This window comes from Lutra lutra, chromosome Y (genome assembly GCF_902655055.1).
Source record: "Lutra lutra chromosome Y, mLutLut1.2, whole genome shotgun sequence".
Taxonomy (NCBI): domain Eukaryota; kingdom Metazoa; phylum Chordata; class Mammalia; order Carnivora; family Mustelidae; genus Lutra; species Lutra lutra.
In genome coordinates, this window is record NC_062297.1 from 1,787,550 (window position 1) to 1,859,638 (window position 72,089).

General features: G+C 40.2%; 1 protein-coding gene, 1 long non-coding RNA gene and 2 pseudogenes across 3 annotated transcripts; 1 reads left to right on the forward strand and 3 right to left on the reverse strand.

The window, feature by feature from the left end:
• Positions 1–8,503: 8,503 nt before the first annotated feature.
• On the reverse strand, positions 8,504–10,431 carry LOC125092624 (UDP-GlcNAc:betaGal beta-1,3-N-acetylglucosaminyltransferase 7-like; annotated as a pseudogene).
• A 1,940-nt stretch (positions 10,432–12,371) lies between these two features.
• LOC125092625 (UDP-GlcNAc:betaGal beta-1,3-N-acetylglucosaminyltransferase 7-like) lies at positions 12,372–14,867 on the forward strand (annotated as a pseudogene).
• Positions 14,868–23,779: 8,912 nt separating this feature from the next.
• Positions 23,780–37,558, reverse strand: LOC125092614 (eukaryotic translation initiation factor 1A, X-chromosomal-like). The gene is made up of 7 exons (XM_047717021.1): positions 37,379–37,558; positions 35,852–35,935; positions 33,589–33,692; positions 32,495–32,545; positions 27,481–27,562; positions 26,428–26,519; positions 23,780–24,788 (listed from the first exon to the last, which is right to left on the reverse strand). The coding sequence occupies exons 1-7, from the start codon at positions 37,392–37,394 to the stop codon at positions 24,783–24,785; spliced, it is 435 nt and encodes a 144-aa protein (XP_047572977.1). The 5' UTR covers positions 37,395–37,558; the 3' UTR covers positions 23,780–24,782.
• A 15,271-nt stretch (positions 37,559–52,829) lies between these two features.
• On the reverse strand, positions 52,830–53,963 carry LOC125092600 (uncharacterized). Of its 2 annotated transcripts, XR_007125022.1 has the most exons (4): positions 53,943–53,963; positions 53,401–53,488; positions 53,130–53,221; positions 52,830–53,007 (listed from the first exon to the last, which is right to left on the reverse strand). It is a non-coding gene; the product is annotated as an uncharacterized LOC125092600 (long non-coding RNA). The 2 variants fall into 2 exon arrangements; XR_007125021.1 differs by lacking the exon at positions 53,943–53,963 and having other exon boundaries at positions 53,401–53,818.
• Between the last annotated feature and the right edge of the window lie 18,126 nt (positions 53,964–72,089).

A 72,089-nucleotide genomic window follows, 5' to 3' on the forward strand; every position in this document is an offset into this window, starting at 1 on the left:
ATCTAAAAATAAGAAATAAAAATGCATAAATGTAGTTCATGGTTTTTATTCTTTGAAGTTCCTGTGAACATTTATGTAGGAGAAATGTATCTGAGACTGAGGACTAATTTAGAATACTTCTAAGAAACTAGCTCCGAAGAATTTATGTAGGGATTGTCCTCAAGGGTGATCAAAACTTGCCAAAACATGTAACTTTTTGTAAACAAAAGTATATTGAATTTACATATCCTCCAACATTTTGGCAAGGATGTCAGAACCTCTGTATATGACACAGTTCATGTTAGGTAGAGAGCCATTCAAAACATCTTTTTTCCTACATACTTCCTCTAACAAATACAGTTTATCTAAAGAATTTCTTTACGTCCAATTACCCTGCCAGTTTGTGTTTGCTAATTGTTAATGGTCCAATTGTTTGGTCCCTCCCCCAAAATTCCCTAACCTCTAATAATGATATTCGTATTAGAGGAGTGGCCTTTAGGAAGTTTTAGGGTCAGTGCTAAAAAAAAGACTTAAGGGGTACCTTCAACAGAATCCAAACCATACTGGCATGCTTATCATGGACTTCCAGTTTACAGCTGTGAGAAATAAATTTCCGTTGTTTATAAACCCCCAGTCCATAGTATTTTGTTACATAGCCTGAAAGGACCAAGATTCTGATACGTATTTTTTCCTTGCTTTTCAGGAACACCCCAGCATAGTGTTTCATCTTGGAAGTTACAAAATCAGAATTATTAGTTGGATTAAAGTTGTGGCTCAGGTATAGCATTGCATGGAAGTTATTTCAGTAAATTTCATGTAGGAATTTTCTAGGTATATGACTATATTTCAAATAAGGAATGGAAGCAGAAAGAAATGAAAAGCTGTTACATTCTCTGATTTCCACAACACCGTGCTATAGTCTGGAAAAGGAAATCAAAATATTGAAAGCCAAGAAAAACAACATTTATAGTGATGTGGCACTGAACAACCTTTGTTAAGAGGTTGTACAATGATTTGTAGGGTTGCATTTTCATGCACTGTTTACTCCACTTGTATTTAGAGTAAAAATACATTGTATGTTTAGAGTGGCTAGTAATCCATTTGCGTAGGAAGACTGGAGACAGTTGACTGTTGATTTTCTTTTTTGAAACATCCAAACAAAAGAAACTCTCTTAAAGATCCTATAAACTGTGCATTATGATGGGCAATTTTGTACTTTATTAACAAATGACCATTGGGGATCGAGCTAAACATAATTGCTTACAAAATGTAATTGGTGACTTAATTCAACCTGTTTTGAGTAAGTAGTCTTTATGCTGTCAGTATTCACAAATAGGTAAATATGTTTTGAATGAAACACTTAGATTTATTCATAAATTTACCTGTATTTTATACAGATTTTAATGACTAGTCTTGATTAACCTAACAGAATGAAAAACGTTTTTTTCTCTTTTCTAATTGTAGTAAATATAACATAAAACTTACCATCACAGCCATTTTTACATGTACAATTCAGTGGTATTAAATAGAGTCACATTGCCAAACCACCATTACCACCATCCATGCCCATATAACTCTTTTCGTCTTCTAAAACTGATATTTTACCCACTAAATGATAATTCACCATACTCATCCAAAGCCCTACTGGCAACCATTGTTATACCTAATATCCTTATGATTTTGACTATTCTAAATACCTCATAAAACTAGAATACCGGAGCGCCTGGGTGGCTCAGTGGGTTAGAGCCTCTGCCTTCCGCTCAGGTCATGATCCCGGGGTCCTGGGATCGAGCCCCATCGGGCTTTCTGCTCAGCAGGGAGCCTGCTTCCTCCCCTCTCTCTCTGCCTGCCTCTCTGTCTGCTTGTGATCTCTGTCAGATAAATAACATCTTAAAAAAAAAAAAAAAAAAAACTAGACTGCGGCATTTGGCTTTGTGCCTAGTTTATTTCACTTAGCATAATGTCCTCAAGGTTAATCCTTGTTGCAGTTTATGTCACAGTTTCCTCCCGTTTACAGGCTGCATAAATGCTTCATTGAATGTGCATACTACATTTTTCTTACCCATTTATCTGTTAGAGAAAGCTTGGATTGTGTCCACGATTTAACTATTGTCAATAATGCTGCTATGAACATTGGTATATAGGGAGGGTCTTTTGAGACTCTGTTCAGCTTCTTTGGATACATAATGAAACAAATTGCTGGATCATACCACAGGATTTTTTGTTTGTTTGTTTGTTTGTTTGTTTGTTTTTTGCTTGCTTGTTTGCTTCCATAACTTGCAGAGCAGCAGATGCCCAATTTTACGTTCACATCAACCGTGCATGAAGGTTCCAGTTTCTCCACATACTCTCCAATTTTTTCTATGTTGTTCTGTTTTAAAATATATATCCTGGATGTGAAGTGGTATCTAATTTGGATCTACATTTATGTAATTATTAGTTACAGTAAGCATCTTTGCAAATGTTTATCTGCCATTTCTATATCTTGGAGAAATGTCTATTCAGGTCCTTTACCCATTTTTAAAATTTATTTTTATTAACATATAATGTATTATTTGTCCCCGGGGTACAGGTCTGTGAATCATCAGGCTTACACATTTCACAGCAGGGGTACATACATACATACACATACATATCCTCCCCAGTGTCCATCACTCAGCCACCCTATCCCTCCCCACAACCACCGCCACCTCCCCCCTCAGCAACCCTCAGTTTGTTTTGTGAGATTAAGAGTCTTTTATGGTTTTTCTCCCCCCTGATTCTATCTTGTTTCATTTTTTCTTCTTTACCCCCTAGCCCCCCTACCCAGCCTCTCAAATTCCTCATACATGGAGATCATATGATAATTGTCTTTCTCTGATTGACTTATTTTTTTCAGCAAAATACCCTCTAGTTCCAAGAGCCCTCACCAGCTGACTGACGAAAATCCCATCTCTAGAGCAGACCCCCCAAAAAATAATAATAAAAAAAAATACCCTCTAGTTCCATCCACAACCTTGGCAAATGGCAAGATGTCATTTCTTTGGTGGCTGTGTACTATCCCATTGTATATATGTACCACATCTTTATCCATTCATCTGTCGATGGACATCTAGGTTCTTTCCATAGTTTCTCTATTGTGAACATTACAGCTATAAACACTCGGGTGCATGTGCCCCTTCAGATCACTACATTTGTACCTTTAGGGGAAATACCCACTAGTTTGATCGCTGGGTTGTAAGGTAGCGCTATTTTCAACTTTATTTATTTATTTATTTTAATTTCTTTTAGGTGTACCAGAATTCATTATGTACCACACTCAGTGTTCCATGCAATATGTGCCCTCCATAATGTCCACCACCAGGCTCACAGCTCCTCCAACCCCCTCACCCCTTCAAAACCCTCAGAGTTTTTCAGAGGCTTGTCTCCCACTCCCATTTCCCCAAACTTCCTTCTCCTCTCCATCTCCCCATGTCTTCTGTGTTATTTCTTATGCTCCACATATAAGTGAAACCATATGATAATTGGCTCTCTCTGCTTGACTTACTTCACTCAGCATAATCTCTTCCACTCCCGTCCATGTTGCTACAAAAGTTGGGTATTCATCCTTTCTGATGGAGGCATCATACTCCATAGTGTATATGGGCCACATCTTCCTTAGCCATTCGTCTGTTGAAGGGGATCTTGATTCTTTCCACAGTTTGGCGACCGTGGCCATTGCTGTGATGAACATTGGAGTGCAGATGGCCCTTCTTTTCACTGCATCTGTATCTTTTGGAGTAAATACCCAGTAGTGCAATTTCAGGGAACATAGGGAAGCTCTATTTTTAATTTCTTAAGGAATCTTCACATTTTCCCAAAGTGGCTGCACCGACCAGCATTCCCACCAACAGTGTAAGAGGGTTCCCCTTTCTCCACATCCTTTCCAACACACGTCGTTTACTGTCTTGCTAATTTTGGCCATTCTAACTGGTGTAAGTTGGTATCTCAATGTGGTTTTGATTTGAATCTCCCTGATGGCTAGTGATGATGAACATTTTTTCATGTGTCTGTTAGCCATTTGTATGTCTTCAATGGAGAAGTGTCTGTTCACATCTTCTGCCCATTTTTTGACATTATCATCTGTTTTGTGTGTGTTGAGTTTGAGAAGTTCTTTATAGATCCTGGATATCAGCCTTTTGCCTGTAATGTCATTTGCTAATATCTTCTCCCATTCCGTGGGCTGCCTCTTTGTTTTGTTGACTGTTTGCCTTGCTGTGCAAAAGATTTTGATCTAGACGAAGTCCCAAAAGCTCATTTTCACTTTTGTTTCCTTTGCCTTTGGAGACATATCTTGAAAGAAGTTGCTGTGGCTGATATCGAAGAGGTTACTGCCTATGTTCTCCTCTACAATTATGATGGGTTCCTGCCTCATGTTGAGGTCTTTTATCCATTCCAGTTTATCTTTGTGTACAGTGTAAGAGAATGGTCAAGTTTCAATCCTCTACATATACTGTCCACTTTTACCAGCACCATTTATTGAAGAGACTGTCTTTTTTTCACTGGCTATATTTTCCTGCTTTGTCGAAGATTATTTGTCCACTAAGTTGAGGGTCCATATCTGGGCTCTCTACTCTGTTCCACTGGTCTATTTGCCTGTTTTTATGCCAGTACCGTGCTGTCTTGGTGATCACAGCTTTGTAGTGAAGCTTGAAATCAGGCAACGTGATGGCCCCAGTTTTGTTTTTCTTTTCAACATTTCCTTAGCAATTCTGGGTCTCTTCTGATTGTACACAAATTTTGTGATTGTTTGCTCCAGCTCTTTGAAAAATACCAGTGGAATTTTGGTTGGAATGGCATTGAAAGTATAGATTGCTCTATGCAGTATAGATATTTTAACAATGTTTATTCTTCCAATCCATGAGCATGGAATGGTCTTTCATGCTTTTGTGTCTTCTTCAATTTCTTTCATGAGTGTTCTGTAGTTCCTCGAGTACAGATCCTTTACCTTTTGGTTAGGTTTATTCCCAGGTATCTTATGGTTCTTGGTGCTATAGTAAATGGGATTGATTCCCTAATTTCCCTTTTCGTATTTTCATTGTTAGTGTATAGGAAAGCAACTGATTTCTGTACATTGGCTTTGCATCCTGCCACATTACTGAATTGTTGTATGAGTTCTTGTAGTTTGGGAGTGGAGTCCTTGGGGTTTTTCTATGGGTCCATATAAAGTACCATGTCATCTGCAAAGAGAGAGAGTTTGACTTCTTCATTGCCAATTTGGATACCTTTTATTTCTCTTTGTTGTCTGATTGTTGTTGCTAGGACTTCTAATGCTATGTTGAGCAAGAATGGTGAGAGTGGGCATCCTTGTCGTGTTCCTGATCTCAAAGGGAAGACTGTCAGCTTTTTCCCATTGAGGATGATATTTGCTGTGCGTTTTTCATAGATAGATTTGATGAAGGTGAGGAATGTTCCCTCTATCCCTATACTTTGAAACATTTTAATCAGGAACGGATGCTGGATTTTGTCCAATGCTTTTTCTGCATCAATTGAGAGGACCATGTGGTTCTTCTCTCTTCTCTTATTGATTTGTTCTATCACATTGATTGATTTGCAAATGTTGAACCATCCTTGCAACCCAAGGATGAATCGCACCTGGTCATGGTGGATGATCTTTTTAATGTGCTGTTGGATCCTATTAGCTAGGATCCTGTTGAGAATCTCAGCATCCATATTCATCAGGGATATTGGTCTAACCCTTTCCGGTGGGTTCTTTGCCTGGTCTGGGGATCAGGGTAATGTGGCTTCATAGAAAGAGTCTGGAAGTTTCTCTTCTCTTCAATTTTTTGAAATAGCTTAGAAGAATTGGTGTTATTTTTTCTTTGAAAGTTTGGTAGAATTCCTCAGGGAATCCGTGACGTCCTGGGCTCTTGTTTTTTGGATCTTTTAGATCATTTTTAGATCACTGCCTTCCCTCTAAAAGATCTCTTAGATCTTTTAGATCACTGCTTCAATCTCTTGTGGTATGTTACCTCTAAATCTACTTTGTTGGAGGTTTTTAATCATGAATAGATGTTCTTTGTCAAATGATCTTTCTGTGTCTACTAAAATGATCACACAGTTCTATCCTTTCTGATTGATGTGAAGTATCAACATTGATTGGTTTGGGAATATTGAACCACTCTTGCAACCCAATCAATCAATCAATCAATCCCAAATGGTCATGAATTTTTTTAATGTATTGTTTAATTTAATGTATTGTATAATTTAATGGATTTCATTTGATAGTATTTTGTTGAGAACTTTTGCATCCATCTTCATCAGGGATGTTGGCCGGTACTTTGCTTTTTTGGTGGTGTCTATCTGGTTTGCACATCAGCCTACTAATGGCCTCATAGAATGAATTTGGAAGCTTTGCTTTCTATTTTATTTTTTGGAATATTTTGAGAAGAGTAAGTACTAACTCTTCTTTAAACGTTTAGTAAAATTCACCTGTGAAGCCATCTGGCCTGGACTTTTATTTATTGTGAGTTTTGATGTGACTATCTTTTTGGTGTGTGTGTTGAGCTTGAGGCGTTCTTTATAGATCTTGGATATCAGCACTTTGTAGTGTCATTTGTGACTATCTTCTCCCATTCTGTCGGTTGCCTCTTTGTTTTGTTGACTGTTTCCTTTTCTGCAGAAGCTTTTGATCTTGATGAAGTCCCCAAAGTTTATTTTCACTTTTGTTTCCTTTGCCTTTGAGACATGTCTTGAAAGAGGTTGCTGTAGCTTACTTTGAAGAGGTTACTGCCCATGTTCTCCTCTAGGATTTTGATAGATTGATTTGTGACTCAATTTCTTTGCTGTTTACAAGTCTGTTAAAATTTTCTTCTCCTTCCTTCCTTCCTTCCTCTTCTTTCTTTCTTTTTCTTTCTTTCTTCCCTTCCTCCCTCTCTCCCCCTTCCCTTCCTCCCTCTCTTTTTTTTCTTTCTTTTCCTTCCTTCCTTCCTCTCTCTCCCTTTCTTTCTTTTCTCTTTATTTCTTTCTTTTATTCTTTCTTTCTTTCTTTCTCTCTTTCTTTTCTTTCTTTCTCTGTCTCTCTCCTTTCACCTTTTCTTTCTTTCTTTCCTCTCTTTTTGTTTCTTTCTTTCTCCCCTTCTCTCTTTCTGTCTCTGTCTCTCTCTCTCTCCCTTTCTCCTTTTCTTTCTTCTCTCTCTCTCTCTCTCTCTCTCTCCCTTTCTTTCCCTCCCTCCTTCCCCCTTCCTTCCTTCCCTCCTTCTTTCTTTCTTTCCTTTCTTTTCTCTGTTTAAAACCAGCCCCCTTTTATTGGGAAAATAGAGTTGATCCCTCAATCTTTTCCCAGGTGCCTCGCCACTGATGTGAGGGGGCGTCCTTCTGCGCCCAGGCCCAAGGACGCCTGAGGGCTCACTCCATCCCTTCACAGGGGCCCATGTTTGCTCAGGCCCTGGAGATACTTCTCAGGCAGGCAGGAAGGACAGGGTTCCAGAGGGGGACTGTAACAGGCATGGGTGGGGAGTGAGGGGCCGCGGGAGGTGGTATCTTGCTGGAATGAGGGAAGGCAGAGGAGGAACACCATCATCTCCCGAGGTCTGGCACTCTCTCTCTCCAAATTCGTCATAAATAAGACTTCACAATAATGGAGGTATGTCCATCTCCAGGGGCAAACCAGCTGGCTTCCGGCTGGGGAGCCAGGCCTTGGCACCGCGTCCTCGGCTGGCTGGGCAGCACCGCGACTGCAGAGGTTGGAGTACTCTGGCCCTGGGGTGGGTGTGCTGCAGCCCATCTGGAGGTCCTGAGCATTGCCGAGGTAGTCAGGGCGGTCAGCCGCGCTTCCAGACGGGGTGGATGGAGCATCACAGGACACTGCCGGGAGCGAAGCCACCTGCAAGCAGAGAGGAGCAGCAATTCCAGGCAGGTCTGGGGGCGGGGGAGAGCGGTGCCGAGGGCCTTGCGAGCTTCCATATCCTGGAGGCCCAGGGGCATGGGCGGCAGAGGAGGGGCCCGCGAGCCTGCATAGTGTTGAGCTTCTCCTGAAAGGGCTGCCTGGGCCCGTGGGGGAGACTGCCGTGCGGGAGACTGAGGCATTTCATGGGAGGTGGAGAATCTCCTCTGTGAAGACCAGAGGGCCGCCCCTCTCCCATCCAGGGCCAGGCCTAACCCGGGTACCTGAGCACGGGGGTTGCTTCAGAGGCCACTAGGGTCTCCCTCCAGGTCACAGGGAGCCCAGCAGGGAACCCAGGTTAGGAGTGCTACCGGAGGCCACCGGCCTTGCTCCCAAGATGACCTTGCGCAGGCGGGGAAGAACTACTTTCTGGGTCCACGCACCGAGGCCCCCTTCTGGCTCACTGCGCCCCATCACGCCCAGGGGGCCACAAAGCCCCACGCTCACCCACCCCGACCTTCCTGCGGGGTTGAGGGGCAGGGAACCACGATCTCTGTCCCCGGCATTGCAGCTCCAGCCCCAGGCCACCGGGGGGTGGGGGTGGGGGCCACGGGAGGACCCGGGGGGGGGGGGGCGCTCAAGAACGCGTGGCCCCGCCCCCTGCGGGGGGTCTGGCCTCTGTCAGAGCACCTGCGGCTTACCCGCGCAGGTTAGGTTGCCGTGCACCAGCCCCCACATGGCCAGCAGCTCGGCTGGCAGCAGCTTGTGCACCTCAAGCATGGAGCGGAAGAAGCAGGGCTCCTTGTTCTTGCGGCCGTTGCGGTTCCGCGAGATGCCGAACGTCTTGAAGCCCTCATGCGCCGTGGGCTGCACGCTCAGCACCTCGAGACACATGCCGAGGAAGACCGTCGTCGTTGGGGTACAGCTCCAGCGTGTCGCAGGCGCGGTGCAGGCGCCGGGCCAGGCCGCGGGCCATGAGGAAGCCGCCGCCGCCCGCGTATGGCGGGTATCTGGCCTTGCTGTACAGGAGCCCTCGGATGTAGTACTTGTCCTTGTTGCGGATGGGCCGGGCGTGCTGCAGGACGTCGCCCACGAACAGGTCCTCCTGCGGCTCCGGGTCGGCCAGGAACTCCAGCATGTTGGTGGGGTTGACGAAGACGTCGTCGTCGCCCTTGAAGATGAACTGGACATGGGGACAGTAGATGTCAAACCACTTGAAATGGAACTCCTTGAGGGTCAGGTTGAAGAAGCCGTCCAGGAAGTCCCACTGCAGGATTTCGCCTTACAGCCGGTCCTCGTAGGCCAGCCGCTGCTGGTAGTGGGCGCGCTCCTCCTCCTTGGAGGCGGTGCCCAGCAGGAAGAGGGTGCGCACAGAGCCGCCGCTCCCCGGCTCCTGCTCCCGGCCCCAGGTGTGGCGATGTCCTCGCGGCGGTCGTGCTGCGTGATGACCGACTTGACCACCACCAGCAGGTAGACGGCGCTGCGGCACTTCTCCGGGTGGTTCAGCAGCATGGGGATGTAGCGGCAGTGCAGGTAGGTCAGAAACTGCCGGAAATGGGGCTCCAGGTCCTGGAACCAGCGCTGGTGGGTCAGGTTGACATTGGCTGAGCAGTTAGTGGTGCTCACATCCCAAGTCTGGGGCCCTCGCGGGGCCATGGGGTGGGGGCAGACACAGCCTTGGGATTCTTCCAGAAGCCGCTGGGGTTCACCAGGTGTCTGCTGAGGTTCTGGGCCTTCTGTGGCTCCCGGGTGGGCCGCGGGCGCTCTTGCGGTGGAGGGTCAGACTGCGCTGGAATACTGTTAAGGCCACGAGGAGGGCCAGGGACAGGCACACGCGCTTGTAGACAGTTTTCTTCCTGGACGGGTGGGGGGAGGGCGCGGTGGGGATGGAAGGTGGCACGGAGGAGAGAGGAAAGGATGAGTCCCCTGTGACTTGTTCGGAGCTGCAGGGAGGTACATACTCAAGTCACCAGGCACGCCCTGTGGTTAGAGGAGGGGCCTGCTTTCTCTCCCTGCCTGCACTGCCTCTCTGCCAGGACCAGGGGACCCAGGCAAGCCCTGCAGAGTCAGGCTGTCTGAGTTGAAATCTTGACTCTGCCACATACAAGCGAAATGACTCTGAATGGGTCCCCCTTACTGTCTCCAAACCGTGGTTTCTTTTTCCCCTCAATAAGGATGACAAGGAGTCCCAGCACTATCTCGGGAGTCCCGCTCCCAATGGGTGTGCAGTCCGGGGAATGCTGTGAGTCTCTAAGGACGACCTCTGGTGGAGATTTCTGCTTGTTCCCCAACCCAGCTAGCCACCCTGTTTGCTTTCATTTCCCTCTCCAAACCTGGTGAACCATTGGGGTGAAGCTTTGGGGTGAACCTTGAGCGGGGAGAACCATCGGGAGGAGCAGACACAGGACTTGCTCTACAGCCGCGGGGCTCAATAACCTGCGGGGACACTGGGGAGAGTCTCTAATGTGGGACCTGAAGAAGACTGTCCTTTCCCCTTCCACCTCATTCATCCCACCCAATGCAATAAGGCCCACATGGCTGGTGGAGGCCTGAGAAGGGGGCAGGCGGCTTCTGGCACCACCGATGCCCTCTTGCCATCGCAACTCCATCTGGGTCCCACTGTCTTAATATTCCACTTAGAGAGAGAAGGTCCCCCATCTCTTTGGGAAGGGGAAGGGGACACATTCGGATTTTATTTTGCAGGGACGATCCTTGCCCAGATAGCCCCTACCACACCTATTTCAAAGAAGAAATTAAAGCCTTTTGCAGGAGTGCTGGCAGATCCTGGGCACAGGCAGAGGGGAGTGGGGGCTCCAGAGGACCCTCTGTCCTCAGATGTGGTATATATACACAATGGAATACTATGCAGCCATCAAAAGAAATGAAATCTTGCCATTTGCAATGACGTGGATGGAACTAGAGGGTATCATGCTTAGCAAAATAAGTCAATTGGAGAAAGACAACTATCATATGATCTCCCTGATATGAGGGATAGGAGATGCAACATGGGGGGTTGAGGGGGTAGGAGAAGAGTAAATGAAACAAGATGGGATTGGGAGGGAGACAAACCATAAGTGACTCTTAATCTCACAAAACAAACTGAGGGTTGATGGGGGGAGGGGGTTGGGAGAGGGGGTGGGGTTATGGATATTGGGGAGGGTATGTGCTATGGTGAGTGCTGTGAAGTGTGTAAACCTGGCGATTCGCAGACCTGTACCCCTGGGATAAAAATATATGTTTATAAAGCTGTAAAAAAAAAAAAAAGAAAAAAGAAAAGAAAACTGTACATGCTTAGGGAGTAAAATTTGATGTTTTGATATACATACTTATAAAATAATCTACAATAAAGCTAATTAATATATGCAATGCCTCAGAAAGTTACCATTTACCTTCTTATGTCTCTCTTTGAGAACACTTTAAATTTGTCCTCATATTGCATACAATATAATTAACTAAGGTAATTGTTATATATTAGATCTTAGAAATTTTTGATCTCGTATTACAAAAACTTTGTGCCCCTTGACAAACATCTCCCCATGTGTCTGGCAACCACCAGTACCATGCTGTCTTGATGATGACAGCTTTGTAATAGAGCTTGAAGTCCGGAATTGTGATGCCACCGACTTTGGCTTTCTTTTTCAATATTCCTTTGGCTATTCGAGGTCTTTTCTGGTTCCATATAAATTTTAGGATTATTTGTTCCATTTCTTTGAAAAAAATGGATGGTACTTTGATAGGAATTGCATTAAATGTGTAGATTGCTTTTGGTAGCATAGACATTTTCACAATATTTATTCTTCCAATCCAGGAGCATGGAACATTTTTCCATTTCTTTGTGTCTTCCTCAATTTCTTTCATGAGTACTTTATAGTTTTCTGAGTATAGATTCTTAGTCTCTTTGGTTAGGTTTATTCCTAGGTATCTTATAGTTTTGGGTGCAATTGTAAATGGGATGGACTCCTTAATTCGGATAAAATCCGAATGTGTACCCTTCCCCTTCCCAAAGAGATGGGGGACCTTCTCTCTCTAAGTGGAATATTAAGACAGTGGGACCCAGATGGAGTTGCGATGGCAAGAGGGCATCGGTGGTGCCAGAAGCCGCCCAACAATGGGCAGAGGACATGAACAGACATTTCTGCAAAGAAGACATCCAGATGGGCAACAGACACATGAAAAAGTGCTCCACATATCTCAGCATCAGGGAAATACAAATCAAAACCACCATGAGATATCACCTCACACCAGTCAGAATGGCTAAAATTAACAAGTCAGGAAATGACAGATGCTGGCGAGGATGTGGAGAAAGGGGAACCCTCCTACACTGTTGGTGGGAATGCAAGCTGGTGCAACCACTCTGGAAAACAGCATGGAGGTTCCTCAAAATGTTGAAAATAGAACTACCCTATGACCCTGCAATTGCACTGCTGGGTATTTACCCTAAAGATACAAACGTAGGGATCCGAAGGGGCACGTGCACCCGAATGTTTATAGCAGCAATGTCTACAATAGCCAAACTATGGAAAGAACCTAGATGTCCATCAACAGATGAATGGATAAAGAAGATAAAGAAGCCGCCTGCCCCCTTCTCAGGCCTCCACCAGCCATGTGGGCCTTATTGCATTGGGTGGATGAATGAGGTGGAAGGGGAAAGGACAGTCTTCTTCAGGTCCCACATTAGAGACTCTCCCATTTCTTGATTGGATTATTTGTTCTTTGGGTGTTGAGTTTGCTAAGTTCTTTATAGATTTTGGACACTAGCCCTTTATCTGATATGTCATTTGCAAATATCTTCTCCCATTCTGTCAGTTGTCTTTTGATTTTGTTCACTGTTTCCTTTGCTGTGCTAAAGCTTTTGATCTTGATAAAATCCCAAAAGTTCATTTTTGCCCTTGCTTCCCTTGCCTTTGGTGATGTTCCTAGGAAGATGTTGCTGCGGCTGAGGTCGAAGAGGTTGCTGCCCAACAGTCATCATCAAGACAGCATGGTACTGGCACAAAAACAGACACATAGATCAATGGAACAGAATAGAGAGCCCAGAAATAGACCCTCAACTCTATGGTCAACTCATCTTCGACAAAGCAGGAAAGAATGTCCAATGGAAAAAAGACAGCCTCTTCAATAAATGGTGTTGGGAAAATTGGACAGCCACTTGCAGAAAAATGAAATTGGATCATTTCCTAACACCACACACGAAAATAGACTCAAAATGGATGAAGGATCTCAATGTGAGGAAGGAATCCATCAAAATCCTCAAGGAGAACACAGGCAGCAACCTGCAGTGTCCCCGCAGGTTATTGAGCCCCGCGGCTGTAGAGCAAGTCCTGTGTCTGCTCCTCCCGATGGTTCTCCCCGCTCAAGGTTCACCCCAAAGCTTCACCCCAATGGTTCACCAGGTTTGGAGAGGGAAATGAAAGCAAACAGGGTGGCTAGCTGGGTTGGGGAACAAGCAGAAATCTCCACCAGAGGTCGTCCTTAGAGACTCACAGCATTCCCCGGACTGCACACCCATTGGGAGCGGGACTCCCGAGATAGTGCTGGGACTCCTTGTCATCCTTATTGAGGGGAAAAAGAAACCACGGTTTGGAGACAGTAAGGGGGACCCATTCAGAGTCATTTCGCTTGTATGTGGCAGAGTCAAGATTTCAACTCAGACAGCCTGACTCTGCAGGGCTTGCCTGGGTCCCCTGGTCCTGGCAGAGAGGCAGTGCAGGCAGGGAGAGAAAGCAGGCCCCTCCTCTAACCACAGGGCGTGCCTGGTGACTTGAGTATGTACCTCCCTGCAGCTCCGAACAAGTCACAGGGGACTCATCCTTTCCTCTCTCCTCCGTGCCACCTTCCATCCCCACCGCGCCCTCCCCCCACCCGTCCAGGAAGAAAACTGTCTACAAGCGCGTGTGCCTGTCCCTGGCCCTCCTCGTGGCCTTAACAGTATTCCAGCGCAGTCTGACCCTCCACCGCAAGAGCGCCCGCGGCCCACCCGGGAGCCACAGAAGGCCCAGAACCTCAGCAGACACCTGGTGAACCCCAGCGGCTTCTGGAAGAATCCCAAGGCTGTGTCTGCCCCCACCCCATGGCCCCGCGAGGGCCCCAGACTTGGGATGTGAGCACCACTAACTGCTCAGCCAATGTCAACCTGACCCACCAGCGCTGGTTCCAGGACCTGGAGCCCCATTTCCGGCAGTTTCTGACCTACCTGCACTGCCGCTACATCCCCATGCTGCTGAACCACCCGGAGAAGTGCCGCAGCGCCGTCTACCTGCTGGTGGTGGTCAAGTCGGTCATCACGCAGCACGACCGCCGCGAGGACATCGCCACACCTGGGGCCGGGAGCAGGAGCCGGGGAGCGGCGGCTCTGTGCGCACCCTCTTCCTGCTGGGCACCGCCTCCAAGGAGGAGGAGCGCGCCCACTACCAGCAGCGGCTGGCCTACGAGGACCGGCTGTAAGGCGAAATCCTGCAGTGGGACTTCCTGGACGGCTTCTTCAACCTGACCCTCAAGGAGTTCCATTTCAAGTGGTTTGACATCTACTGTCCCCATGTCCAGTTCATCTTCAAGGGCGACGACGACGTCTTCGTCAACCCCACCAACATGCTGGAGTTCCTGGCCGACCCGGAGCCGCAGGAGGACCTGTTCGTGGGCGACGTCCTGCAGCACGCCCGGCCCATCCGCAACAAGGACAAGTACTACATCCGAGGGCTCCTGTACAGCAAGGCCAGATACCCGCCATACGCGGGCGGCGGCGGCTTCCTCATGGCCCGCGGCCTGGCCCGGCGCCTGCACCGCGCCTGCGACACGCTGGAGCTGTACCCCAACGACGACGGTCTTCCTCGGCATGTGTCTCGAGGTGCTGAGCGTGCAGCCCACGGCGCATGAGGGCTTCAAGACGTTCGGCATCTCGCGGAACCGCAACGGCCGCAAGAACAAGGAGCCCTGCTTCTTCCGCTCCATGCTTGAGGTGCACAAGCTGCTGCCAGCCGAGCTGCTGGCCATGTGGGGGCTGGTGCACGGCAACCTAACCTGCGCGGGTAAGCCGCAGGTGCTCTGACAGAGGCCAGACCCCCCGCAGGGGGCGGGGCCACGCGTTCTTGAGCGCCCCCCCCCCCCCCCCGGGTCCTCCCGTGGCCCCCACCCCCACCCCCCGGTGGCCTGGGGCTGGAGCTGCAATGCCGGGGACAGAGATCGTGGTTCCCTGCCCCTCAACCCCGCAGGAAGGTCGGGGTGGGTGAGCGTGGGGCTTTGTGGCCCCCTGGGCGTGATGGGGCGCAGTGAGCCAGAAGGGGGCCTCGGTGCGTGGACCCAGAAAGTAGTTCTTCCCCGCCTGCGCAAGGTCATCTTGGGAGCAAGGCCGGTGGCCTCCGGTAGCACTCCTAACCTGGGTTCCCTGCTGGGCTCCCTGTGACCTGGAGGGAGACCCTAGTGGCCTCTGAAGCAACCCCCGTGCTCAGGTACCCGGGTTAGGCCTGGCCCTGGATGGGAGAGGGGCGGCCCTCTGGTCTTCACAGAGGAGATTCTCCACCTCCCATGAAATGCCTCAGTCTCCCGCACGGCAGTCTCCCCCACGGGCCCAGGCAGCCCTTTCAGGAGAAGCTCAACACTATGCAGGCTCGCGGGCCCCTCCTCTGCCGCCCATGCCCCTGGGCCTCCAGGATATGGAAGCTCGCAAGGCCCTCGGCACCGCTCTCCCCCGCCCCCAGACCTGCCTGGAATTGCTGCTCCTCTCTGCTTGCAGGTGGCTTCGCTCCCGGCAGTGTCCTGTGATGCTCCATCCACCCCGTCTGGAAGCGCGGCTGACCGCCCTGACTACCTCGGCAATGCTCAGGACCTCCAGATGGGCTGCAGCACACCCACCCCAGGGCCAGAGTACTCCAACCTCTGCAGTCGCGGTGCTGCCCAGCCAGCCGAGGACGCGGTGCCAAGGCCTGGCTCCCCAGCCGGAAGCCAGCTGGTTTGCCCCTGGAGATGGACATACCTCCATTATTGTGAAGTCTTATTTATGACGAATTTGGAGAGAGAGAGTGCCAGACCTCGGGAGATGATGGTGTTCCTCCTCTGCCTTCCCTCATTCCAGCAAGATACCACCTCCCGCGGCCCCTCACTCCCCACCCATGCCTGTTACAGTCCCCCTCTGGAACCCTGTCCTTCCTGCCTGCCTGAGAAGTATCTCCAGGGCCTGAGCAAACATGGGCCCCTGTGAAGGGATGGAGTGAGCCCTCAGGCGTCCTTGGGCCTGGGCGCAGAAGGACGCCCCCTCACATCAGTGGCGAGGCACCTGGGAAAAGATTGAGGGATCAACTCTATTTTCCCAATAAAAGGGGGCTGGTTTTAAACAGAGAAAAGAAAGGAAGAAAGAAAGAAGGAGGGAAGGAAGGAAGGGGGAAGGAGGGAGGGAAAGAAAGGGAGAGAGAGAGAGAGAGAGAGAGAGAGAAGAAAGAAAAGGAGAAAGGGAGAGAGAGAGAGACAGAGACAGAAAGAGAGAAGGGGAGAAAGAAAGAAACAAAAAGAGAGGAAAGAAAGAAAGAAAAGGTGAAAGGAGAGAGACAGAGAAAGAAAGAAAAGAAAGAGAGAAAGAAAGAAAGAAAGAATAAAAAGAAAGAAATAAAGAGAAAAGAAAGAAAGGGAGAGAGAGGAAGGAAGGAAGGAAAAGAAAGAAAAAAAAGAGAGGGAGGAAGGGAAGGGGGAGAGAGGGAGGAAGGGAAGAAAGAAAGAAAAAGAAAGAAAGAAGAGGAAGGAAGGAAGGAAGGAGAAGAAAATTTTAACAGACTTGTAAACAGCAAAGAAATTGAGTCACAAATCAATCTATCAAAATCCTAGAGGAGAACATGGGCAGTAACCTCTTCAAAGTAAGCTACAGCAACCTCTTTCAAGACATGTCTCAAAGGCAAAGGAAACAAAAGTGAAAATAAACTTTGGGGACTTCATCAAGATCAAAAGCTTCTGCAGAAAAGGAAACAGTCAACAAAACAAAGAGGCAACCGACAGAATGGGAGAAGATAGTCACAAATGACACTACAAAGTGCTGATATCCAAGATCTATAAAGAACGCCTCAAGCTCAACACACACACCAAAAAGATAGTCACATCAAAACTCACAATAAATAAAAGTCCAGGCCAGATGGCTTCACAGGTGAATTTTACTAAACGTTTAAAGAAGAGTTAGTACTTACTCTTCTCAAAATATTCCAAAAAATAAAATAGAAAGCAAAGCTTCCAAATTCATTCTATGAGGCCATTAGTAGGCTGATGTGCAAACCAGATAGACACCACCAAAAAAGCAAAGTACCGGCCAACATCCCTGATGAAGATGGATGCAAAAGTTCTCAACAAAATACTATCAAATGAAATCCATTAAATTATACAATACATTAAATTAAACAATACATTAAAAAAATTCATGACCATTTGGGATTGATTGATTGATTGATTGGGTTGCAAGAGTGGTTCAATATTCCCAAACCAATCAATGTTGATACTTCACATCAATCAGAAAGGATAGAACTGTGTGATCATTTTAGTAGACACAGAAAGATCATTTGACAAAGAACATCTATTCATGATTAAAAACCTCCAACAAAGTAGATTTAGAGGTAACATACCACAAGAGATTGAAGCAGTGATCTAAAAGATCTAAGAGATCTTTTAGAGGGAAGGCAGTGATCTAAAAATGATCTAAAAGATCCAAAAAACAAGAGCCCAGGACGTCACGGATTCCCTGAGGAATTCTACCAAACTTTCAAAGAAAAAATAACACCAATTCTTCTAAGCTATTTCAAAAAATTGAAGAGAAGAGAAACTTCCAGACTCTTTCTATGAAGCCACATTACCCTGATCCCCAGACCAGGCAAAGAACCCACCGGAAAGGGTTAGACCAATATCCCTGATGAATATGGATGCTGAGATTCTCAACAGGATCCTAGCTAATAGGATCCAACAGCACATTAAAAAGATCATCCACCATGACCAGGTGCGATTCATCCTTGGGTTGCAAGGATGGTTCAACATTTGCAAATCAATCAATGTGATAGAACAAATCAATAAGAGAAGAGAGAAGAACCACATGGTCCTCTCAATTGATGCAGAAAAAGCATTGGACAAAATCCAGCATCCGTTCCTGATTAAAATGTTTCAAAGTATAGGGATAGAGGGAACATTCCTCACCTTCATCAAATCTATCTATGAAAAACGCACAGCAAATATCATCCTCAATGGGAAAAAGCTGACAGTCTTCCCTTTGAGATCAGGAACACGACAAGGATGCCCACTCTCACCATTCTTGCTCAACATAGCATTAGAAGTCCTAGCAACAACAATCAGACAACAAAGAGAAATAAAAGGTATCCAAATTGGCAATGAAGAAGTCAAACTCTCTCTCTTTGCAGATGACATGGTACTTTATATGGACCCATAGAAAAACCCCAAGGACTCCACTCCCAAACTACAAGAACTCATACAACAATTCAGTAATGTGGCAGGATGCAAAGCCAATGTACAGAAATCAGTTGCTTTCCTATACACTAACAATGAAAATACGAAAAGGGAAATTAGGGAATCAATCCCATTTACTATAGCACCAAGAACCATAAGATACCTGGGAATAAACCTAACCAAAAGGTAAAGGATCTGTACTCGAGGAACTACAGAACACTCATGAAAGAAATTGAAGAAGACACAAAAGCATGAAAGACCATTCCATGCTCATGGATTGGAAGAATAAACATTGTTAAAATATCTATACTGCATAGAGCAATCTATACTTTCAATGCCATTCCAACCAAAATTCCACTGGTATTTTTCAAAGAGCTGGAGCAAACAATCACAAAATTTGTGTACAATCAGAAGAGACCCAGAATTGCTAAGGAAATGTTGAAAAGAAAAACAAAACTGGGGCCATCACGTTGCCTGATTTCAAGCTTCACTACAAAGCTGTGATCACCAAGACAGCACGGTACTGGCATAAAAACAGGCAAATAGACCAGTGGAACAGAGTAGAGAGCCCAGATATGGACCCTCAACTTAGTGGACAAATAATCTTCGACAAAGCAGGAAAATATAGCCAGTGAAAAAAAGACAGTCTCTTCAATAAATGGTGCTGGTAAAAGTGGACAGTATATGTAGAGGATTGAAACTTGACCATTCTCTTACACTGTACACAAAGATAAACTGGAATGGATAAAAGACCTCAACATGAGGCAGGAACCCATCATAATTGTAGAGGAGAACATAGGCAGTAACCTCTTCGATATCAGCCACAGCAACTTCTTTCAAGATATGTCTCCAAAGGCAAAGGAAACAAAAGTGAAAATGAGCTTTTGGGACTTCGTCTAGATCAAAATCTTTTGCACAGCAAGGCAAACAGTCAACAAAACAAAGAGGCAGCCCACGGAATGGGAGAAGATATTAGCAAATGACATTACAGGCAAAAGGCTGATATCCAGGATCTATAAAGAACTTCTCAAACTCAACACACACAAAACAGATGATAATGTCAAAAAATGGGCAGAAGATGTGAACAGACACTTCTCCATTGAAGACATACAAATGGCTAACAGACACATGAAAAAATGTTCATCATCACTAGCCATCAGGGAGATTCAAATCAAAACCACATTGAGATACCAACTTACACCAGTTAGAATGGCCAAAATTAGCAAGACAGTAAACGACGTGTGTTGGAAAGGATGTGGAGAAAGGGGAACCCTCTTACACTGTTGGTGGGAATGCTGGTCGGTGCAGCCACTTTGGGAAAATGTGAAGATTCCTTAAGAAATTAAAAATAGAGCTTCCCTATGTTCCCTGAAATTGCACTACTGGGTATTTACTCCAAAAGATACAGATGCAGTGAAAAGAAGGGCCATCTGCACTCCAATGTTCATCACAGCAATGGCCACGGTCGCCAAACTGTGGAAAGAATCAAGATCCCCTTCAACAGACGAATGGCTAAGGAAGATGTGGCCCATATACACTATGGAGTATGATGCCTCCATCAGAAAGGATGAATACCCAACTTTTGTAGCAACATGGACGGGAGTGGAAGAGATTATGCTGAGTGAAGTAAGTCAAGCAGAGAGAGCCAATTATCATATGGTTTCACTTATATGTGGAGCATAAGAAATAACACAGAGGACATGGGGAGATGGAGAGGAGAAGGAAGTTTGGGGAAATGGGAGTGGGAGACAAGCCTCTGAAAAACTCTGAGGGTTTTGAAGGGGTGAGGGGGTTGGAGGAGCTGTGAGCCTGGTGGTGGACATTATGGAGGGCACATATTGCATGGAACACTGAGTGTGGTACATAATGAATTCTGGTACACCTAAAAGAAATTAAAATAAATAAATAAATAAAGTTGAAAATAGCGCTACCTTACAACCCAGCGATCAACTAGTGGGTATTTCCCCTAAAGGTACAAATGTAGTGATCTGAAGGGGCACATGCACCCGAGTGTTTATAGCTGTAATGTTCACAATAGAGAAACTATGGAAAGAACCTAGATGTCCATCGACAGATGAATGGATAAAGATGTGGTACATATATACAATGGGATAGTACACAGCCACCAAAGAAATGACATCTTGCCATTTGCCAAGGTTGTGGATGGAACTAGAGGGTATTTTTTTTTTTTTATTATTTTTTGGGGGGTCTGCTCTAGAGATGGGATTTTCGTCAGTCAGCTGGTGAGGGCTCTTGGAACTAGAGGGTATTTTGCTGAAAAAAATAAGTCAATCAGAGAAAGACAATTATCATATGATCTCCATGTATGAGGAATTTGAGAGGCTGGGTAGGGGGGCTAGGGGGTAAAGAAGAAAAAATGAAACAAGATAGAATCAGGGGGGAGAAAAACCATAAAAGACTCTTATCTCACAAAACAACTGAGGGTTGCTGAGGGGGGGGGTGGCGGTGGTTGTGGGGAGGGATAGGGTGGCTGAGTGATGGACACTGGGGAGGATATGTATGTGTATGTATGTATGTACCCCTGCTGTGAAATGTGTAAGCCTGATGATTCACAGACCTGTACCCCGGGGACAAATAATACATTATATGTTAATAAAAATAAATTTTAAAAATGGGTAAAGGACCTGAATAGACATTTCTCCAAGATATAGAAATGGCAGATAAACATTTGCAAAGATGCTTACTGTAACTAATAATTACATAAATGTAGATCCAAATTAGATACCACTTCACATCCAGGATATATATTTTAAAACAGAACAACATAGAAAAAATTGGAGAGTATGTGGAGAAACTGGAACCTTCATGCACGGTTGATGTGAACGTAAAATTGGGCATCTGCTGCTCTGCAAGTTATGGAAGCAAACAAGCAAGCAAAAAACAAACAAACAAACAAACAAACAAACAAAAAATCCTGTGGTATGATCCAGCAATTTGTTTCATTATGTATCCAAAGAAGCTGAACAGAGTCTCAAAAGACCCTCCCTATATACCAATGTTCATAGCAGCATTATTGACAATAGTTAAATCGTGGACACAATCCAAGCTTTCTCTAACAGATAAATGGGTAAGAAAAATGTAGTATGCACATTCAATGAAGCATTTATGCAGCCTGTAAACGGGAGGAAACTGTGACATAAACTGCAACAAGGATTAACCTTGAGGACATTATGCTAAGTGAAATAAACTAGGCACAAAGCCAAATGCCGCAGTCTAGTTTTTTTTTTTTTTTTTTTAAGATGTTATTTATCTGACAGAGATCACAAGCAGACAGAGAGGCAGGCAGAGAGAGAGGGGAGGAAGCAGGCTCCCTGCTGAGCAGAAAGCCCGATGGGGCTCGATCCCAGGACCCCGGGATCATGACCTGAGCGGAAGGCAGAGGCTCTAACCCACTGAGCCACCCAGGCGCTCCGGTATTCTAGTTTTATGAGGTATTTAGAATAGTCAAAATCATAAGGATATTAGGTATAACAATGGTTGCCAGTAGGGCTTTGGATGAGTATGGTGAATTATCATTTAGTGGGTAAATATCAGTTTTAGAAGACGAAAAGAGTTATATGGGCATGGATGGTGGTAATGGTGGTTTGGCAATGTGACTCTATTTAATACCACTGAATTGTACATGTAAAAATGGCTGTGATGGTAAGTTTTATGTTATATTTACTACAATTAGAAAAGAGAAAAAAACGTTTTTCATTCTGTTAGGTTAATCAAGACTAGTCATTAAAATCTGTATAAAATACAGGTAAATTTATGAATAAATCTAAGTGTTTCATTCAAAACATATTTACCTATTTGTGAATACTGACAGCATAAAGACTACTTACTCAAAACAGGTTGAATTAAGTCACCAATTACATTTTGTAAGCAATTATGTTTAGCTCGATCCCCAATGGTCATTTGTTAATAAAGTACAAAATTGCCCATCATAATGCACAGTTTATAGGATCTTTAAGAGAGTTTCTTTTGTTTGGATGTTTCAAAAAAGAAAATCAACAGTCAACTGTCTCCAGTCTTCCTACGCAAATGGATTACTAGCCACTCTAAACATACAATGTATTTTTACTCTAAATACAAGTGGAGTAAACAGTGCATGAAAATGCAACCCTACAAATCATTGTACAACCTCTTAACAAAGGTTGTTCAGTGCCACATCACTATAAATGTTGTTTTTCTTGGCTTTCAATATTTTGATTTCCTTTTCCAGACTATAGCACGGTGTTGTGGAAATCAGAGAATGTAACAGCTTTTCATTTCTTTCTGCTTCCATTCCTTATTTGAAATATAGTCATATACCTAGAAAATTCCTACATGAAATTTACTGAAATAACTTCCATGCAATGCTATACCTGAGCCACAATTTTAATCCAACTAATAATTCTGATTTTGTAACTTCCAAGATGAAACACTATGCTGGGGTGTTCCTGACAAGCAAGGAAAAAATACGTATCAGAATCTTGGTCCTTTCAGGCTATGTAACAAAATACTATGGACTGGGGGCTTATAAACAACGGAAATTTATTTCTCACAGCTGTAAACTGGAAGTCCATGATAAGCATGCCAGTATGGTTTGGATTCTGTTGAAGGTACCCCTTAAGTCTTTTTTTTAGCACTGACCCTAAAACTTCCTAAAGGCCACTCCTCTAATACGAATATCATTATTAGAGGTTAGGGAATTTTGGGGGAGGGACCAAACAATTGGACCATTAACAATTAGCAAACACAAACTGGCAGGGTAATTGGACGTAAAGAAATTCTTTAGATAAACTGTATTTGTTAGAGGAAGTATGTAGGAAAAAAGATGTTTTGAATGGCTCTCTACCTAACATGAACTGTGTCATATACAGAGGTTCTGACATCCTTGCCAAAATGTTGGAGGATATGTAAATTCAATATACTTTTGTTTACAAAAAGTTACATGTTTTGGCAAGTTTTGATCACCCTTGAGGACAATCCCTACATAAATTCTTCGGAGCTAGTTTCTTAGAAGTATTCTAAATTAGTCCTCAGTCTCAGATACATTTCTCCTACATAAATGTTCACAGGAACTTCAAAGAATAAAAACCATGAACTACATTTATGCATTTTATTTCTTATTTTTAGATTTAATTATGTATGTATTCTGGCATTGGAGTTGGCTCAGGATGTCACACTTAGGAAGTAAAATTATGGTAAAGTGAGATGAAACCATGTGAAACCTCCTTTATATTTCTTATATTTATTATTTTGTAACCAGGTGAAAGTGTATTTTTTTTTTTACATTAAGTCTCACTGCTGAAAAATTGTCAGGGAAGAGAGCTATGCTTTACAAACTACTTGAATCTTTTCCATTGAGGTTGTGTTAAAGTTTAACTGTAGGAATGTTTAACTAGCCTCATCCTTAATTTTACCTTATTAATTGATAACTTTGAAATAAAAATGTCAAACAGTAAGGTTAATCTAAATTCCTAGTAAAATGTACATGAAAGTTGGTACATACATTAAATACTTCAATAACACAAAGTAAGGACAAAGTATACTCAACAACACATTTTATTATATTTCTTAGTAGTGGTTCCTTTCTTTCCCTTTGGTAAAACCCAGATAAGGCTTTAAGAAGGGCTTAGTTTAACAGAACTTACTATAAAATTAGTTTTTCCTTTATACATTGTAATTTAATTGTTCATAAAGCCCAAAAATATGGGTCACAATGCATATGACTTTTGACAATAAGTGACACATTTAACACAACCTATTCTGTAAAATTAAAAAAAAAGGCTGTCTCGTTTTATCATCAAAAGTTGTTCTTGAGAAATTTTCTATACACATTGGGTAAAAATACTATCAACTAATATGTCAATACCTCCAATGTAAAAATAATTAGGTCACCTAACACTGAATTATTGCAACTGATAATCTAACAAATTGAAAACTGCTTTTCAAACCCATGTTCTAAAAACTGCATTTTGGAAAATATATATTTTTTTAATGATGGTGGCAACGTAAAATGATGAGAAGAATGTTTAAGTTATCAAACTTAGTATAAAAATACATATGGGTACATAAATACAAATATAGCTCCATTTCTTGACTTCTACCTTTCTTAAAGTATGTCAAAAATCTTAGAAAACATCTAGATAACTAGAATATAGAGAAGAATGTAAACAGACTAGCTGGAACAAGGCTTTATCAAAACAAGGCTTTATCAAAAATGATAAGGCAATTTATTCAAAACACCTATTAACTATAATAAAGTAGTCATGTGGGAATAACTTGTTTCTGTTGTTTGACAGCAGTGAGTTATAATTGTAGTCTTTTATTCCTAAATTCAATTGCATCGAATGAATAAAGTGTTAAATTTTCACTTAAAGTAATTCAGTTTCATCAGTTTTTAGAGAAATATAATACTTTAGAACAATGAAAATAAATCAGTGTGTCTTAACAAACTAAGTTCATACTAAGTGAAGTTTTAGTCTTCTTAACAGGTGCTGGCCAAAATCAAAATTGTAGAATAATCTTCACAAACTCTGAGTTCAATTCAGATCTGTAAGTGAAAAGAACATGAAATCCATGGAAAAAATTAATTCTGACAATACAATAAATCATCTATTACATATTAAGGACCCCTAAACTCTATGGAAAATAGAAGGAAAAATTCCAAGTACATACAGAATTTTTCTCAATTCCTGTCTGCTGCCAGTAAGTCTTTATGAACTCTTTGAGAATGTTGTAGATTATACCATTGTTCTTAATATAGTTTGGAATCACCTTCTTTCTTCTCATGCTAGTGACTATAGATCTTATATTTTGCAAGTAGGAATGGACATGTGGCAATCTTAAAAATGGAAAACTGTGGTACTAAACCAAAATCTCCTCTTCATATTTACATACACACTACCGTTCAGCTCCCACCCAGCCTTCAATTCCACCACAGGTGTCACAATGTTCAAATGTTACTTAATACACAACACAACTGTATGTTAAGTTTTGGCACAGAAAATAATCATTCTACTGTCAAAAAATTAATTTAGTCCTAAGAATCCTCTGGCTCAGGCTCCCCAAAGGAAGTACATGAAGAATATAGCAGAACAATATTTGTTTCTCATCCTTGTTCATTTCCTACTTATGGGTATGCTTTAAAATGTACACAACTTTTATATAGTATTTCATGTTTAAAATGCATATAAATGCATGGTAAAAAAAAATCTGGTAAAAATCTACATTGGAGGTATGTACTCAATATTTCTTTAACTCGTGGAGTAATCTGAATGATCTGAAAATATATTAAAAATAATATGGATCAATCAAAAATATGGATCTATAAATGAATAAAAGGACTGATGTGATGTGATAGATCAAGTATAGAAAAATGTAAATTGTCTAATCTTGTTGGTACATAAAAGTGTCCACTTGACATTAGAAACTCTCAACTTCTGTGAATGTCTGAAAATGCTCTTAATAAAGGTGTCTGTTAGTGTCTGAAAGATCTGGAGATCCCCGCTCTAGATCAGTGACTACCAATGTGGCATGAGCATCAGTATCGCTTGTGGTGCTCAACTTATCCTAATTACTTCATATACACATTCTAAGAAAATCAAAATGAATTTTATTTAAATAAAATAAAACCAGAACAGTGAGACATTTATTACTTTTGTTACACTTAAGCTTTATTAGTAAGAAAGCAATCACTTTCCATAAAACAAACAGTGATATCTGATAAAATAATGTAATCCCCATATATAACTTGACAACAGACCTCCATTTTGGAGTATGTTGCAATTTCAGTCCTTGAGCAAGCTGGTTCAAACAAGATTCTTCTGTTAACCTACTAATATTTCATTCAAAAGAAGGCACATTCTCAAACTGCTGCATTTCTTAATAGCTGTCTCTATAGACATTCTCACTTAAGCAAGTTTTCACTATGGATTGCCCACTGTTAGAGCTACTAATGCTCTTTTAGAAAGAAATGTTTCAAAGGATTATAAGGTTTTTTAAAGTGTAAGACATCTGACTACCTGGTTTCTGAATATTAATGAATATTCAAATTCATGCAGTGGTCTTAATATATACTTAAAGTGTTCAACACTCCTACATTAAAGAAAGCTGAGGAAAGACCTTGTTTCTCTGTAGATAATTCACAAACAAAGCAAACAAAAAAATATAAGGTTTTGTCCATTACTTACATCATCAATGTCTTCGTCATCATCTCCAATATCATCAAACTGGATTTCATCATCATCTCCAGGACCAAATGTATCTGTATCATTGATTTTAGCTAAAGACATAATAAATACACTCCTATATATTCAAGATATTATTATGTAATTTGACTACAAAAACAAACATGTCTGGTATAAAATACTGAACTACACAAAACATTCTTAGAAGAGATATTTCAATTCAACCAATGTTTCATTACAAGAAAAATGTTACTACTGCAGAAAAATGCACCTCACAAAGTGAATTCACAATGAAATAACAAGTTCAGTGCTAAGTCATTACAATGAAGATTTTGTTTAAAAAGGCAGTGTATTTTGTTAATGAAGGTAGTGTAAATGAAGCAGGCCAATTCATGTTATCCTCACCCAGTAAAAGTGAAATATGAAGTACTGAGTCTCATATATTTTAACATTTCTTTAAATGTCAATAATTTCATCAGAAAGCTCACACTTATGTAAAAATCTTGTGTTTTCATAATAAAATGTAAAATAAAGTAGCTGCTAAGTGAAAAGTATGAGCTTAGGTAGTAGTACAATACCTCTTTGATGTTATGAAGGGCTTATTTTAATATATTCATGATTACTACAATCAAAATGCAATACTGTTGCCATTGGAAAGAAATGTCTATTAAAATATAAAGAACTCTACAGGAGACTATTATGCTAAGAGAGAGTGAGCATTTTTTTCCTATATAAATCAATACCAGTATCATAACTGTTTTCCTTTCTTAGCTGAAAACTAACAATTTCTTGAAAATCACTGAAAACATTGTAACAATGTATTCTTTAATAGATACTACCAAAAGAATATTTTTAAGGAACTGATTTCTATTTATTATTAAAGTATTAAACTATAAGGTATCAAAAAATATTTATATGACAAGCACACTAAAAACTAACTCTGTAAGTCCATACACAAACAATACTTAAACAAGACAAAATTCTATCAAAATGGCTTCATCTAAACACCAACAAATAATATCATAGGACCAAAAAATACAGTAACTTTGATATTACCATGTTCTGGAAGCTCGCCATATGCCTTCAGACTTCTAGCTTCATCAGCATTGTACTTTAAAATTACATCAGCTTTGTTATCCTTAGAAATAAACAAATAAGTTTCAAACCGATAGTCCACAAAATGTCCCACAAATTACTTCTGAATTAACATATTAAGAAAATACTCACAAATTGTCCTATTTTTCTTCACCTACTCTCTACTTTCTTAAAGAAAAAAATTCTTGGGTTTAAACAAGTAGGAGTTTACATGCATGACCAAATAATGATTTAGCCTAGAAAAATTATTTATACTGTTCACTTTATTAAGAGAAATAAAAAAGCTAAGAAAGAAGTAAATAAAACAAAACAAAACTGAAAAAGAAAGGTGTAATGGGATCCCTTTTAGGTTAAACACTGCAACTGAAAGCCAAAAATTGTATGATGACCCAAGAAAATTAACATACCTTTCTATATTCAGTGGTTCTTAGGATAGTTAACCTACTGGAAGCACTTAGAGAGGTTAAAAAAGATATTTATAACTCCTAAAGATTGACAGACCTGAGATGATATCCAAAATCCTGTATTTAAAAAGCTCTTTTGATTGTTTCCCAATGCAAATATCCCCGATAACTGTGTGCAGTTTTTAAATGTTCATATTTCACCATTTTAAAGAATCTGATTCATTTAGAGTTTGAAGGCTTACAATGGACCTAAAAAAGACCCTAAGAAAGGCAACTGAAATGATCACAGTGCTGTAGCTGTTGTGTAGTATAAACCACCACTTCACAAACTTCAAAGGACATAGAAAACACATAGGGATTTTGTTAAAATTCCAATTTCGAGTCAGCAGATATGAGACTGGGCTAATATTCTCCATTTCTAACATATATGCACATGGTGATGTTGTTATAATATATGAATGATTCTGCTAGCAACAATACAAAATTATTCACAAGATTAAGATCAGAACATCTAATCATCCAAGACCTTGGCTATTACCTTCTCATTAGAATATTAATCCTTTAAGAATTCTGGTTTCATTGTCCATAAAGGAAATCTAGTAATTATTCTTTTACCACTTTGAGGTTTCTATAAAGTTAAAATAAGATAATGGGCATAAAAATGATACATGTTTAAAAAGTGATCACAAGTTTATATTGGAGAATATTAAAAAAAATCAATGCATGATCAGATTCAGTCTATAAAAGTTGATACAAAAAATGAATTCAGTAAGTATCAGGATACAAAATCAAAACACAAAAATCAGTGTCTCTACAAACTATCAGTAAAGTATCTGGAAAAGTATAAATGTAAACAATCTCATTTACAATCGCATCAAAAAGGACTCAAGAATAATTTTTTTAAGATTTTATTTGTAAGTAATCTCAACACCCAACATGGGGCTTGAGCTCACAATGCTGAGATCAAGAGTCACATGCTCTACCAACTGAGCCAGCCACGTGAACCCTAAGAATACATTTAGCCAATGTATTTGCAAATTAATCAATGTGATGCACCACATTTGTAAAAGAAAAAAGGATAAGAGCCATTAGATCATTTCAATAGATGCAGAAAAATCATGTGGCAAAGTATAACATCAATTCTTGATAAAAACCCTCAACAAAATAGATTTGGAAAACATTTATCAATATCACAAAAGCCACCTATGAAAGACACACAGCCAATACTTTCTCAATGGGGAAAAAACTGAGAGCTTTTCCTCTACGGTCAGGAACAAAGACAAGGATGTCCACTCTCACCATTTCTATTTAACACAATACTGGAAGTCCCAGCCTCAGCAACAACAGACAACAAAAAGAAATAAAAGGCATCCAAATCAGCAAGGAAGAACTCAAATTTTCACTATTTGCAGATGACATGGTGCTCTATGTACAAAACGCAAAGCCTCCACCAAAAACCTGCTAAAACTGAGACATAATTTAAGTGAAGTTAGAGAATACAAAATCAACAGAGAAAAGTCTGTCTCAATTCTGTACAACAGTAAGGCAACAGAAATAGAGATCAAGAAACTGATTCCATTTACCACTGCAGCAAAACTCGAAATACCTAGGAATAAACCTAACCAAAGAGGTAAAAGATCTGTATTCTGGAAACTATAATAAAAAACGGATCAAAAAAAGTGAAGAGGACACAAAGAAATGGAAAGACATTCCATGCTCATGGATTGCAAGGACAAATATTGGTCAAATGTCTATCCTATCACAAGGCATCTACACGTATAATGCAATCCATATCAAAATACCAACAGCATTTTTCACTGACCTAGAACAAATGATCCTAAAATTTGTGTGGAACCACAAAAGACTCCAAACAAAGCAAACTTGAAACAGAAGAACAAAGCTAACACTGGAGGCATCATGAGTAGAGCTGGACTTTAAGCTACACTACAAAGCTGTGATCATCAAGACACTATGGTAATGGCACAAAAATAGACACATAGATCAGGGGAACAGAACAGAGAGCCCAGAATGGACCTTCAACTCTATGGTCAACTAATCTTCAACAAAGCAGGAAAGAATGTCCAACAAAGGAAGTCTCTTCAACAAATGGTGTTGAGAAAATTGGACAGCCACATGCAGAAGAATGAAACTGGACCACTTTCTTACACCACACATAAAAATACATTCAAAATGGATTAAGACATAAATATGAGATCTGAAGCCATAAAAATCCTAGAAAAAAGCAAGGGCAGTAACTTCTTCGACATCTGTTATAGCAACTTCTTACTAGCTACGTCTCTTGATTTTAGGGAACAAAAAGCAAAAATAAAGTACCAGGACTACATGAAAATAAAAAAACTTCTGCACAGCAAAAGAAAACAACCAACAAAACTAAAAGGTGACCTCTGTAATGGGGGAAAATGCCTGTAAAGGACATTTTTGATAAAGGGTTAGTATCCAAAATATATAAAGAACTTCTAAATTATAAAAGAGACAAAAAACAATCTATTTAACAAATGGGTTGAAGATGGGGTGCCCTGGTGCCTCAGCTGATTAAGTGTTTGACTTCAGTTCAGGTCATGTTCTCAGGGTTGTGGGAATGAGCCTGGCGTGGGGTTTCCACCTCATCAGGAAGTCTGTTTCGCCCTTTCCCACTCTCCCTGCTTGTGCTCTCTGTCAAATAAATACATATATATATATATATTTTTTAAATGGGCACAAGATACAAACAGATATTTCTCCACAGAAGACATCCAGATGACTAACACACACGAAAAGATGCTCAACATCATTCATTATCAGAGAAATACAAATCAAAACCATGATGAGATACCAACTCCACCTGTCAGAATGTCTAGTTTAACAACACAGGAAACAATAGATGTTGGTTAGCATGTGGACAAAGGGAAACCCTCTTATACTGCTGGTGAGAATGCAAACTGGTGCAGCCACTCTGGAAAATATTATGGAAGTTCCTCAAAATGAAAAACAGAACCACCCTATCACCCAGCAATTGCAGTACTAGAATTTTACCCAAAAATATGAATTCAAAAGGCTACATGTACCCCAATGTTTATAGCAGAATTATCTGTAAGAGCTAAACTACGGAAAGAGCCCAAGTATCTATCAAGAGATGAATGGATAAAGAAGATGTGGTGTACATATATACAAAGGAATATTACCCAGCTGTCAAAAGGATGAAACCTTGCCATTTGCAACAATGTAGATGGAAATAGAGGGTATTATGCTAAGTGAAATAAATCTGTCAAAGAGAAATTCCGTATGATTTCACCCATATGCCTCTTACCATAATAAATAGAATTATATAAAAGAGTAACAAGGAAATACAAGACTCAAACAATTGGATCTGAAAGATTATTTAAAGAAAACTCTACAAAATAACAGCATAAAAACAGCAATACTTTTGCTCAGAGTTTGATTAAATATATAGTTTTAAGTTCCAATAGGTTGAAAGCTCATGGAATATGTCAGTCTGTGTATAATCTGAAGGATGACATTATAGAGGGTAATTATGTTCTTTCCTAAGTGCTCATATCAAATTTATACCTTATATATACAAGTTTGTACTGTACTGTACTGTACAAGTGAGTTCATGTCTAATTCTTCTAGATCATACTGTAAAACTTTTGGAGAATAAAGGTATAACTTATTCAGCAGCTTTCTCCAAAACAGTATTTCTCAGACATGGACTTCAAGACCTTTAAGTTTAAAAGTAAAAAACAATTACCTGCTGAGACCCCAACATAACATTATTAAATTTTTGTTTTGACAAGAACCCTAATAAAAATCACCATCATACAGACTATTATTCTCGGAGAAAAATTTAACAATATTTTTACAAAAGAAAACTCACAATTTAGCTTCATGAGAAAAACCATTCAACACCTGTACATCTTCTCATTTCATCACACAAAAGTGAAGAGGTCAGTCCACATAAGTATTTCACAGACCGAGGGGCACCTGCATGGCTCAGTTGGTTAAGCTCTGCATTTGGCTCAGGTCATGATTTTAAGGTCCTGGAACTAAATCCTAAATTGGTCTCCCTGCTCAGTGAGGAGGCTCCTTCTCCTCTTCCTGATCATGCTGTTTCTTGCTATCTCTCTCTCAAATTAAAAAACAAAATCTTTAAAAAAAAAATATTTCAGGCTGACTGGCACTTGGGAACCCATAATCCTTGGAATACCTAGCGTAATGCCTAGAATATAACTGGGCGTTAAAAAGAATGAGAACAGACTAATTTCTGGTATTTAACCAAATTTATAAGAGATTATGTATGCATATTATATTTAAAAAAAATTATACATAAAGGACAGTATTGAATGAGCAGGTCTTCTCATAACATACATGTATCATTAATCTCTGTGGGAATTATTCTGAATTAGGAAAATACCATAATCATGAACACAACTGGTCCTTAATTTATTTTGAAAATAGAATTTTAAGAAGGCATAAATGCCTAGAACTAATCAAATATGTCTATCTTCTAACTTCTAAGCATTAATGACTTATTAAATAAAAGGACACACTATAACTTTAAATGTATTTGTTACCTGATAGTCTCGAAGACCAACCAATATAATGTCTGAGGTATTTATCCAAACCTATAAAAGAAAATTTACTGCATATTATATTTAATCAAAATAAGTAAAAAAAAAAAAAGAATGTTAAACCATTCTTTCCACATAAAAATTCACCCTACGTGGAAAAAAGTTTTTAAGACAGTGAAAAATAACAACACATATACTATACATGGAGTGTGTACATATTCATAAACATATATACAGAAGCAAAATTAGTCTAGTTAATGTAGTTTTACTGTACTAACAAAAAAAACTATACTACACAGTAAAGTTAGTTTCAAATTTTCTAATTTAGGATGTTAAAACATTAATAATTTTAAGTAGTTTAAAAATCACAAAAGGATCATTTGTGTCATGGACATTAGAGGGTTTTAATCACAATCCACTCAAATAATATTCAATTACTCAAAATATACAAAAATCAGCCACCACCTACATTAAATAGCCACTCTGTTACCATTCTACAAAAATACAGGATCTAAACCCAGCATTTATTTGGAAAATGACATATTAACAGAAGAAAAAAAATTTTAAGTTATAAAATCGGAGATGAAGGAACTTTTAACCAACATGAGTAATAAATCTGAACTATGGTGATGGGGAATGAAATACTATTATTTAACATAATCCAATATCAAATTTCTCTAATATACTTTTCCCAAACCAAAATCCAGTCAAGGAACATGTAGTATAATAAGCAGTCTCATGGTCTTCTTTAAATTCTCTAGCTTTTTTCTCTTTCCTGACATAACATATTTTTTAAAAGTACAGGCCATTTATTTTGTAGACTAGATTTGTCTGTTTCCTCAAAATTATAATCAGAGTAAACATTTGTGGTAGAAATACAATATTAATGAAACATAATTATTTGTACATATAATTTTCTGTTATATAAATTATCACTAAAGATTGTATTTTTTTTTAATTACAAAGTCTAAAAACAATTATTTGAAATCTTAAGGAATGTACAGAAGTAAGCTGCGTGGCCCTTACATAGCTAAAGTAGAGTCATTTTTTTAAAAAAGCAAATTTTCGATGAAAGTGAAATAAATCTCCATACTCACCTTTTTTCTCAACTTCCCCCTGATATGACATAATCTCTTTACACCATCAAAACACATAGCTTCTAATCGTCCATTTCCCAACATTTTAATTACCTGAGCATACTCTGAGGGGTTGAGGAGGAAGAATATGAAATACTGTTCAGTATTTGTTAAAAGGTAATAACTGAAATTAGCATACATTTAATAGCCTCATTTACTGTTCAATTTAGAGTAAACTGTAATTTTTTAAAAAAGGAATAAAGCTTCATTAACAAAAAAGCTTAAATATTTTATCAAGAAAGGGTTCTTTGAAGGTGATATTCTAATATATCTAACATATATTACTCTAAAATATCTGATATATTATAACTATACTCAAGCAAATCAGAGAACTCATTTGACAATTTCTACAACCTGTTCCAGCTATACTTAACACTTTATTACCATATTTTTAATTAGACTTTTAATTAGATTTTGTTTAGAGTCATCAAAAGCCTACAGATGATGTGTCTAAGGTCACAAATGCCATTTCTATGACATGCTATCTCCATTAATATAAAATTTTAATTGTCTACCATTTTGAGCAATCAGTTCACTTTTATCTTTATGACTGAATGCTCTACTTTTAGACATCAAAATGGCTCACTCTAGAATGTAAACTGTAATCCTGGCTTATCAATTTCTCACATTTGGCTAGAAGCCCAATCTTGGCTCTTCTTTCAAAGCTTCAGAAACTTTAGGAGTAAAAAACCAGTAAGTTAATTATTAATAATATTTACTTTAGAATAACTTGGTGATTCTTCTAAAGATCTATAACAAGAATAATGTTCCAAGATAAAACGCCAAATGTTTAAAGTATTTCCAAAAGCAAGCTTCTTCAGGAAGCCACCTTATTCTACTGCCACCAGAAAATATTGGTAACATAAAAGCATTAGTAACATGGAGCAGTCCCTTCGAGACTTAAACAACAACAGCAGAAGTGAGAGTGACAAGAAGGAAATATAATTACTACAAAATCTTCACACTACTAAAGTTAATACTAAGAACTAACCCTAATTATAACTTATAATTAGGTCGACAGATAAATTTGAATACATGGTTGGGATTACACATTAAGCTTCCACTTCTTTAAGATGAGAAAAATAAGATAGCAAAGAAAAAAAAAACATGAAAAAATTTAGAAAACAGGCCTGAAAACAAACTTCTAACAAAGTGAGAAAGACAAAGGTTAAGTAACTGTTTTTAGACAGAAAATATGTTTTATATACACAATAAAAATGCTGACTTTCTAGTGGCTTGCATGTATACGGTGACTATAAGGTTTTGCTATGAGGTGCTAGAAATTACGGACAAGTAAAGAAATGTGAATATATATTACAACAGTAAATTAGAGCCATTCAATAGAGTTTTTCTGTTGATGGTAGCACACATATGAACTGAATAATATGGTAATTCAAAATTTGAATTTCACTTAATTTAAATAGCAACATACAGTCGGGGGCTAATACAATGGAGAGCACTACACAGTACTAGGTAACACATAATTTTTCTTGTCTTATTTCTATTGATTATAACGTGTTGTACTTTTTATCTTTATGATTTATAAGTGGGAATTTGTTTTATAATAGCATAAATGCTGAAGTTAAATTTCTTGTAATAATTCTGTAATTATGAAAGAAAAACCCCCTTTTTCTTAGGAGATAATGTTGACGTATTAAGGGATAAAATCTCTAACTACAGAATTAGATGTTTGTAAAAAAGTTTACCTAGAGAATGTCTGTTATACCCGTATCCAATTTTTCTGAAGAGTTTAAATTTTTTTTTTAGTGGAGAAAAAAATAATTTCCAGTCTTTTTTTAAAAACTCATTTTCTGTAACTTTGGCCTTCCTTAGTCCAACAGGATTAATCAATAATTCATTTTTATTACATTTTATGATTACATGTTAGCATCACTGGAGAATGAAGGGCCCAAAAGTCGAATATATTCCTCAAAAATATCCATAGTTAAGAATAAAGTATGATATTTTTAAAGCTTAATTTGCTTTAAACTATAAAATTCTCTCAGTTGTAACGAGCTCTTTTTCACAAAAGAATTAAAACTATATTTACAAAAATGCCAGAGCTAGTATAGAATTGGTTATTTAATAGACAAATTTTGGAAAGCTGGGGTAGGGCACTATAAATGAGGTGGCAAAATGCTCAGGATTATGACTAAGATCCTTTTTCAGGTGAAAACTGAAATTCACACTAATTAAAAAAGATGTACTAAGTTAAAATTTTTACCTTGTCCATCCTCTTTAAACACCAATTCTCTTTTTTCAGATTCATTTTCATTCTTGCCCCTACGTCTGTTTTTACCTCCTTTACCTAGTTGATTTAAAAGTAAATAAATTAAGTGTAATAGTCTAGATTCCATACAGTAAGTTATCAAACAAGGTGAGATAAGGCTTAATATAAAATCACTTAGGGAAAAATATTATCATTTAAATAGCACTACAACACTAACGGAATTCTAAAAGATTTTAAAAGTTATATAACTTGGTTATCTAATTCATTACACTAAAATTTTTCAATGGTTCCTTCTGGTCGTTTAAAATTAACATATAATAAAACCACACACTATTTGACACTTGTTTTTGGATTTTTCTGACATAAAAATACATAGACTTCATTACCAGAGATGCCTATTAGTATTTTATTGTCTTTCCTTTCCAAATAAAATAGGGTTGCAAACATTCTCTTCTATAACCTATTTTAATTATAGTCACATAAAGTATCCATTTCATATCAATAATCACAGACCTAGAGAACATTTTAACATACAGTTAATTTTTAACTATGATAAGTTGTTTCAATTATTAATTATGTTTAATTGAAGATTATTCCACAAATGCAACAACATATATGTATTTCCTTAGCCTCCATATGAACTATACCAATCTACATTTGCATTAACAAAACAGGAGGATTCTATAGTGCCTTGCCACAGCCATACCATGGTAAAAATTTAAAATCACAATTAATTTATATTTTTTTAATTTTTGCTTTAACTAATGTGGAATGTATTTGAATGCATTCTTATACGGCATGAAGAGTAATTTCCTAGAAAAGATGTTGTAAAACTCAAATGTTGTATTATGTAGGTTAGTTTTCCCACTTGGGAGTTGAAAGTACACTTACTAAATTTGATAATTTGTGAACTGTTTGTCTCAGAATAGGATAGATAGAAACCTTTACTTGCAGTCTATGTTATAGGAAAGGACGCCTGAGAAATTGATAAATATGTAAAATGTCTTTTGGAAAAGTGTTAAACTGTGAAGGACTGTACGAAAGTGAACCACCACACATGAAACCATATAGCTATCAGGGTGTCACCTACTGTTTACAAAGAAGAGATTTTATCTTCAACAATAATGAAGTGTCCTTAGAAAAACACTACATCTGGTAGTCATAAAGCAGGAAACACCTGCTTTATGCTTTTTTATTGCTTTAAATATTTAAAATATTTAAAGAACTACTCAAGAACAGTGTCGCGATGGACAGAAGTGCTACACTTAGGAAACCCAGGCTGTCCCGGGCACGTCTCCCCGACAGATGCATATAGCGTCCCAGGCAGTGTGGCGAGAATGCAAAGCAAAAATCCACATTCTCCCGCATTAGGCCCTACAAAAATGGCGTCCGCTCCCCGTCAGTGTGACCTAACTAAAAACGAGAGTAAAGTCCTAGCTCCTCTGCTGAGCAAGTCTCCTCGCGGAGGAAAAACGGTCATGGGGCCTGGGGAGAACGGTGGTTTGGCTAGCCGCATATTACCTTTATTCTTTGGCATGGCGGTGACTGCTACTTCCCGGTGCTTTCGATTTCTTTCCCGTTGAGGTGGCACAGCAGCTACTCCTCCCAAGATTGTAAAAGACGAAGTAATCACAACCTGTGACTGACAGTAATTTGGACCAAACTCCACTAAGTCGTCCCAGAAGTACGGCAGCGGGAAAAGGAAACGGCGTTATGGCCGCTTACGTCATTTTCCCTTGCCTCTAGTACCAGACTGGATCTGCGTCCTCGCCTACTGCTTCTACTGCGCCTGCGTAGGCTACCGACGTGTGGTTCTCCTAGTAAGAGAGAAGCACACTGAAAGACTTCAAAACAAGGGTAAAATTCCTGCAAAGGCAGGGTTAGTGAGCTGAAAAGAAGCGCAATCAAAGATAGACCACGCCGAACTATGGGTCCTAGTTAAAAATTCTTTAAAAGACTGCTAGCTGAATCCAGAAGTCTGTTGCTTTGTCGTGTCTCCCAGTTCCACAAGTTATTGACACATTAACTCTTACTTCTTACCTAAATTTTAGCAGGTCATGTTCCCATGCTCAGCCACCTCGTAGTACTTGAGAAAGACTAGACACCCTTTGTGCGATATTCTTGTTACTACTTTTTCTTTTTCCTTTTAAAATTGAGGTAAAATTGCACAGTAACTTTGTGTAAGTTTAAATTTAACATTGTGTAATGTGTTAACGAGATATTTACGTATTGAAATATGACTGCCATAACTTTACCTAACCCTTTCTGTCACTTCACATAGTTATCAGCTGACTCTAACACTTAACATCTAGACCCTTAGTAACTTGAACTATGTAATACAGTATTCTTGACATAAATACTATGCTGTGCATTAAAGAACTTTTTCAAACTGTGTCTTCCTTGCCTCGTGGTAAACCTTATTAGGACAGACATTTTAGTCTTCCTCACCTTTACCAACACTCAGTAGAATATCTAAGAGGTACTAATGCTAGATAAAATAGGAAAGAAGAAACGGAGATTAAATAGAGGAAAACTTAAACTCAGCTTCTAAACTTTACAATAAACACAGGTTTGAACAAATGCCTAAGATGTCTATGCCACAAATATCCTAGAAGAAATTCCACTTGATTATAATACATAATCATTTAATAGGTGGCTACTATTTTGTTGAGAGTATCTGCATCTGTGTTAATAGTAGACATTACCATATACTTTTTTGTAATGTTTTTATCTGGCGTTGGAATTAAGAAAATGTTGACTTCATTGAATAATGTCATATTTCCTCTTCCACTTTAAAAGAAAATATTTATTTATTTATTTGACAGAGATCACAAGTACTCGGAGAGGCAGGCAGGGAGAGGGAGAAGCAGGCTCCCTGGCGAGCAGAGATCCAGATGTGGGGCTGATCCCAGAACACTGGGATGATGATGCAAGGTGAAGGCAGAGGCTTTAACCCACTGAGCCACCCAGGCGCCCCTCCTCTTCCATTTTTTATAAGTTATTTTATTCAGTGACTTGTATAATTCACAAATCTGTCAAAGCTAGATTCACCAATTTTATGGATGTTTTTCTTTACTGATTACAGTTTTACATTGTAACCATGTCACATTTTCTATTTCTTTTTGACACATTTTGGTAGTTTGTATTTTTCAAAAATTCACTTATTTTATCTATGACTTGTAATTTGTGGGTATATAAGTATGTATTCTTTAACAATCCTTTTATTTTAAAATAGAAATAAAATAATTCTACTTAATTTATGAAAGGCCATAGTAATACCCCAGTTTTTGTTGCCGATTATAGTCTTCTCTCTTTTTTTCCCTCTCAATCTAGTGTTGTGAAATTTCAATTCAAAACAAAAATCTTATCCCAACCCAGATATCTTCTCCACTGTGAAAATAAAGAGAAACCCCAGTAATACGGATTTGAGGAAACCAGAAAGGGAGCTCCAATGCTCTATGATTCATCATCAATTGCAATAAGGGTCAAACAGGAGTATTGCAAGTAAATACTACTTTAGCTACTCAAACAAAAAACAAACAAACAAACAATCCTGAACCCAAGGGCCATAACTTTATAGAGAGGAAAACCCTAGCCTGTTCCATCCTACTGTGAAGTTTCCCATTGTCAATTTTCTCTGTGATCTTCAAGCATCAGTTATCTTTATGAACTTTATCCTGATCCTACCAATATGCATAGGGTAGAGTGCATATAATTTCTCCAGTGCCCCAATTAAATAACTAAGTAAGTAAGTAAGTAAATAAATAAATAAATAAATAATAAAGTTAGTCTTTAAAAGAACTTTTTTTTTAAAAGATTTTATTTATTTATTTGACAGGCAGAGATCACAAGTAGGCAGAGAGGCAGGCAGAGAGAGGGAGGAGAAGCAGGCTCCCTGCTGAGCAGAGAGCCAGACGCAGGACTCCATCCCAGGACCCTAAGGTCATGACCTGAGTTGAAGGCAGAGGCTTTAACCCACGGAACCACCCAGGGGCCCCAAAGAACTTTATTTCTTCATATAGGCTATGAGCTATTGCCCACTGTCTTGTCTTGTCTTTTCACCCACTTGGACTCCCTTAAACAAGTCCTAAAAGGGCAAGTGTTAACAAAGTCTTCTAGCTTTTGTTTAGATGGGAGTGTTAATATTTTTCACTATCAGTTTGCTAATATAGAGTACTTGTTTAACAGCCTTTTAAGATAGTTAATTAATTAATTAATTAATTTGCAGTTTGAATTTATCAATGCCATGGCTTCTGGCTTTCAAATTGTTTTTAAATTTTAGGTGTTTTAATGGTCACATTAAAAAAAGTTACAAGAAACATGAAATTAATTTTAATAGTACATTTTACTTATACCAATACATCCAACATAATCTCATTTCACCATGTAATCATTATAAAATTGTTAGAGATATTGTATATTACTTTCACACATGAAGTCAGAAATCCAGTGTGTATTTTTTTTCCAGTGAGTATTTTATATCCCCAGCACATTTCAACTTGAACTAGCCACCCTCCAAGTGTTTGTTAGCTCTCATATTGGACAGCATGGCTCTAGTTGATTATAATAAATCATTAGTTTGCTAGGGCTCTGGTACATTTTCAAGTTAACTTGTCAAGACACTTGTAATACCACAATGGGTCTATGGAGCACACCGACCTTCCCCTCAACATGGATCCCCTGGGGAGTTAGGGAAGAAACTTTACCTCTTAATTTTCATCAACAAGATGCAATGCAGAAATTTTAAAAAAATATTATCATTTATTTTATATTATTTTTTTTATTTTCAGCATAACAGTATTCATTGTTTTTGCACCATACCCAGTGCTCCTTGCAATCCGTGCCCTCTCTAACACCCACCACCTGGTTCCCCCCACTTACCACCCCCCGCCCCTTCAAACCTCTCAGATTGTTTTTCAGAATCCATAGTCTCTCATGGTTTTCCTCCCCTTCCAATTTCCTTCAACTCCTTTCTCCTCTCTAACTCCCCTTGTCCTCCATGCTATTTGTTATGCTCCACAAATAAGTGAAACCATATGATACTTGACTCTCTCTGCTTGACTTATTTCACTCAGCATAATCTCTTCCAGTCCCATCCATGTTGCTGCAATAGTTGGGTATTCATCCTTTTTGATGGAGGCATAATACTTCATAGTGTATATGGACCACATCTACCTTATGCCTTTATCTGTTGAAGGGCATCTTGGTTCTTTCCACAATGTGGAGACCGTGGCCATTGCTGCTATAAACATTGGGGGTACACATGGCCCTTCTTTTCACTCCATCTGTATCTTTGGGGTAAATCCCCAGTAGTGCAATGGCAAGGTCATAGGGAAGCTCTATTTTTAATTTCTTGAGGAATCTCCACACTGTTCTCCAAAGAGGCTGCACCAACTTGCATTCCCACCAACAGTGTAAGAGGGTTCCCCTTGCTCCACATCCCCTCCAACACATGTTGTTTCCTGTCTTGCTAATTTTGGCCATTCTAACTGGTGTAAGGTGGTATCTCAATGTGGTTTTAACTTGAATCTCCCTGATGGCTAGTAATGATGAACATTTTTTCAAGTGTTTGTTAGCCATTTGTATGTCTTCATTGGAGAAGTGTCTGTTCATATCTTCTGCCCATTTTTTGACACGATTATCTGTTTTGTGTGTGTTGAGTTTGAGGAGTTCTTTATAGATCCTGGATATCAACCTTTTGTCTGTACTGTCATTTGCAAATATCTTCCCCATTCCGTGGGTTGCCTCTTTGTTTTGTTGACTGTTTCCTTTGCTGTGCAGAAGCTTTTGATCTTGATGAGGTCCCAAAAGTTAATTTTCCCATTTGTTTCCTTTGCCTTTGGAGACATATCTTGAAAGAAGTTGCTGTGGCTGATATCGAAGAGGTTACTGCCTATGTTCTCATCTAGGATTCTGATGGATTCCTGTCTCATGTTGAGGTCATTTATCCATTTTGAGTTTATCTTTGTGTATGGTGTAAGAGAATGTTTGAGTTTCATTCTTCTATATATAGCTGTCCAGTTTTCCCAGCACCATTTATTGAAGAAACTGTCTTTTCTCCACAGTATATTTTTTTCTGTTTTGTCGAAGATTAATTGACCATAGAGTTGAGGGTCCATATCTGGGCTCTCTACTCTGTTCCACTGGTCTATGTGTCTGTTTTATGCCAGTACCATGCTGTCTTGGTGATCACAGCTTTGTAGTAAAGCTTGAAATCAGGTAACGTGATGCCCCCAGTTTTATTTTTGTTTTTCAAGATTTCCTTAGCAATTCGGGGTCTTCTGATTCCATACAAATTTTAGGATTATTTGCTCCAGCTCTTTGAAAAATAGTGGTGGAATTTTGATCAGAATGGCATTACAAGTATAGATTGCTCTCACAGTATGACATTTTAATAATATTTATTCTTCCGATCCAAGAGCATGGAATGGTCTTCCATCTTTTTGTGTCCTCTTCAATTCTTTCACGAGTGTTCTGTAGTTCCTTAAGTACAGATCCTTTACCTCTTTACTTAGGTTTATTCCAGGTATCTCATGGTTCTTGGTGCTATAGTAAATGGAATCGATTCTCTAATTTCCCTTTCTGTATTTTCATTGTTAGTGTATAAGAAAGCCACTGATTTCTGCACATTGACTTTGTGTCCTGCCATGTTACTGAATTGCTGTATGAGTTCTAGTAGTTTGCGGGTGGAGTCTTTTGGGTTTTCCATATAAAGAATCATGTCATCTGCGAAGAGAGAGAGTTTGACTTCTTCATTGCCAATTTGGATACCTTTTATTTCTCTTTGTTGTCTGATTGCTGTTGCTAGGACTTCTAATACTCTGTTGAACAAGAGGGGTGAAAGTGGGCATCCTAATCATTTCCTGATCTCAGTGAGAAGGCTGCAAGCTTTTTCCCATTGAGGATGATATTTGCTGTGGGTCTTTCATAGATAGATTTGATGAAGTTCAGGAATGTTCCCTCTATCCCTATACTTTGAAGCATTTTAATCAAGAATGGATGCTGGATTTTGTCAAATGCTTTTTCCGCATCAATTGAGAGGACCATGTGGTTCTTCTTCTTCTCTTATTGATTTGTTCTATCACATTGATTGATTTGTGAATGTTGAATGATCCTTGTACCCCAGGGATGAATCCCATCTGGTCACGGTGGATAATCTTTTTAATGGGCTGTTGGATCCTGTTTGCTAGGATCTTGTTGAGAATCTTAGCATCCAAATTCATCAGCGATAGTGGTCTGAAATTCTCCTTATTGGTAGGGTCTTTGCCTTGTTTGGGGATCAGGGTAATACTGGCTTCATAGAAAGAGTCTGGAAGTTTTCCTTCTGCTTCAATTTTTTTGGAACAGGTTCAGGAGAATAGGTGTTATTTCTTCTTTGAAAGTTTGGTAGAATTCCCCAGGGAATCCATCAGGTCCTGGCCTCTTGTTTTTTGGAGGTTTTTGGTCACTGCTTCAATCTCATTACTAGATATCGGTCTATTCAGGTTGTCAATTTCTTCCTGGTTCAATTTTGGGAGTTTATAGTTTTCCAGGAATGCATCCATTCCTCCAGGTTGCTTAGCTTATTGGCATATAACTGTTGATAATAACTTCTGATGATTGTTTCTACTTTCTTGGTGTTAGTTGTGATCTCACCCTTTCATTCATAATTTTATTAATTTGGGCTTTCTCTCTTTCTTTTGGATTAGTATGACCAATGGTTTATCGATTTTTTGATTCTTTCAAAAAACCAGCTTCTAGTTTCTCTGATATGTCTACTGTATCTCTGGTTTCTACCTCATGATCTCTGCTCTAATCTTGATGATTTCCCTTCTTATGTGTGGAATTGGTTTGATTGTTGTTGATTCTCCAGTTCTTTAAGGTGTAGAGACAGCTGGTGGATTCTGGATTTTTCAATTTTTTTGAGGGAGGCTTGGAAGGCTATGTATTTCCCCCTTAGGACCGCCTTTGCTATATCCCATAGGTTTTGACCAAAGTGTCTTCACTCTCATTGGTTTCCATGAATTGTTTCAGTTCTCCTTTGATCTCCTGGTGGATCCAAGCATTCTTAAGCAAGGTGGTCTTTAGCTTCCAGGTGTTTGAGTTCCTTTGGAACTTTTCCTTGTGATTGAGCTCCAGTTTCAAAGCATTGTGATCTGAGAATATGCAGGGAATAATCTCAGTCTTTTGGTATCAGTTGAGTCCTGATTTGTGACCCAGTACGTGGTCTATTCTGGAGAAGGTTCCATGTGCACTTGAGAAGAATGAGGATTCTTTTAGGGTGGAATGTTCTATATATATATTATATATATATATATATATATTATATATATATATATTATATATATATTCCATCTGGTCCAGTGTGTCATTCAATGCTCTTGATTCTTTATTGATTTTCTGCTTCAATGATCTATTTCTGAGAGAGACGTGTTAAGATCTCCTACTATTAATGTATTCATATCGATAGACTCTTATCTTGATTAACAGTTTTCTTATGTAATTGGCTGCTCCCATATCGGGGGCATAGATATTTACAATTGTTAGATCATCTTGGTGGTAGTCCCTTTCAGAATTATGTAGCGGTCTTCTGTATCTCTGACTACAGTCTTTAGTTTAAAATCTAATTTTTCTGATATGAGAATCGCTACCCTGGCCTTCTTTGAGGCCCATTGGCATGAAAGATGCTTCTCCATCCCTTCACTTTCAGTCTGGGTGTATCTTTAGGTTCAGAATGGGTCTCTTGTAGACAACATATGGATGGGTCCTGTCGTTTTATCCAGTCTGCAACTTTGTGCCATTTTGTGGGCGCATTAGGCCATTCACATTGAGAGTGATTATTGATAGATATGTTTTTATTGACATCGTGTTACCTTGAAGTCTTTCTTTCTGTAGATTGTCTCTATATCTGTTCGATGCTAATCTTAGGATATTTTCTCTTTTATAGAACCCCTTAATATTTCCTGCAGTGTCAGCTTGGTGGTCACATCGTCTTTTAAGCCTTGCCAGTCCTGGAAGTTCTTTATCTCTCCATCCATTTTGAATGTCAGTCTTGCTGGATAAAGTATTCTTGGCTGCATGTTCTTCTCATTTAGGGCCCTGAATATATCTTGCCAGCCCTTTCTGGCTTGCCAGGTCTCTGTGGACAGGTCTGACGTTATTCTGTTGGGCTTTCCTCTGTACGTAAGGAGCCTCTTTGTCCTAGTTGCTTTCAAGAGGGTCTGCCTACAATTATAATTCTTCATTATTACTATTAGGTGTCTCGAGGACTTTCAAGAACCTATAATCTTTGGGGGAAACCGTTCTGCTTCTAGTACATGAACGCTGGTTCCATTCGTGGGATTGGGAAATTTTTCACGGACAACTTGTTCCACTATATCTTCAAGACTTCTTTTTTTCTCCTCCCCTTCAGGAATTACAACAATTCTGACGTTGGAACGTTTCATGGCATCATTTATTTCCCTGATTCTGTTTTCGTGGCTTCTAAGCTGTTTGTTCCAGGCTTCCTCCTGATCCTTTCTCTCTATGTGTTTGTCCTCCAGATCACTAATGCTATCTTCTGTCTCAGTTACCCTAGCTTTGAGAGAATTTAGATTAGATTTGAACTCATTGAGAGCTTTGTGAACCTCTTCCCTGGTAGCTTTCAGCTCTGCCCTAACATTGTGAACATCATCCCTGGTAGCTTTTGGTTCTGCCCTAATCAATTCCGTTTGGTCATCCATGGCTTTCTCCAACCTAGCTATTGCCTGGATAATTGTTAGCCTGAATTATCTTTCTGACATATTGTATATGTTGATAGCCATTAGCTCTGTTGCAGAAGGCCCATCCTTTGTATTTTTCTTCTGTTGGGCATTCCTCCTCCTAGTCATTTTGGTGAGAGATGAGTGAACAGATGTAGCTGGATGTATCAACCATGGTGCAGTCAAGGTGCACCCTGGAACACTTCTGAGCAATCAGGATTCCCCACCCAAATGAGAGAAAAAAGAAAAGAAAAAGAAAAAAGGAGAGAGAGAGAGAGAAATACAGGAAAAAAAAGGGAAGATAAAAGAGAAGACTCAGCCCAAGTGGGCCCCAAGGTAAGATTTAGGAAGTTTACAAACAAAACCAGACAAACAAAAAGACTGATAAAAGTATATGACAAGATAAAAAAAATATATAATATAATATAATACTTATATGTATATATAATTTATATTTATATTTATTTATATTTATTATTTATATATATTATATATATATTATTTATATATTATATATAATATATATATATATATATATATATATATATATATAAGCAATATAGGAAGAACCTCATCAAAAAGAACCCCAAGTATAAGATTTATATACTATCAGGACAAACACAAAAACAGAAACACTGGCGGAAGAAAAAAGACAGGAGTGTGGGAATAAATTCTCAGTGTGGTTGAGGAAGGTGGTTTTGATTCTTCCTGGATGTATCTTGATATCTTTGTTAAGGACTCAACTTTCCTAAGATAAAGGGGGTTAAAAATGGTTTACCTGTAGGGGTAGCATTGATTGGGGAAAGGGGATTACCTTGCAGTTTAACTCTATACGAATATTAAAATAAAATAAAAAAGGAATAAACTAGACTAAACTAAACTAAAAATTAAAAAAATAGAATGCAAAAGAAAAACACAGGGTATGAATCAAAAAGTTCAGGTTAGAAGATTATTATGGAGTTTCATGTACTGGACATCTCACTGTGACAGTAAATAGGTTAAAAAATTATGTATATATAAAAATGAACCAGAATAGTGGGAACGAGTAAAAAATAAAGTTGTCCTATGCAGTAGTGGTGGTTGTTCCTTGCCTTTTTTTTTTTTTTTTCCTCTTTTCTTTCCTGGTTGGTTTTCTGGTGGAGGGGCCTGCCACGTGGGTTTTCAGTCAATGATGTTCCCTGAGTTAAGTCCTCCTGCCCCCCTCAAGGGGTGGCTCTGAGGAAACCGGTTTTTCAGGCTTTTGTTCTCTGGAGGTTTTTATGTTTGTTCACTTTTTTTTTTCCTTGTCTTGACCGATTTGATGGTTTTTGTAAGGTTTAGAGGAAGCAAACTGCACCCTGACCTACCTCTGAGAGAGAAGCCTCAGTCTGGCTGCAGAGCCCAAAAAATTCCCCCTTGCTGCTGGCAGAGCAGGTTCTGAGTTGCAGTCCCTAGGATGCAAAAGCTTCTGTTTGTACCCAAAACCATGCGCAGCGGCGGTCTGGGCAGCTCCAGACTGCAGAGAGGTTCCAAGCAGCGATCGCAGGCTGAGTTTCCCGCTGGCCCGAGCTGTGAGTGCCTTGTCTTTTCTGGGTCTAAGAGTGCTGGGCTTGTGTTGTACTCTTTGAGTGCTTTCAACCAGACTCCAAGTTAATGCTGGTCCCCAGACGCAGGGCACTCTCAGATTGGGGTATTACTTTCCAATTGGTTGTCTCTGGTGGCTCCCTCCACTTTTTTTTATCTTCCAAATCAGTCCAAAGTTCCCACTCGTTTTACCTGCCCACTGGTGTCTTCTGCTCCTGTAGAGATCCAGACATGTATAATTCTGGTCTCAGGCTTTTTCATGGGTGATTGGAATTCTTTGGTAGGTAATCAGCCCACTTTAGGAGGTTGAAAAGCGCCCCTCCTACTTCTCTGCCATCTTGGCTAGATTCCATAGGATTGTCCTCTTAGTAATCTGATTCGTTCTAGGAAATTCATTCATGATACTCTAAAATCTAGATAACTAATAGCAATGCAAAATAATATCTATGGACATACAGATACAAGTATGAACACATTTTCCAAAGAACCAAGTTGGACTTTGTGCAGCCAGTAGTTTAAGGAAGTCCTGGAGTGTATTACCTTTTTAAGAATTCTTCAAGCTAACTTTTATGTTTTTTTTTTTTGCATTTTTATGTCTTGAGGAATTAACATATGTTTCAAGTTTACTTAAAAAGTAATGTGTAAGTGTCCATCCATAGATAAATGGGCAAAGAAAATTCATACACAAAGTATTACTGTCCAACCTTAAAAGGAAAGGAAGTTCTAACAAATTACTGTATAGTTCCACTTACATGAGTTTAAAGTAATCATATTCATAGAGAATAGAATAGTGGTTGCCCGGGACTGGAGCAAGGGCAGTTTGAAGAGATAAGTTCCAGATATGGATGGTGGCGATGTTTGCCCCAAAATGTGAATACTCTTACTGCCACGAGCCACACACTTAAACATAGTTAGATGGTAAATTTATGTTCATCTATTTTATCACAATTTTATTAAAAAGGAAAAATAATGTATAATTGTTTGTTCACAGTGTTTGAAAACTTTCACAATAAAATTTTATAGTTAAAAGGAAGTTAAAATCTAAAAAAAACCCCATATATTAAACATAAATTCCTACAACAACAACACCAACATATGAACCAGAAGCACCAGCTTATCCTGAGCCTGATACAATCTACAAATTGTCTGCAACAGACACATCCTCCCAGTTCCCACTGGCCTAATTCCCTAGTTTCAGTCATTGTCAAGAAAGTTGTGAATTTATTCCTTAAACTGAGGACACATGTTCATGGAATCTGCAGAGATAGAATTGTAACGTGAAATGAGTCTAGTAGGGAGGTCTTACCCCTATCCTTACCCTTACCCTTACTCTTTCATCCCCACCCCAGACCCAACTTGGATTTGCCTAGGGAAGCCTAATTACCCTGGGAGGCAAATTAGTGAGGATAACCTCATTACTGTCAAGTCTATGTTAGGAACAAAAGAACCTGGTTTCAAACCAAGTTTTGGGCATTACATCTCCTAACATCTGTTCATGTACAACTTTTTCACCTTGCAAGCAATTTTAAAAAGTTAAAAAGAATGAGTAGAGCAGACAGTAGCAGAAGTTAGGTTAGAAGCGTAAGCGGAATATGATTATGAGGTTTGGGGATTTCAGCAAGTATTCAGGTAATTACACCATTAAGAATGGAGACCATGGCAATATTTTGAGCAGAGAAAGGACTCACCTTGATCAGGTGTCAAAATCCATGAGCACAGTCTTTTAAATCTCAACCTCATCAAGCCTCTCCTGTAACCCTGAGCAGTTATCGAGCTGTTGGATTTATGTGTCAATTAAGTGGGCCACAGGATGCCTAGAGATTTGGTTAAACATGATTTCAGAGGGGTTTGAGAAAGTGTTTCTAGATGATTTTACCATTTGAATTGTAGACTAAAAGAGGCAGAGTGCTTTTTTTTTTTTCTAACATGGGTAGACCTCAGCCAACTTGTTGATGACCTGAATTGAACAAAAGCGCTGGGCTTAAAGAATTGCCTCAGCCTATGTTCAAGCTGGGACACAGATCTTGCCATGTTTTGGGACTCAGACTTCAACTGGAACAGCTTTCTTGCTTCTCAAGCCTTTGGACTTACACTAAACTGTTGGCCGTCTTGAGTCTTTCGTATGCAGATCTGGACAAACAGAGCTTGGATTTCTCAGCCTTCACAAGCTTATGTGAATGAAGCATGTGATATCTCTCTCCTAAGGTGAGTAATAAATAGTTGCACGGTCCATCTTTTACTAGAATAGGATTCATCATGTCTATTTAGTCTGAATTTGAGAGGCCAATTACTCTTTTGGGTGTGTTACTCTGATCTGTTTGTTGGGTGCCCCAAGAAGTGCTAGTTTTAGGAGAGCCCAGGGCAGCAGAAAGTACTCCAACAGTTCCAGACAGCTCTGCAAAGTGCTCTGCCATGTGAGGCTACAATCTAGCAAATTCAATGGTGTTTAGTAGTGGCAGCTATGAGGCCTTGGAGCCTTTGATAGGGTCATACCCATGACTATAGCACAGGCCTCAGAATTTTTTAGCAATCTCCTGCCATCCTTTACTCTGCCTTTGTGAACCAGCCTTTGGTCTGTTACTGGGCATTAGCAGAGACTACCATATAGGAACTGGACCATGGAGTAACGATGCAACCTCACATGCCCATTATGCCCATTAGGGGTTATCTGACCCATTAGGTCAAAAGTTGGCATGCACAGCAACACTGCATCATCAAATGGAAGTGGGTAACTGAAATCAGGCCCAAGAAGTTGTAAAAGCACAAGGAAATTAGGTGACCTGATGGCCCAAATGCCTGTGATCCCCATCCTGCTACATGCCTTCTATCTCTCAGCCTGAACTGCTGGCCTCAGGGGGTTCCTATGATCAGTTGACTGAGAAAGACTCAGGCTTGGTTTCAGATGGTTCTGCACTATAGGTAGACACCACCTAAAAGCAGACAGCTGCAACAGCACAGCTGCGCTCTGGCACATCCCTGACAGGGGATGGAAAAATCTTCCAGTTGGCAGAATGTTGAACAGTCCTGGGGCGCCTGGGTGGCTCAGTGGGTTAAAGCCTCTGCTTTCCTCAGGTCATGATCCCAGGGTCCTGGGATCGAGCCCCGCATCGGGCTCTCTGTTGGCAGGGAGCCTGCTTCCTCTCTCTCTCTGCCTGCTCTCTGCCTACTTGTGATCTCTGTCTGTCAAATGAATGAATAAAATCTTAAAAAAAAAAAAAAAAGAATGTTGAACAGTCCTGGGTGAGGTTTGGGTGGTACCCTTAACCACCCAAATGGTACAATGGAGAAGACACAGAGGTGGACGTGCCACCAGAAGACTGTACCTTCTGCTATTTGGAGAAAGTGTGTGCCTTGCATTTACTTGTAGGACAACAGGGAGACTCCTGTTGTCAGATTTAACATATAAAACCCCCTCAGTCTCAGAAGCGAGTTCTCTTCTCAATGGTAGGAGGTCTGAAGGCTTTCGGGAAAAGAACAAGAAGTCTTAGGGTAAAAGGGGCTGGAGTGGAGCAAGAAAAGCCTTTGTTCTGTGGATGTGCTCTGCCAAATAATTTCATTAGCAAGTGTATAATATATCTTAAGGGACTGGCATCATAGTCCAGGAGCACTTTGTGAGTTCCTCTTACGGAACCATTTTGTGGACGGTCTCAGTGCATCAAGTGAGGTGGGTTGGGACCAAGTTCTAACAGGAAAAAAGAAGTTTAGAGTAGCTAATGTACATTCTCAAATAATAACAGTAATATAGGTACAATACATACCATATGCCACCTTACAGACATTAATGCCTTTATCCTCATAACAACACTTTATTCCTTTATTTTTTTCATATGTGGAACTGAAACAAAACAACTAAGAAATGTGAGATCATAACACACATTGGCAAGGCTTAGTATTCAGACCCACAGTCTGAGTCCAGGATGTCTACTATATCTCAAAATAGTATGGCAGGTAATTGGAGGTAGCAAGAGAGGATTAGAAAGCAAGTGAAATTTAACATAAGGCAAAGGCAGACCTGCTCTGTACCCCACAACTGCCTCTCTCTCTCTCTCTCTTTTAAAAGATTTATTTATTTATTTGATGGATGGAGATCACAAGTAGGCAGAGAAGCAGGCAGCGAGAGAGGAGGAAGCAGGATCCCTGCTGAGCAGAGAGCCCGATGCCGGACTCAATCCCAGGACCCGGGAATCATGGCCTGAGCTGAAGGCAGAGGCTTTAACCCACTGAGCCACCCAGGCACCCCAACCTTTCTCTTTTTCTCAAGGGAGGACAGGAGGAAAAAGAAGCAAACCTCATATTTATTAAATGAGCTGCATTTAATTTTCTCTGTCTCATAACCTTGGATTTGGGACCCATTCCATATTTCTGGGATGGGGCTGAACTCTGAATTATGACCTGAACAAAGCCCATCATTCTCAGAGGAAACAGGGCATAGGCCATTGCCAAAACCAAGACATGCCACATCTGCATTAATAAGTCTTATTAACAATTCCAATTCTAAAATAGAAAGCAACCACAAAAAAAGTTCTCAAGGGATGTAAAGTTTAGTGCCTGGCCAGGCACATGTTGTGGTACAACTAGACGGGATCTGAAAGTAAACTGTTTGGGGTCTGGGAGTCAGTGGATAGCGTAGTGTACATAGGGAACCTCGACATCCTCGCCAGTATCATCATTGCAGCACAGCTCAAGCACCAGTGCCCGCACATAGCAGCCCAGCTTTTGCTTATACACATGGAAACAATTTCTGTCATCCTGGGAAGGGAGAGGTGAGGGTCAGGGACATATCAAGAGAGGAGAGACATATGGGGGTGAAGAAGGTAGGGAAAGCCATGAACTTAAGTAGTAAGGCTTTCCACCCCACACAGGGCCTTCCATAGCCTGCCCAGTGGCCACAACTCATGGCTGATCCAACCATTCCTTGAGTTTGGTAGCTGGCATGAGAAAGGAGTACAGCATGGATACACCTTGGGACAACATGGTAATCTCTAATTTGTGCTCTGTCTGGGAGGGTGGGAAGGAGGACAGACAACAGTGTCATAGAAAAAGGAGAATACAATCACCACCCTAGGGGAAGGGAGTGTAGAAAAGCTTTACCTTAAAGTGGTCAAGGAACTGTTTGAGAGTCATCTCCTCACCATTAGGCTGTAGCCCCTGTACTCAACATGATCCCACAATGTCCACTCTTGGTTATAGTACCGTAGGACAAAACACAGGGGAGTGGAATATGGGCTAACCCAGATGATCCTAGCCTAACTACTCGACTTGACTTTTTAAGACAGATCAATCACAACCTTCTTTTGTCTCAACCCTCCTGGGGCCCCATATCATTGTGTGCAAGCAAGTGATATTCTTATGTGACCAATGTGTCTACACAATAAGGCGATCCTGGTATCTTCTTCACTCACCTTCCACTTCCTTTACCTTCCCATTTAATATCGTTTAACTATCCTGACATTCTCATTACTTCTCAAAGATGCCAGTCACATTTATACTTGGCACATGCAAAAACTGTATAATGAATGGACAAATGGTACACAAAGAGCATGGTACCCAAACATACAAAGAGCATCACCTGCTATGAGGCAGCTCTCCATAAAATACAGAGCACACACATCCTACCCACACATACATGCAGCCTCACTCACTGATGGGCAAAACCAAAGGTTTCCATATAAGCAGGCCCCTACCTGGTGTGGGGGGGGCCAAGGGGTTCAGAGAAGTGAAGAAGGCAGGGCCTACATAAAGCTATTCTTATAAGAGTCAAACTGCCAGTGTCTCTGCACCACTTTATATAACTCCAGACACATGAGGCCAACTATAGCTGCTGTGGTTGTGGCAATTGGGGATGATCTTCCCTGCAATCAGCTTGCTCTGCCAGAGAGAAGATGACCAGCAGAGACATCATTAGAGAGGTTCAGGGTCTACAGAGGAGGACAAATGTGGGAGACTCACCTTTGGGAAGGGTGAAAGCTTAAGCTCTATACTATCATTACCTTATGCCATCTGCTGGGTGAATATTATAGTTTTCTGCTTGGAGGTTGGATGCAGCCACAATGAAATCCATATGAAAGTTGGTATTATCATCCTGTTGTGAATGGGAAGAGAGGACAGATACGGAAGAGGGAGTTAGAGGAAAACAAGGTTTCTTGGCTACTAAAGATTCAACTATATTTGCACCTTGATTACTTTTCAGACCAGCCACAGAATCTGGCAATCTAGTCCCAAAGAAGCCTATGATGTCTCAGCCCATACCCTCCCCAGCACCTTCTCAAAGTCGATAGGGTACATCTTGAACCCAGGGAGCTTCTCTGGGTGGGAATCATGGCTCTGAGCTTGTAGGCTCCTGTATCATCTGTAGGAAGAGAGGGACATGTTAGTCCTTTAAATTCCAGGCCGGGTATGAGAAGAAGGAGAGTAGAATGGGGAAGAGATTTCAGACAGATCAAGGATCTGAATAGGAGAGGCACTGTGGGAAAGATCTGGGGAGCAGGGAAATGTGGAGCAGGAAATGTGTCCCACAGAAGAAAGAAAGATGTAGACAGGAGTAAGCCCATAAAGATATAAATGGAGATGTTGAACAAATAATAGCAATAAGAACGGATGTAGACTGTAACACTATTCAGAACAGGTAAGGGCAGAAGAAGTCAAGTGTCCATTTGTGAATGAATGGCTAAAGAAGTCATGTGTCCACACAATGGGATATTACTCAGCTATCAAAAAGAATGAAATCTTGCCATTTGCAAGGAAATGGATACAGCCAGACTGTTTTAGAGACAGAAAGACGACTGCTTCAAGATGCCACTTACATGAGATATGTATCTGTAAGAGACCCAAGTCATAGATACAGAAGACAAAACAGTGGCTGGCCAGGAGAGTGAAGAGTTATTTTAGTGTGGACAAGATTTCATATTGGAAGGTGGGAAAGTCATGGAGACATTTCATAACAGCGTTGATTATTGAATGCTGCTAAACAGAACACTTAAAAATGGTTAACACTTGGGACTCTAGGGTGGCTTCATTGATTAAGTGTCTGCTTTTGGCTCAGGGTCCTGGGATCAAGCCCCACAGGGAGTCTCCTTCTCCCTCCCCCTTGTCTGCTATTCCCCCTGCTTGTGCATGTGCACGCTCTCTCTCTGTTGAATAAATAACTAAATCTTTTTTTAAAAGTGCTTAACACTGTAATCTTAGGTGTTTCTACTGTAATTAAAAAAAGTAGATTACAAAACAGAGATAGGAGATTTTAAAAAGTGCCACAGACAGAAAAGGAGAGATATGGAGGAGACAGAGAGGGAAACGACAGAAATGCAGGGGAACAAAATACGAGAAGTAGCAATAGGGAAAAACAGGAAGAGAAGAGAAATGTGAACAGGATAAAATCAAAATTTGAAGATGAAGAAGAGAATGCAGAGATAAAAATTACATATGGATGATGAGCTAGGAGGAAATACACGCAGCGTTGACAACTCTAGAGATACACACAAAGACATATACAGCGAGGAATAAGAGAGATGAGGTATTTAGAAAAGAGAAGGATGGGACAGATATACAGAGGAAAAATGGAAATACATATATAGAAAATATATAAAATAGAGAGGGACTTAGAGAGCATTAGACAGATATGGGACAGATAGAGGAAGATGGAAGCTGGGAGCTGGAAGATAGTTAAAAAGGTTAGATGAGGAGGAAGACCTTGAGAGGAGATGAAGAAAGACAGGGAGGTCAATACTAGGATGAAAATACATACAGGTGAAAGCTGGAGATATGGATGGGGATTTCAGGAAGGAGATGACCCAGGGAAGACATCAAGGCAAACTATTTGCCAAGAGTCTGAAAAACAGAGGAAAAAGAAAATGGAGGAAAGGAAACAAAAAGGCAAATACACATGCAGAAAGAAAATGTACAATTAATCCTCCTGAGAGCCGAATGGGAATAAAAATGGGAAGAAAAAGGAGGAATATATGAAAGAATTTACCTCAACCACCCATCTTAACACTGACTGAAACAAAGACCACAGGAAAGCATGGGTAAAACTCAGGCTTGGGAACTCATCAAAGAGAAACTAGGACAACTAGTGTAGAAATCTGGACATAAGATAAATGGAACGGTGCTCTGAGCCAATTGGATTAAGCACCCTCACCAACATGGCACTGGCTTTTTGAAGCTCTAGTCAGAGACATGGGTCTTGACTCCAGACTGGGGGTGAATTCAGGATGTCCACAGACTGTAGAAGTATGGCCACAGCAGCTCGGTCCTGAGACCCCATCAGCCCATAGGTCTGGGCAAAAAAGATTGGCAGCAGCCACCACATAATCCAGATGCAGGGGCTAGAAGGCAAGATATGGACTAGTGAGCAGATCCAGACCTCACCCTGGAACCTCAGGCCTTCTTCTCAGCCACCACTTTCCACCTGATCCAGGATACCCTAAGGGGAGACTTACATTGTTGACATCGAAGATAAGTGGGTGTGGACAACATTGGGCCCAGATCAGAATAGGGCTCCAGAGCTTGTAAGCTAAGAGGATAGAAAGGGTTTGAGGGAGCAGGGCCTGAGAGGAGACAATCCTGACTCCTCATGCGCAGACCTAGACATCCCAACTCACTATCCCTGGGCATTCACTTTTTGACATATATAGAACTATCAGTATCTTATGAATTTTCAGGCATTAACCAACTTAAATAGCTTAATAAATACTAATTAATCCTCAAAAGCTCTTCAAGAAACTAGGTCATAATATTCACAGATGAGGATACTAAGATGCAGAGAGAAAATACATGACTGGTTCTAATGTCAAATGGTCAAATGAACTGGAATGTGAACCAGTTGTACTCTTTTTTTTTCTTTTTTTAAGATTTATTTATTTATTTTTGGGGGGTAGGGGGCAGAGGGAGAGGGAGAAACAGTCTAGGCTAAGTGAAATAAGTCAAGCAGAGAAAGACAATTATCACATGGCTTCACTTATGTGGAACATAAGGAATAGCATGGATGACATTAGGAGGAGAAGGAAAGGAAAAATGAAAGGGGGAAATCAGAGGAGGAGACCAACCATGAGAGACTATGGACTCTGGGAAACAACTGAGGGTTTCTGGGGGTGGGGGTGGGCTAGCCCAGTGATGGGTGTAACAGAGAGAAAGCACTGCACGGACCACTGGGTGTTATATGCAAAAAATGAATTGTTAGGACGGATCTAATGTTAAACCTGTTAACAATTAACAAATAGCTAAAGCAATTCTATATTTCCTAGGTAGCCATATTGTTGTTTACATTCATGGACTTCATTCCAGGAATAAACGCCCAGTAGTTCCTGGTATTGATTCCAGGCATCGATTCGGGAGTAAACACCCTAACAATAGAAGCCACATACCTTGAGGTCTGAGGTTATGCTCCATAAAACCAGCCTGTGACATTGGGACAGGGTCACTCTCTTCGGAGGCTTTGCATAACTTTCACTTTTTCTCAGTCTCATCCTTTAACCATGGACCCCATCATGAATCATGAAACACTGCATCAAAACTAATGACGTACTGCATAGTGACTAACATAACATAATAAAAAAAGTTAAAAATAAATAAATAAAAATCTTAAAAAGATTGTAAAACTCAAAACAAAAATAAATAATTCAATTAAAAAATGGGCAGAACACACGAATAGATACTTTTCCAAGAAAAACTTACAGATGGCCAACAGACACATGAAAAGATGTTCAACATAACTCATCATCAGGGAAATGCAAATCAAAACTACAATGACATATCATCTCACCCATCAGAATGGCTAAAATCAACAAATAAGAAACAGCTGTTGGTAAGGATGTGGAGAAAAAGGAAAGGTCATGCACTGTTAGTGGAAATGAAAACTGGTGCAGCCACTGTGGAAAACAGTATGGAGTTTCTTCAGAAAGTTAAAAGGGAACTACCCTATAATCTACCAATTGTATTACTAGGTATTTACTAAAGATACAAAAATACTAATTCACAGAGATACTTGCACCCTGATGTTTATCACAACATTATCTACAATAGCCAAATTAAGGTAACAGCCCAAAAGTCATCGAACAATAAATGCATAGATAGAAGATATGGTATATGTATACAATGGAATATTACTTGGCCATAAAAAGGAATGAAATCTTGCCGTTTGCAATGGCATGCATAGAGGTAGAGACTGTTAGGCTAGTTGAATAAGTCAGAGAAAGACAAATACCATATGATTTTCACGCATATGTGGAATTTAGCAGATGAGCAAAGGGGGTAAAAAGAGAGAGAGAGACAACCAAAAAAAAGACTTTCAACTATAGAGCACAAACTAATGGTTACCAGTGGCAATGGGGGGGTGGGTAAAACAGGTGAGTGGGGATATAGGAGTGCACTTGTGAGAGTAGTGGGTGTCATGTGGAAGTGCTGAATTACTCACTATATTGTGCTCTTGAAACTAATACCACACTGTATGGTATAACTAACTGGAATTTTAAAAAAAAACTTAAAGATTATTCATTTTAGAGGGGGGAGGGGCAGAGGGAAAAACTTTTTTTAAAGATTTTATTTGAGTGAGAGAGAACACACAGCAGGGGAGTGACAGTGTGGGTGTAGGTTGAGAAGGACTCCCTGGAGCAGGGAGCCTCATGCAGAACTCCATCCCAGGACCTTGAGATCATGACCTGAGCTGCAGGCAAACACTTAACCAACTGAGCCACCCAAAAGCACTGGCTCATTTTTTTCTTGAGGTCTTATAAAATGGTCTTGGTGTGCCTCCCATAGCTGAATTAGCTACAACAAGAGCTCTCAGAACACTACTGCTTCTAGAAAATGCATTCTGACAAATGAACTCAGCAAGTATGTAATACCTGGTCAGGTGGAAAGTTGTGCAAAAGCTGGCAAATGTTGTTGGAGTATTGAGTGTGCCAGTGGTGGTAAGCCAGGTCACACAGTCAGCCAGGTCTGTGGCCACTGTAGCACCAAGCTACGCTGCATGGCTTCCAGCATTTCCAGGGGTTGGGTGCCTGCCAGGCACAGTGTCCACTCCACAAACTTGGAGTCTCTGACAGGAATCACAGCAAAAACGGGCAAGATTACACAGAGGCCCCAGGAGTGGGCTTAACTACATGGAGAGCTGGTCCGACTCTCCATTGGCAGGAGGCCATGCATTCATTAATGATTTAGAACATGCGGCTGGTGCTGAGCCATACAGTGGTTACAGTATGCTTGATAGGCAGAGAAGTGAGAGAACATTTGGACAGGATTACTCATGTGAGATACTGGTTGACATTTTCTGCTGGGTGCTTAAAGAGACCTTAAAACTAATCCTGAGCCCACTGCAGACAAAGCAAAGAGATTACATGGGGCTGAGAGACAAAAGGGCTTCTGTAGACACTAGAAAGACCATCCATTGGAACGTCTTGGTGGCTCAGTCAGTTGAGCATCTGCCTTCAGCTCAGGTCATGATTCCAGGGTCTTGGGATCAAGTCCCATACCAGGTTCTCTGCTCAGGGAGGTTGCTCTCCCTATGCCTACTATCCCTCCCTCTGCCTGTTCTCTCTCTGACAAACAAATAAATATTAAAAAAAAAAGACAGATCATCAGTGAATGAAGCAATTAGGAACAACATGGTGACCACAGAGAACAAAGGAAGAAAGCCCCTTAAAAGAGGGTCCTCAAACTTCCAACACCTACCATCCCAATTTGAAAACCAATGACCTTGATCTGGGCAGTGGTTACACAAATTTTATATATATATAATATTTATACATATATATGTGTGTGTCTGTATATATATATATATATATATATATATCTTATTCTTAAGATACGTACACCCTAATCTAGATGTGGTATGTTTCAAGAAGAAAGAACAAAGCTCACACCAAAAATAAAACATGATCCCTACAGGTCATGGGGACTAGACAGAGAATGAGATACAAGTTTTGCTCTCTGCAAATTACAAGGTCAGTAAATACAGCCATTGGTGAAGTGAACTGGAACCTACAGAACCAGGCCAGCTCAGCCACACTGCTGTGGCAAAAAAGGTAATGCCTTTATCTATGTATCCTTATTCTGAAAATGTTCTGTATATGAAATATCTATAACTCATGGGTTGATGTTGAAATGACCATAGACGTATGTATGTAAAGCTCACTTAAATAGTGTCAAGGATTTATTAAATGGTAAATACTTTACAAAGCCTTGAGAGAATACTTCTCTCCTCCTATTTTACACATAAGGAATCTGAGATGTGAAGAGGTTAAGTCCAAGAGTCACATACTGAATTTATTTTTTTAAATATTTTTATTAATTTTATTTTTTATAAACATATAATATATTTATCCCCAGGGGTACAGGTCTGTGAATCGCCAGGTTACACACTTCACAGCACTCACCATAGCACATACCCTCCCCAGTGTCCATAATCCCACCACTCCCAACCCCTCCCCCATCAACCTCAGTTTGTTTTGTGAGATTAAGAGTCACTTATGGTTTGTCTCCCTCCCAATTCCATCTGTTTCATTTACTCTTCTCCTACCCCTTAACCCCCATGTTGCATCTCCTATCCCTCATATCAGGGAGATCATATGATAGTTGTATTTCTCCGATTGACTTATTTCGCTAAGCATGATACCCTCTAGTTCCATCCACGTCGTCGCAAATGGCAAGATTTCATTTCTTTTGATGGCTGCATAGTATTCCATTGTGTATATATACCACATCTTCTTTATCCATTCGTCTGTAGATGGACATCTAGGTTCTTTCCATAGTTTGGCTATTGTAGACATTGCTGCTATAAACATTCGGGTGCACGTGCCCTTCGGATCCCTACGTTGTGTCTTTAGGGTAAATACCCAGCAGTGCAATTGCAGGGTCATAGGGTAGTTCTATTTTCAACATTTTGAGGAACCTCCATGCTGTTTTCCAGAGTGGTTGCACCAGCTTGCATTCCCACCAACAGTGTAGGAGGGTTCCCCTTTCTCCGCATCCTCGCCAGCATCTGTCATTTCCTGACTTGTTAATTTTAGCCATTCTGACTGGTGTGAGGTGATATCTCATGGTGTTTTCATTTGTATTTCCCTGATGCCGAGATATGTGGAGCACTTTTTCATGTGTCTGTTGGCCATCTGGATGTCTTCTTTGCAGAAATGTCTGTTCATGTCCTCTGCCCATTTCTTGATTGGATTATTGTTCTTTGGGTGTTGAGTTTGCTAAGTTCTTTATAGATTTTGGACACTATCCCTTTATCTGATATGTCATTTGCAAATATCTTCTCCCATTCTGTCAGTTGTTTTTGGTTTTGTTCACTGTTTCCTTTACTGTGCAAAAGCTTTTGATCTTGATAAAATCCCAATAGTTCATTTTGCCCTTGCTTCCCTTGCTTTTGGTGATGTTCCTAGGAAGATGTTGCTGCGGCTGAGGTCGAAGAGGTTGTTGCCTGTGTTTCTCCTCAAGGATTTTGTTGGATTCCTTTCTCACATTGAGATCCTTCATCCATTTTGAGTCTATTTTCGTGTGTGGTGTAAGAAAATGATCCAATTTCATTTTTCTGCATGTGGCTGTCCAATTTTCCCAACACCATTTATTGAAGAGGCTGTCTTTGTTCCATTGGACATTCTTTCCTGCTTTGTCGAAGATGAGTTGACCATAGAGTTGAGGGTCCATTTCTGGGCTCTCTATTCTGTTCCATTGATCTATGTGTCTGTTTTTGTGCCAGTACCATGCTGTCTTGATGATGACAGCTTTGTAATAGGGCTTGAAGTCCGGAATTGTGATGCCACCGACTTTGGCTTTCTTTTTCAATATTCCTTTGGCTATTCGAGGTCTTTTCTGGTTCCATATAAATTTTAGGATTATTTGTTCCATTTCTTTGAAAAAATTGGATGGTACTTTGATAGGAATTGCATTAAATGTGTAGATTGCTTTTGGTAGCATAGACATTTTCACAATATTTATTCTTCCAATCCAGGAGCATGGAACATTTTTCCATTTCTTTGTGTCTTCCTCAATTTCTTTCATGAGTACTTTATAGTTTTCTGAGTATAGATTCTTAGTCTTTGGTTAGGTTTATTCCTAGGTATCTTATAGTTTTGGGTGCAATTGTAATGGGATGGACTCCTTAATTTCTCTTTCTTCTGTCTTGTTGTTGGTGTAGAGAAATGCAACTGATTTCTGTGCATTGATTTATATCCTGACACTTTACTGAATTCCTGTACAAGTTCTAGCAGTTTTGGAGTGGAGTCTTTTGGGTTTCCACATATAGTATCATATCATCTGCAAAGAGTGATAGTTTGACTTCTTCTTTGCCGATTGGATGCCTTTAATTTCCTTTTGTTGTCTGATTGCTGAGGCTAGGTCTTCTAGTACTATGTTGAATAGCAGTGGTGATAACGGACATCCCTGCCGTGTTCCTGACCTTAGCGGAAAAGTTTTCAGTTTTTCTCCATTGAGAATGATATTTGCGGTGGGTTTTCATAGATGGCTTTGATAATATTGAGGTATGTGCTGTCTATCCCTACACTTTGAAGAGTTTTGATCAGGAAGGGATGCTGTACTTTGTCAAATGCTTTTTCAGCATCTATGGAGAGTATCATATGGTTCTTGTTCTTTCTTTTATTAATGGTTGTATCACATTGATTGATTTGCGGATGTTGAACCAGCCTTGCAGCCCTGGAATAAATCCCACTTGGTCGTGGTGAATAATCCTTTAATGTACTGTTGAATCCTATTGGCTAGTATTTTGGCGAAAATTTTTGCATCGTGTTCATCAAGGATATTGGTCTGTAGTTCTCTTTTTTGTTGGGATCCTTGTCTGGTTTTGGGATCAAGGTGATGCTGACCTCATAAAATGAGTTTGGAAGTTTTCCTTCCATTTCTTTTTTGGAACAGTTTCAGGAGAATAGGAATTAGTTCTTCTTTAAATGTTGGTAGAATTCCCCCGGGAAGCCGTCTGCCCTGGGCTTTTGTTTGTTTGGAGATTTTTGATGACTGTTTCAATCTCCTTACTGGTTATGGGTCTGTTCAGGCTTTCTATTTCTTCCTGGTTCAGTTGTGGTAGTTTATATGTCTCTAGGAATGCATCCATTTCTTCCAGATTGTCCAATTTGTTGGTGTAGAGTTGCTCATAGTATTCTTATAATTGTCTGTATTTCTTTGGTGTTCGTTGTGATCTCTCCTCTTTCATTCATGATTTTATTTATTTGGGTCCTTTCTCTTTTCTTTTGAGAAGTCTGGCCAGGGGTTTATCAATCTTATTAATTCTTTCAAAGAACCAGCTCCTAGTTTCGTTGATTGTTCTATTGTTTTTTTTTTTTTTTGGTTTCTATTTCATTGATTTCTGCTCTAATCTTTATGATTTCTCTTCTCCTGCTGGGTTTAGGGTTTCTTTCTTGTTCTTTCTCCAGCTCCTTTAGGTGTAGGGTTAGGTTGTGTACCTGAGACCTTTCTTGTTTCCTGAGAAAGGCTTGTACCGCTATATATTTTCCTCTCAGGACTGCCTTTGTTGTGTCCCACAGATTCTGAACCATTGTGTTTTCATTATCATTTGTTTCCATAAATTTTTTCAATTCTTCTTAAATTTCCTGGTTGACCCATTCATTCTTTAGAAGGATGTTGTTTAGTCTCCATGTATTTGGGTTCTTTCCAAATTTCCTCTTGTTATTGAGTTCTAGCTTCAGAGCATTGTGGTCTGAAAATATGCAGGGAATGATCCCCATCTTTTGATACCGGTTGAGACTTGATTTAGGACCAAGAATGATCTATTCTGGAGAACGTTCCATGTGCACTAGAGAAGAATGTGTATTCTGTTGCTTTGGGATGAAATGTTCTGAATAGATCTGTGATGTCCATCTGGTCCAGTGTGTCATTTAAGGCCTTGATTTCCTTGTTGATCTTTTGCTTGGATGATCTGTCCATTTCAGTGAGGGGAGTGTTAAAATCCCCTACTATTATTGTATTCTTGTCGATGTGTTTCTTTGATTTTGTTATTAATTGGTTTATATAGTTGGCTGCTCCCACATTAGGGGCATAGATATTTAAAATTGTTAGATCTTCTGTTGGACAATTCCTTTGAGTATGATATAGTGTCCTTCCTCATCTCTATTATAGTCTTTGGCTTAAAATCTAATTGATCTGATATAAGGATTGCCACTCCTGCTTTCTTCTGATGTCCATTAGCATGGTAAATTCTTTTCCACCCCTCACTTTAAACCTGGAGGTGTCTTCGGGTTTAAGATGAGTTTCTTGTAGGCAACATATAGATGGGTTTTGTTTTTTTATCCATTCTGATACCCTGTCTTTTTTTTAAATTAATTTTTTATTTTTCAGCATAACAGTATTCATTATTTTTGCACCACACCCAGTGCCCTGTGTCTTTTGATTGGGGCATTTCACCCATTAACATTCAGGGTAAGTATTGAGAGATATGAATTTAGTGCCATTGTATTGCCTGTAAGGTGACTGTTATTTTATATGTCTCTGTTTCTTTCTGATCTATTACTTTTAGGGTCTCTCTTTGCTTAGAGGACCGCTTTCAATATTTCCTGTAGAGCTGGTTTGGTATTTGCAAATTCTTTCAGTTTTTGTTTGTCCTGGAAGCCTTAATCTCTCCGTCTATTTTCAATGATAGCCTAGCTGGATATAGTATTCTTGGCTGCATGTTTTTCTCATTTAGTACTCTGAATATATCATGCCAGCTCTTTCTGGCCTGCCAGGTCTCTGTGGATAAGTCTGCTGCCAATCTAATATTTTACCATTGTACGTTACAGATCTTTCCCCGGGCTGCTTTCAGGATCTTTTCTTTGTCACTAAGACTTGTCAATTTTACTATTAGGTGATGGGGTGTGGACCTATTCTTATTGATTTTGAGGGGGGTTCTCTGAACCTCCTGGATTTTGATGCTTGTTCCCTTTGCCATATTGGGGAAATTCTCTCCAATAATTCTCTCCAATATACCTTCTGCTCCCCTCTCTGTTTCCTCTTCTTCTGGAATCCCAATTATTCTAATGTTGTTTCGTCTTATGGTGTCACTTATCTCTCGAATTCTCCCTCGTGGTCCAGTAGCTGTTTGTCCCTCTTTTGCTCAGCTTCTTTATTCTCTGTCATTTGGTCTTCTATATCGCTATCTTTCTTCTGCCTCATTTATCCTAGCAGTGAGAGCCTCCATTTTTTTTTTCAACTTGGTTCGATTTTAGTTCTTTTATTTCTCCAGGAAGGGCTTTTATATCTCCCGAGAGGGTTGCTTTAATATCTTCCATGACCTTTTCAAGCCCTGCTAGAACCGTGAGAATCTTCATTCTGAACTCTATATCTGACATATTCCCAATGTCTGTATTGATTAGGTCCCTAGCCTTTGGTACTGCCTCTTGTTCTTTTTTGTTGTGAATTTTCCGCCTTGTCATTTTGTCCAGATAAGAGTTTATGAAGGAGCAAGTAAAATACTAAAAGGGTGGCAACAACCCCAGGAAATATGCTTTAGCCAAATCAGAAGAGATCCCAAATTGTGAGGGGGGAGAAAGGGGAAAAAAAGGGGTTAAAAAAAAAAAAAAAGAAACTATTTAAAAAAAGAAAGCCGATAAAGAAAAAATATAAAAAGAGGAAAAAAATATATATATTAGATAAACTATTTAAAAAACGTTAAAAAAGAAAACGGTAAAAGTTAAAAAAATTTAGCAGAAGAAGAGAAAAAGAAAAAAAATTGAAAAAGAAAAATAAATTAAATTAACTGCAAGGCTAAAAAATCATCGGGAGAAAGCCATTTGTTCCATGCTTTGCTTTTTCTCCTCTGGAATTCCGCCGCTCTCCTTGGTATTGAAATTGCACTCCTTGGTAGGTGAACTTGGTCCTGGCTGGGTTTTCCGTTGATCTTCTGGGGGAGAGGCCTGTTGTGGTGATTCTCAAGCGTCTTTGCCCCAGGCGGAGTTGCACGCCCTTACCCAGGCCGTGCTGAGTAATCTGCTCGGGTTTGCTGGGTTTGCTTTCGGGAGCTTTTGTTCCCTGAGCGCTTTCCGTAGAGTTCCGGAGGGCGGGAATGAAGATGGCGACGTCCCGGTCTCCGGCCCGGAGGAGCCGAGAACCCGGGGCCCCACTCCTCAGTGCGCCCTCAGAGAACAGCGCCCAATGACTCCCGTCACCCTGGCCTCCGGCCGTGCTCCGAGCTGACTGAGCCTGCGACCAGCTCAAGGTAACCCTGAGCTGAGAGTCACTCCTCAGCTCTGTCTCTGTAGCCGGCTTCCCCGTTCTAATACCGGTAAGCTCTGTGACACTCAAACACCCCCGATCCTTCTGCGACCCTGCGGGACCTGAGGCCGCGCTGACCCCGCCTGGGCTTCACCCCAGTTAAGCCTCTGGAGCGATGTCCCTCAGCGGAACAGACTTTTAAAAGTCCCGATTTTGCTCCGTTGCTCCGCCGCTCTCCGGGAACCGGCCCCTCCCCCGCGGTCTATCTTCCCGTCGCTTTGGATTCACTTCTCTGCCAGTCCTACCTTTCACATAGTGGTTGATTTTCTGTTTCTAGAATTGCTGTTCTTCTTCTCTTCAATCTCCCGTTGGATTTGTAGGTGTTTGCAATCTTTAGATAAGCTATTTAGCTGATCTCCCGCTACCCAGGTAGTCTCAGCCTGCTACTTCTCTACCATCTTGACTCCTCCTCCCTAATATATAATTTTTAAACTTATTTACCATCACAGTGAGATGTCCAGTACATCAAATTCCATAATAACCTTCTAACCTGAACTTTTTGATACATACACCCATGTTTTTCTTTTGCTTTTCTATTTTTTAATTTTTTAAAAAAAATTTAGTTTAGTTTAGTCTAGTTTATTCTTTTTATATTTATTTTCTAATATTCATATAGAGTTAAACTGCAAGGTAATCCCCTTTCCCCAATCAATGCTACCCCTATAGGTAAACGAATTTTTAATCCCCCTTTATCTTAGGAAAGTTGAGTCCTTTAACAAAGTTATCAAGATACATCCAGGAAGAATCAAAATAACCTTCCTCGCCCACACTGAGAATTTGTAACCACTCTCCCATTTTTCTTCTGCCAGTGTTTCTGTGTATTTGTGTTTGTCCTGATAGTATATAAATCTTACACTTGGGGTTCTTTTTGACGAGGTTCTTCCTTTATTTGTATGTATAAGCCTCGTCAAATAGAATAATATATATATATATATATATATATATATATATATATGTGTGTGTGTGTGTGTGTATGTATATATACGTATATACATAAACAAAGAGACCGATAAAAGTATATGAAAAGTATATGAAAAGAGAATATATATATATATATATATATACACACACACACACACACACATATATACGTATATATATATATGTATATCATATACTTTTATCGGTCTCTTTGTTTGTCTGTTTTTGTTTGTATACTTCATAAATCTTACCTTGGGGCCCATTTGGGCTGAGCCTTTTCTTTTATCTTCCCTTTTTTTCCTGTCTCTCTCTCTCTTTTTCTTTTTCTTTTCTTTTTTCTCTCATTTGGGTGGGGAATTCTGATTGCTCAGAAGCGTTCCAGGGTGCACCTTGACTGCACCACGGTCGATACATCCAGCTACATCCGTTCAGCCATCTCTCACCAAAATGTCTAGGAGGAGGAATGCTCAACAGGAGAAAAATACAGAGGATGGGCCTTCTGCAACAGAGCTAATGGCTATCGACATAGACAATATGTCAGAAAGGGAATTCAGGCTAACAATTATCCAGGCAATAGCTAGGTTGGAGAAAGCCATGGATGACCAAACGGAATTGATTAGGGCAGAACCAAAAGCTACCAGGGATGATGTTCACAATGTTAGGGCAGAACTGAAAGCCACCAGGGATGATGTTCACAATGCTCTCAAAGAGTTCCAATCTAATCTAAATTCTCTCAAAGCTAGGGTAACTGAGACAGAAGATAGAATTAGTGATCTGGAGAACAAACACATAGAGAGAAAGGATCAGGAGGAAGCCTGGAACAAACAGCTTAGAAGCCACGAAAACAGAATCAGGGAAATAAATGATGCCATGAAACGTTCCAACGTCAGAATTGTTGTAATTCCTGAAGGGGAGGAGAAAAAAAGAAGTCTTGAAGATATAGTGGAACAAGTTGTCCGTGAAAAATTTCCCAATCCCACGAATGGAACCAGCGTTCATGTACTAGAAGCAGAACGGTTTCCCCCAAAGATTATAGGTTCTTGAAAGTCCTCGAGATAGTAATAGTAATAATGAAGAATTATAATTGTAGGCAGACCCTCTTGAAAGCAACTAGGACAAAGAGGCTCCTTACGTACAGAGGAAAGCCCAACAATAATGTCAGACCTGTCCACAGAGACCTGGCAAGCCAGAAAGGGCTGGCAAGATATATTCAGGGCCCTAAATGAGAAGAACATGCAGCCAAGAATACTTTATCCAGCAAGACTGACATTCAAAATGGATGGAGAGATAAAGAGTTTCCAAGACCGGCAAGGCTTGAAGGACTATTCAACCACAAGCTGACACTTCAGGAAATAAAGGGGGTTCTATAAAAGAGAAAAAATCCTAAGAATAGCATTGAACAGAAATATAGAGACAATCTACAGCAAGAAAGACTTCAAAGGTAACACGATGTCAAAAAAACATATCTATCAATAATCACTCTCAATGTGAATGGCCTAAATGCGCCCATAAAATGGCACAGGGTTGCAATTGGATAAAATGACAGGATCCATCCATATGTTATCTACAAGAGACCTATTTTGAACCTAAAGATACACCCAGACTGAAAGTGAAGGGATGGAGAAACATTTTTCATGCCAATGGGCCTCAAAGAAGGCCAGGGAAGCAATTCTCATATCAGACAAATTAGATTTTAAACTAAAGACTGTAGTCAGAGATACAGAAGGAACTAATTATAAGTCTATCGTTCTTCAACCCAATCTATAACACAAATTACAATTGTGTTATAGATTGGGTTGAAGAATGATAGAATAATCTATAGATAGAATAATCTATCAATAACACAATTATAATTCTATCATTTTTTTTTAAAGATTTTTATTTATTTATTTGACAGAGAGAGAGCACAAGCAGGCAGAGAGGCAGGCAGAGAGAGAGAGGAGGAAGCAGGCTCCCTGCTGAGCAGAGAGCCCAATGTCGGGCTCGATCCCAGGACCCTGAGACCACTACCTGAGCCGAAGGCAGCGGCCTAACCCACTGAGCCACCCAGGCGCCCCAATATAATTCTATCATTCTTAAAGGGACTATCCACCAAGAAGATCTAACAATTGTAAATATCTACACCCCCAATATGGGAGCAGCCAATTACATATGAAAACTGTTAATCAAGATAAAGAGTCATATTGATAGGAATACATTAATAGTAGGAGATCTTAACATGCCTCTCTCAGTAATAGATCATCAAAGCAGAAAATCAACAAAGAAACAAGAGCATCGAATGACACATTGGGCCAGATGGACCTCATAGATATATACAGAACATTCCACCCTAAAACAAGAGAATACTCATTCTTCTCAAGTGCACATGGAACCTTCTCAAGAATAGACCACATACTGGGTCACCAATCAGGACTCAACCGATACCAAAAGAATGAGATTATTCCCTGCTTCTCAGATCACAATGCTTTGAAACTGGAGCTCAATCACAAGGAAAATTTTGGAGGGAACTCAAACATCTGGAAGCTAAAGACCACCTTGCTTAAGAATGCTTGGATCCACCAGGAGATCAAAGAAGAACTTAAACAATTCATGGAAAGCAATGAGAATGAAGGACATGGGGAGATGGAGAGGAGAAGGGAGTTGAGGGAAATTGGAAGGGGAGGTGAACCATGAGACTATGGACTCTGAAAAACAACCTGAGGGTCTTGAAGGTGTGGGGGGTGGGAGGTTGGGGGAACGAGGTGGTGGGTATTATGGAGGACACATATTCATGGAGCATTGGGTGTGGTGCAAAAACAATGAATACTGTTATGATGAAAAGAAATTTAAAAAAGAAATTAAAAATTAAAATTAAATTAAATTTAAAAATCTTTGCAAAAGATAATGAATTATAATTTACTACCAAGTTATGTACAATTTACATCCCATTTAAACAGTGTGTGTGTATGTGTGTGTGGTGTGTGTGTATTCAGGAAAGTTGTATGAATCCCACACACACTTGCTGATACACATCTCTACCAAGTGTCATGTAAATTGTCTAAGCATCACAGTTCTCAAATTTTTTAATACATAGTAAGAGCAAAGAAATAAAATTGATATGTAAACATCATTCAGTGTTTAGATATCCTCTGTAATATTTAAACTTCTGTTAGCAGCATTTGAGTGGAGTCCTCTTAAAATCTACAGAACAACTTAATGTTTCTTAAAACATGATCCTCCTAAGTGCTACCATTTATGTTTCTTTAGTGGATACATTTCACACATTTATATTACTATAAGCTTCACTGAATCTGCCTAATGTCCTATCTTACCATACTCCCAAACCTGATAACTGGAAATTGAGTGAAATCTGGGGGGGGCACTCACCTGCAATGCCCACTGCTTATGGCTAAGCCAGCTGGAATCAGCATACAGTTCAGGAATGACCACTAGAACAGGTCACCCATGTAAGCAGTGGAATTTGCAATTCTCTTTGCCAGCTTCAATGACTTTATTTTCAGAACTTGGCTATCTCTGGATTCTGCCTTATTAGTTCCTGTTTCTTGGGAGTGAGGACAAACATCCACAATTGGTATGAGACTATTTATAAAAATGCCTTGGGATCCTCTTGGGTTTTACCAAAAGTCACAGTATGAACCTCACTCCCTAGAGCTGGCTCCAGGAATGGAGTTGATACTGGTATCCCCAGGTTCTCCTTCTTGGTTGATGCTGGAACATTCTCATTGATTATGAGAATGTAATAGAGCTTGATATGGGGTATGTTTGACAGCATAAACTTTCTTAGATCATTGATACACCCTAATAAAATCATGGTGTGGCTGCAGGACTGTTTGAGTACAGGACTTGGTGAACTCAGTGTTCTGGCCTGCACTCTCATCTGCAAAGCCCAATATGGACATATTTGAGGAAGTTTTAGCACCTTGCTTTTTGCAGAGATCTACTTAGACAAGTTTGTTGCAGTTGACAATTTTTCCTTGATTCCTGCTGGGGCTTGGATTTAGGTTCTTGTCAACAGGGAATTCTGGATGTAACCTGCTAATGCTATCTTCCAACTTCTTGGAAAACAGGTTCTGCAGAGTTGGCCCTTGTATGGAGCTGTCCCATGAGGCCAGGACCACTTCCTTGATTTTTCTTCCTTAGTCATCTCTCTGCATATGTGAGGTATGGATAAGATGTACCATGCCCAACCACCTCTGTGTATCTTCAAGGATCACAAAGCCTGGCTGGACTGTGGGCATCCCATGGAGAGTCCAGGCTTTGATGCAAGGTGCCTAGGAAACAGATTACCACTGGGCATCAAAACTGAGTGAGGGTAGCCAGGTCCCTTGTCATATAAGGAGACAGTACTTACAGGAGTGCCCTCAAGTACTGGGCAAGGGAGTTAACTGCTGGGGTGAAGTCCTGAGAGCCTCATTTGGACACAGAGATACTGAGTTTGACAGGAAGGCGTTATTGATCCCTTTGAATCTTCGGTCTGGGTAGCTGCCTTTGGCACCCCTGATATTGTGGTCAACGCTGTGCTTTGCAGGCATAGTTAAGCATTGGGCCGCATGGTGAATGATGGATAGCATGCTGTCTGTGGAGCTCCTATTGGACTTGTAGCAATCTGCACTGGCAACTGTAGATGACAAGATGGTGGGTGACCTATAGGAAATGCTGACCCCAAAGTGTTATTTACTAAGGCATCTGTGACACCCGTATGGGGACATAATTCTTCTGCTGTGGTATTGCCCAGTCCGAGGTCCTGTTCTTCATGAGGACTCTGCCCAGGAACCACCCAGGTTAAAGGAGCTATGCTAATGATTTCAGGTTTATAGAGAGAACATCCATTTCCTGAGGAGATGATGTTTCTTCTAGAATCTCACTTCCAGAGAACACTAAACCACTTCTATCTCTGGTCTGAACAAGGACCATGGGAGCCATCCTTTTCTTATGGTCAGCTTTGAAGCATCTTATCAACCACTTTAGCAGACAAGTCTAGTAGTATATCAATGTTGTCTTTTACAACTATCTGCTTCTCCAACAGAGAAGATGAAGCCATCTTTTCTGTCTTGACTTGCTGTTTTCTGGGTATACCCAAGAACTGATTGATAACTTTCAGGAACTTCAGAATACTTGCTGGAGAGACTAGCTATAGGGAACTCGCAGGTAAGTATCAAGACTGGCTTTGATAAAATAGTTGAGGGAGAGATAGAGGGACTGGTGTACTGTTTGTGGTGTTCACAGGAGGTGTCTGCAGCCTGGAGGGTAGGTGGACTCAGGATGAAGGCTGAGGAAAGTAGGATTGCAATAGAGATATGTCCCCTAGCAGACCATTGGCTACAATCATGGCAGAAGTTAACACACGCTTCTCATTTTTCTGGATTTGAGGGTAGGCATGGGAATTTACTGGGTTCCCAGGATTGATACCCATCTTCAAGAGCAAGCTTTTTTCTGTGCTGTGGACCAAAGGTGGGATATCTGAGGTGATAAAAGGTACTGAGAGTTTTGCAGGTGAAGCCAGGGATGATGGCATGTGGTAACTGACATAGTCAGGTGGTGAGAGAAAATGCTCCTCATTTGTGCAGACTGGAGAATCCAGTGGCTGGGGCAAGCTGTAGGACTGCTGAGGTAGCAAGGTGTGGTACACATTCAGTGACTACTTATTTGGTGATTTGTAGAAAGGCTAGATGGCTGGTGTGGCACTAACCATGTAAACATGTACCCAGGACAATGCAGATAACTAACATCACCGATGTTGAGAGAGCTCTGTTTTTCACTGAGAGACCTATCCAAGCTTACTGTTTCTGCTGTGGGTATAGCACTTTTTTGCATTCTAG

Bases quoted from the DNA above. Each gene is read 5' to 3' on its own strand.
- LOC125092614 (XM_047717021.1), bottom strand. The intron at 33,693-35,851 runs GTAAAAATTTTA...TCAACCCCTCAG, and splicing joins GTTTAAAGAGGATGGACAAG to AGTATGCTCAGGTAATTAAA. The intron at 27,563-32,494 runs GTAACAAATACA...TTTATTTCTAAG, and splicing joins TTGGTCTTCGAGACTATCAG to GATAACAAAGCTGATGTAAT.